General features: G+C 41.9%; 1 protein-coding gene across 1 annotated transcript; it reads right to left on the bottom strand.

The window, feature by feature from the left end:
• Positions 1 to 6,891: 6,891 nt before the first annotated feature.
• On the bottom strand, positions 6,892 to 42,497 carry LOC136569489 (coiled-coil domain-containing protein 171-like). The gene is made up of 11 exons (XM_066569880.1): positions 42,426 to 42,497; positions 35,413 to 35,580; positions 33,614 to 33,802; positions 31,908 to 32,412; positions 31,066 to 31,182; positions 30,002 to 30,228; positions 29,183 to 29,368; positions 27,754 to 27,927; positions 27,135 to 27,280; positions 25,527 to 25,581; positions 6,892 to 6,912 (listed from the first exon to the last, which is right to left on the bottom strand). The coding sequence occupies exons 1-11, from the start codon at positions 42,495 to 42,497 to the stop codon at positions 6,892 to 6,894; spliced, it is 1,860 nt and encodes a 619-aa protein (XP_066425977.1).
• Positions 42,498 to 72,089: the final 29,592 nt, after the last annotated feature.

A 72,089-nucleotide genomic window follows, 5' to 3' on the forward strand; every position in this document is an offset into this window, starting at 1 on the left:
GTGAGCCTGATGGCCAGCACTGCCTGGCTGAGCTGCCTCCCAGCTCTCTGGCCTCTCGTAGCTGCAGCTGCCTGGGACGCTGCGCGCGCCTGCTGCTGCTGCTGCCTGGGCCCGGCCCTGTGCGCTTCTGGGCTCCTGCTGGCCGGCCCCCCTGTCACTGCCCTGTGCCTTTCAGGTCCTGCAGTGTCTAGACTTGACCAAGCATGGTGCCAGTGCCCTGTCGGTTGTGTCCAGGCACCTGCCGAGCGAGTGCAGGGACAGGCTGCGCCTGGAGCTCAGAGGCCTCGTGGTGCTCAGCAAGGAGCCCTCGCTGGTGAGAAAGGGCAGTGGCTGAAGCTGCGCTGACAGCGTGGGGCTGGCCAACGCAGACCTTTGGCCTTGGCTGGCCTTTGGCAGCAGAGGCAGCTGCTCCCAGCTCTCCTGCCTCCCACTTCAGCTGCCTGAGTGCCCCAAGCAGCTGCTGGTGCTGCGGCTGTCCTTGGCTTCACAGCACGGCCTGCTCTTGCACACAGGGCGGAGGAATACGCGGCCTCTATCAACACCTGCTGGAGCAGCTGGCGGATCCTGATGCAGAGATGGTCGGCATGATCCTCTCTGTGCTCACACACATGCTCCAGGAGAAAGGCCTCAAGATACCCAGCGCCACCGCCCTGAAACTGGCTGAGCCACTCCTGCCACACTTGGAGAATGTAAGGCTCTGTGTCCCCAGCCAGCCCCCAGCACTGGACACTGCCCAGAAATGTTGTGCCTCATGCACTTTTGGGCCTCTGCCCTGATGGGCCTGGAGTAGTTGGTGCTGAGGTCTTTTCCTTTCCTCCAGGACAACAGCCACGTGCAGCTGCTCTCCATTCAGCTCTTCTGCAAAGTGATGGAGCTGGTAGTGGAAGAGGGGGAAAAGCCTCTCACAAGAATTGTGAGCCAGAGCCTGCTCCCTCTCTTCCTGCGCTGGCACGATGAGAACCGGCGTGTGGCAAAGGTCAGCTTTTGTGCGACACTGCTGCATCCCTGGCAAGGAGCTGGGCTGCCTCCTGCCCTGGCAGCTCGCAGGTTCCAGCCTTCCCTGGCCTTGGCACAGGCATGTGGGTCCTGTGGCCTGGGTTCTGGTGCCACCACTGGCTCTCTGCTGCTCTCCAGGCCTCTTTCCAAGCCCTGCTTTGTGCGGCCCGCTTCCGGAGGAGGAGGGACCTGGAGCAGCTGCTGACGAAGCAGCAGCGCATGAAGTTCGCTGAGCGCCTGGTAAGGACAGCCCGGGAGCCCCAGCCGCAGGCTGGAGAAGCCCCCCCTGCCCCCCGTGCTGGGGCTGGCAGCTGTGCCCCTGCCCGGCGCTGCAGCCGGGCCCGCCAGCCTGCGCCCCACACGCCGCTCCCTGCCCTGGGCCGTGCGGGCCGGCTCGGCCGCTGCTGGGTGCAGGGAGCGCCCGGCCGAGGGGCAGAGCCCGCGCCAAGCCTTCCCTGTTGGTGCTCCCCGCAGCTGCTGGAGGACGAGAGCCGAGCGGCCGAGCACCTGCGCTGGGCCCTGCCCTTCCTGCAGAGCCCACAGAAGCGCCTGCGACAGGCGGCCGTCAGGCTGATGGGTGAGCCAGCAGCCCCGCGCCTCTCCCTGCCCCCGGCCCGGCTGCTGCCCCGGCTACAGCGGGAGCCGCGCCCAGGCCGCTGCAGCCCCGCCCGCCCTCGGCGCTGCCGCCGCCCTCCCGCAGCCGTGCCCTCGGGCGGCAGCGTGCGGCAGGGGCCCGGCAGCAGCCCTGCCGGGGCAGGAGGGCGTGCGGCCGCAGGGCTGCCAGCGCCCGTGTCGGGCAGCTGTGCCGCCTGGCGCCGCCACGGGCTCTGTCTTGCCAGGGGTCGCCGGAGTGCTCATGATGGGGCAGAAGGAGGAGCTCCAGGTCCTCAGTCAGGGTGAGTGGGGGCAGCCGCGGGGGTGCCAGCGGGGGCCGCCGGGAGCAGCTCTAAATCCCAGCTCCGGAGCTACAATCCCAGCCCGAGCTGCCGAGGGCTCTGCTCCCTGTGCGGACGGACGAGGGGCGGCGGGGACAGAGCCCGGAGAGCTTTCAGGCACACGTGGGGGAGCCGAGGCCACAACCTTCTGGCCCAAGCCCTTGTCTCCGGCTCCCTTCTGGCCATAGCAGAAGCCGGCTGGGATGGCCCTGGCAGGAGTGTTTCCCTGGATTCCTGCAATCCAGCCTCTAACCGTGGCTCTGTGCTTCTTTTTTCCAGCCCTTCAAGCCTTGAGGGAATACGAGTGCCCCTCCTTCATCAACCAATTTATCCAGCTGAAGTTCGAGGCAAGAGCTGCCGAACTTGGTCTGCAGGATCAGAAGAATCCGTGTCCTTCGGCAACCCCCAGTTCCCAATGAAGATGAGACCACCTGCAGAGCACAGGGGACCAGCTGGAACTCCAGGCCCAGCTCTTGTTGGTCACAGCTGAGCCTGTGGGAAGCTCCAGGAGCTCCTGTCATCTCCCTCCCTGTTGGCAGCTCCTTCCCTCCCTTCCTCCCTCCAGCCCCCAGGCCCTGTCCATCCCCTTTTTTGCCTCCCAGTTCACCCCTTTGCTTTGCCCTCCCTTAATAAACAGTTTGGCTTTGTCACTTTACCCACGTGTCTGTGGAGCTGAAGCGGCACAAATCCTGAACCCAGGAACACGCAGGGCCCTGCTGCCGTTCTCTTCCACGCTGTGTTCTGTGCACGGGCAGAGAGGAACAAGGGCAGCTCAGGCTGCAAAGGTCCCTGTCCTGCTGCTTCAGTTGCACAGCATCATGGAGTTGAAGGTCGTGCTGAGCACGCTGAAGGGAACAAGGACCCTGGGTTTTAGAAAAGCCAGCTTGAGGATGCTCTGAAGCCAACTGTGAGGGATTCCACAGCATGCATCTATGGAGGGCAGAGGAGCTTGCAATGCTGGAAGTTTTTCCCAGAGAGCTTCCTGAAAGCACAGCAATGCTCCATCCCTACACAGGGACAGGAAGAGGGCAGAAGCAGAGACCGTCATGGCCTAACAGTGAGCTTTGGGTGTGCCTAAAAGCAGCAGCAGCAGCAGCAGGGAATGGCTGAGCCCCAGAGGCGCGACCGTCCCAGTGGCCGCAGCGCTGTCGGGCAGTGCCTGCAGGCTCGGTGTGGTTCTGGCAGCTCTGGTGTCCCCACAAGTGAGGAATGGCAGCCCCTGCCTCAGGCCCAGTCAGAAACCCAACCAAGTGAGACCAGAGGGAGGAGACCCTTCCCACCTCTCTTGGGCAGGGCTGCAAAACAGCCACTGTATCTTCCTGCCCCTCTGTTTGGGATGTGCTGAGCCCAGAGCCCGCCAGCTTGTGTCCTGCTGTCCCAGGAGCGTTCTGGGCGGGCAGGAGAAGAGGAGAAGTGCTGCGTGCACGGCAGAGCGTCCCGCAAGGGGCTCACCAGAGCCTCCTGCAGGAACAGGCTGCAGGGCGCAGAGGTTTTGGGACATCACACCATAAGCAGTATGATCTAGTGAATCCAAATTTATTATCCTTTAAAAGACTATATTTATAATAAGTCTCTGCTATCCATGTGTCTCTAGCTAATACATGATTGGTTAATCCTAGCTGTTCACGCGTCTAAAATAGAATGCTGATTGGATCATCTAATTTTTTACGTATCTTGCTGTGGTTGTCTGGCTCACCCATGGCTCATTTTCCCAAGCTTGCTGACAAACTTGCTGAGTCCTGATGACTCTTCTTCTTGTATCTTTTTCAAGGATATACCGAGCCCATTTCTGAATATGTCCATAATTCATTCTTTGTGAACGTGTTCATTGTCCATTATTACAAGCAGGCTGGATTGTGCATCGGCTGAATATGGCCATTGTCTTGCCAAAACTCCTCAACCTGCAAAATATCTTCACCAGTTCCCCGCTTTTATTTTTGCACAAACTAGACTGATTTAAAAGCACAGTCAATTATTTTTTGCACACAGCATAGTAAGCAAGGCACTATAAGCAGAATTGAAAAAAGAATACAAAGTATCATAATGCCAGAGCGTACTAAGTCCTTGAGTCAGCCTGTTATTCCCCAGAATTTTAGCCACTCATCAAAAGAATTCTAAACAACTGCCCGCTTTTTCATATTCTCCTTAAGCAATGACAGTTTCTTGTCAATATATTCAGTGGTCAGAGAGATTCATGCAACAGATCCCTTCAAAATCTTCACATCCGTCTCCTTGTGCTAGCAACAAAAAATCTAGAGCAGCCCAATCCAGTAACACAGCGTGGCATATGCTACCTACATCAGTTGGTAAGCTCATTCAGTATTGCAGATGTAATGTTAATTTGTTTTCCTGTCCAACAAGCCAATCATTTGAATTGTGTGAGGGCCTTTGATGAAGCTACATCTGGTGTAAAAAGTGATGCCAGTATAACGAAATGTGTATTCTACAATTCTACATTATCCTTACAGTCTGAGCCTAATTACATTTTGGGCGTTGGAATTTGTGCCTGATGTCAAGCATCTGTTGAATGCTAGGGGCAAACAGTGTCAATTTCCCAAAATAGCACAGTCCTCCTAATGCTTTCTGAGGAATCACAGGCTCAGCTTTATCTCCACAAATGAGAAAACTCCAGGAGGTTACATCCTTGCAGATTTTTGTTTTAGGGATACAGACCATGTCCAACTGGCACAGTATGCTGTGGTATTGTAATACCAGGAAGAAAGAGGAGATATCCAAGTGCTACCATCGCCGTGTTTTCCTGATTTCTCCCTAATCAGCTCTTTACCCTTGTGGTACTCAAAGAACAAACAGTAATTTCCTGGCACTGATCCCAAAATATCCAATTCCTGCGGCCACTGGCTTGTAGTATTTAAACCTTGAGCGATTGTAAATGCCTCAACTCCTAAAGGATTTCTAGGGATTTTTTGTGTTTCACACCAATTTTCTGTGATCATCCCATTTTGATTAGTACACCAATTGGACCAGGCCTTACTTAAGTTGCCATAAATGTGAGCTCTGGTCCAATTTCCAAATTCTTCCATTGAGTCTAAGGGAATTCCAATTAAACAGGTGCAAAATGGATGCAAAGGTGTAGCTAGTGATAAGCAGAAAGATTCTGCCCTGTTCTGGTAGCCTGTGTAACCCACATGTCAGCTCGCTGCTCTATATTGTATACTCCCTGCGTTTCCTTAATCACTCCACTAAGCAACATTGTTAATATTTGCCAGGCTGGTGCCATTGTTGCCCTTGTCATCCATCACGCCTGCGCTTTGCCCCAATTGCTTTAGCTTGTTCTCACTAAAAATCTCTAAAGTGACGTATTTGTGGTATTGCTATTCTTACTCTCCATTCAGTAGCTATTATCTTGCTCTCTAGTACAATTTGGTTTACTACAGCAATTAAAGCAAGTTTAAACTGCAACCACAGTAACAATCTTTGCTTATGTATTTCTATCAAAGATACATCTTGGAGGTAACTCTGATATCTTCTTGAGTTACGCCTTAAAAATTTAGCTCTTGCCATTCTTGGGGTAATAGTGTTAAGTGTGTAAGAACAGTTATTGCATATTAGGTTAATAGGCTTAAATTTTTGCTTTTTCCCTCGGACCACTGCTAAATGATGTTCTTGACAAACTTGTCGCCAAGTTTTTAAGTGACGCTTTATACAACGAGCCTTAAGCCTGTGGCTTACATGCACAACCATGCAGATATCAAGCATTTTCTATCTGATTTACAACTTGTGATGGAAGTGAAGGTAAAAGAAGTCTGTCTACATCTAACCTGTGTGTATTAAGCTTATGTGAAGTTGCTAGTACTTCCTCTGCATAGTCCAGCAAATTTGGTAGATATTCTAACCGTTGTTCAGCGGTCGGCTGTCGAAGAATTGGATTCAGGGCTGTCTGGAATCGGTGCTTTTGCCGACTCTCCGCCTCTGGGCACAACATGGGCTGAGGACGGTGCTTTCAGATAGGGCTTCACCCACGTGGCTGGAATCCAACGAATGCCTTTATCTGTAAGTAAGCACGTAGAAGCTCTTCCTCTTAATTTGACTGTAGCTGGTCCTTCCCACACCCCTGTTTCTGGACTTTTGAACATGACCTGAATGCCGTCAGGCAATTCCTCACTTGGATTACGTGTGAGGGCATGATGCACAAGAATAGGTGGATCTTCCCTATCTCCTGTTGTTCTAAGGTAATTAAGCACAAAAATGGCTTTAGCTGTTTTTTCCTCAGGGGATAACCTTGGAGTTCCCCCTTTTTGTTTTGCAGCATGCCCTTGAATGTCTGATGGGCACGCTCAATAATTGCCTGTCCGGTACGATTGTGAGGAATACCAGTGTCACGTCGAATACCCCACAAATTACAGAAACGTTGGAATCTTAAGGAACAGTAAGCAGGACCATTGTCTGTCTTAATTGCTAAGGGGATACCTAATATGGCAAAGCAATTGCACAAATGTTTCTCAACACGACGTCTCACCTGTTAAGGGAGTAGCTCATATAACTCAAGAATAGGTATCAATGCAAACATGGACAAACTTTTTCTGACCAAATTCTGCTACATGAGTTACATCCATTTGCTATAATTGCAAGGGTTGAGTACCCCTAGGGTTAACACCATGACTAAACTAATGCCATCTGGTTGACAAGTCAGGACAGTATTGCACAATACCAGAAGCATCAGTAAGGGGTATAGCAAATTGTTTACCTAACATTTTTGCAGATTGATGAAGAAATGCATGGGAAGTTTTGGCTTGCTGAAATTTATCAGAGTTTGGCATTGGCCAGACAGTGGCTACTAACCGATCAGCTCAAGCGTTACCTTCAGACAGACCAGGGAGAGCTTGATGACCACGAACATGAATAATCAAGTATTCCTGCCGTTGTTGATTTAGGATTTTAAGCAATCAGCTTAAAAGGGAATACAAATGCTCATTACTCATTTCTTCAAGCACTGCTCCTTCTAGGCGTTGGACACAGCCAACTACATAAAGCGAATCAGAAACAATGTTAATGACCTCATTATTCCGATTTTCAAAAGCCCAAATCACAGCTTTCAATTCTATTGTCTGCAATATATCTTTTACCTCTCCAAAAATGACATGCTTTTTCCACGCTTTGTCTTACTGCCAAGTGCAGGCAGCCCTTTTGGGCCTTTTACCTACATCTGTAAATACTGTCTGCCCAGACACCGGACAGTCAAATCTCCAGGGTCTGTCCTCCAGACGCTCATGCTCCACTAAAGATACCACCCGGTGCCATGGATAAGTATTGTGAACTTTACCATCATATCCAGCCAAAGCTATCTGTAAAGAAACAGAATGCTTAATTCTCTATTTAAGATATTAGTTAGCTAATGCTACAGCAATTGAATATGGTTCATGTCTCTAGATTTCTAATATTCTCTCACTGCCCTTCATAGTCAAATGAGCAAAAAGTTCTAGTTGAGTGGTAATATTTCTAGATTGTTTTACAGGTAAAAATACTCTTTCTATAATAACGAAAGGATTAGCTTAAGTTTTAACCTATTGATAAATCAAGGTGAAAGGATGCTTGGCATAATTGTCATCTTCTTTGTTCTGGGTGATGATCATCAGTTGAACTGGAACATCTTCAATCAGAGGAGGTCCATGTGAGGTAGCAACCTTTGTGGCAATGTGATCTAAGGCTTGCTGTTGTTTTTTATCTTGGATCTGGCATTCATCTGCTCAAGACGCAGTACTTAGTAACTGTATTAGTGGTCCAAGTTCTTCATTAGTTATCCCACAAATAGGTCTTATCTATTGAATATTTTCTACTAACTTCTGCACATCAGGTACAGTTTTCATCTCAGTTGTAATGGTGAGTTTCTGTGGCTTCATTACAGACTGATCAATCTGCTACTTGAGATATTTCTAAGGAGCAGAAGATTGCACTTTATAAGGAGCAATTCTTATACCCCTTTCTTCTAGCAAAACTGTCATGGTTTTAGAACAGTTACATAGTTTAATTTGCAGCTACTAATATATCATCCAAGTAGTGATAGATGATATACTCAGGGAATTGCTGCCGAACAGGTTCTAATGCCCAAGCCACATAAATTTGGCACATCGTAGGGGAATTTTGTGTGCTTTGGGGCAAACAAAGTTCTTCATACTTTTTGTTCGGTTCTGCCTTATTGATAGATGTAACAGAAAATGTAACATTGACTAGTGTTTTCTGGATGCAAGGGAATGGTAAAAAAACAATCTTTGAGATCAATGATCAATATATTCTACGACTCAGGTATCATAGTAGGAGATGGAAGACCAGGTTGCAAGGCAGCCGTACTTAGCATGACTGCATTAACAGCACATAAGTCATGGAGCAACCTCCATTTCCCACTCTTGTTCGGGATGGCAAAAATTGGAGTGTTCCAAGGGGTAATCGATGCCTTTATGTGCCCTTCCTCCAGCTCTTCTTGCACTAATGGTTGGATTATGGGCAGCTTTTCCTTTGACAGCAGCCACTGATCAATCCAAACAGGTGTATCAGTGGTCTAGCTGATTTTGAGGATTGGCTGCCTTCCAGTGGCCGCTGCTAAAAAGGCCGTGTAACAATGGTGGCTTTTAAAGTTTCTTTGTAATAGAATCACCATTAGGATGTGTCAGGGTTACCTGTTTGTCTGGTTTAGGTCTTGTGATGTCTGTGGCTCAATATATTTCTTGTTTACCTGTGGAACCAAAGCTTCCTGTTCCCCATTCCTTGTAGTCCGTACAGGGGACGCAAGACTTAAAAGGAATAAGCTGAGCAATTGGTGAACCTTTGGGAATAGATACAGGAGGGAAAAATGTCCTAACCATAATTTTAACAACCCCTTGATAGTCTGCATCAATAACTCTTGGAATTCTATTTCATCTCTTTTTACTGGCAGATGATCTCTCTAACAGTAAAGAACTAAGCTTATCTTTCAAGGGTCTTTTTACATTAGTATCCATCAGGTGTACAGCAGAGTCTGTGATGGTAACAGCTACTGTGGTTTCTACTTCTACACTGGCACTTCTAGAAGTTGACGATCTAAGGGAGTAAAATCTTCTTCTTCTTCTTCCGTGGGAGGCTGAGCTATCCAGGCAGCTCTCTGTATTTCTCTCGGCATGCATGGAGAGGGCGCGTTCCAAGGCCCGTTTCCCTGGAACCGATATTCTCTAGTATTGTGGTTCTCTTTTTTGCGGATCAAACAAAATTTTTTCATAAATGCAGAGTGACACTGACTTATTTGAATATATTTCATGCAAGATATATGCTTAAATTCCACTAGTTCACCCAGTGTTGCTTGCCACAGACCATAGTGACAAGAAGTGCTCTACAGACTTTGGACTTTTGAACAGCAATGTTTTGCTGGTCCAACCTAGAACAGTCCTAGCACTCTGGAGAAAAGGTAAAATAATTCACACTTGATTTTGGAAGCCTGGAGCAATGGAAAAAAAAATCATCCTGAATCAGAGAATGTTCAAGAGAAGCATACTGGGAGGCACAAACTGAATGAAACAATAATGTCTAAAACCAGAATGCTTGAAGCTGTGGAAGGAGAACGGGGAGATTTGCCTTGCTACCAGATCCCAAATGTGCTGTGGTTCCAGTAGCCTAGTTTACAACACTCTTGGGAAGAATGAGACAGCCACAGAGCAATTAGCAGTGCTCAGACCTGCTGGAGAGCACATGAGGTCCTATCTGAAAACCACATGCAAGTTCGATTTTTGTAAATTTGCTCTGGAAAAGTAGAGAAGAGTTTAGTGATAGCAGGTAGGAGTTTAATTCTAGCATCCCCTTTCCTATTCCCTCTGCTCTAAGAGAGATCGGTTACTTTTTCTCCTGCAAACACAGTAAGGAGCCTTTTATTTCCCCCCTCTCCTGAGGGGTGAGATATAAACCCCCTTACAGCACTTAGTAGACTGATAATGCAGAAGCTGTATAAAAGAATCAGGTGATATGACACATTGAGAACAGGAGTCAAAGAAACACAGATAGCATTTTTCAATAGTACCAGTTCAGGATAAATTTCATTTTCGCATGAGTTCCTCCCATTCAGAGCTGAAACTGAGAAAACAATCTGCCAGTAGAGAGGTCCCAGCTGTGTCAAGGTTCCGTGACAACTAGAAGTCATGACTGGCCATGCCTCCACAGATGTGTCTCTGGGCTTTGCAGGATAGCAATGAGATCAGAAAATTATAAAAAGGGCCTGCCATAAACTGCTGCAGCCTGCAAATGCCTCAGGCATTTGTTGGGGACAAAGCAGCTCCTGTCACCCATGGCTAGTGGGACTTTGCTGCAGCACTTTTTGGTTGCATATTTTCTCATGGCTGTCACCTGTGTGGTGAAGGTTTTTTTTATTTATGCATTCATCATTTGTGTTAAAACAGCAATAGTAGTGCAAAAATTTTCACTAGTAATGCCAATAGAAATAACATCAACTCCCCAAAAGAAAACGTTAAACAAGAGCAGTGTTACCAGCCAATTCACAAACCTTTTCTAACAGCGGAAAAGTGAAAGGTTTGTTGTGAAAAGTATTGATCTTTTACACTGTTGAAACTATCAATACCACGTGCTGGGGTTGGAACTCTCCAAGAAACAAATATTGATTTCCCTCTTTTCTGATGTACAGAAATGACAGACAAGGGCTGAACGAACTCTGAATCTTTTAATTGTTTTGAGGCCGACAGATTCTGTTAGTATTTAATTTTTATTGTTTCATTGTTCTCCTGTTTTCTGCTGCCACCCCCCTACCCATCTTTGAAACCTTCGAGGGGAGATACTTTGCTTTTTTTTTCCTTTTTTGTGTTAGAAAGACAAGTGAAGGAGTAGTTGAAATTAATGTAGTATTCCCTATACTGCAGTTCGCTGTCCGGTCTGATTCATCTAATTTTAGTATTACCTTCAGGAACATTGTAGCAATTTATTTGAAACACAAAGTACTAGTGATGATATAGCATTCTTATTTTTTAAAAACAACACACGTTCCAGAAAATCATGCTATAAAATAAATGTCTTCTTTATAATAGTGAACTGTGGACATTCCATCTCAGTATAAATGCTGCAAACAGAAATCCTGCTTCAGAATCTTTAATTTCACCAATTTTACAACAAATATGAATGGCAAAATTGAAAGAGAAAGACGGAGGAATACATAGGCACATGTGTTTCTATTGATCCAAATGCTAAGCAGAATTTGGAGCAAAATGAAATGGATTAGAGCAGAGTAAATTTTTTTCTTTAATTTTATTTTATGGAATAAGCATTAATCTTCAATACCGGGTATATGTCATGTAAAGCTTAAAAAGTAGTTATTCATTGTCCTGAAGATCACCCAGATACAGTAAATAAATTTCATTTTTTTGGCAAGAGATCCAGGCGTTCACGCCATTGGTGATGGATCTTTCTCAAACACTGTCCCGTCTCTCATATAGTAATGAGATTACCTTGCTTGTTTTTGCTTGTCACTAAAGCCAAGCACACAGTTTTATTGAATGTATTGTTTCACTTTTCTGTTGCCTTAATATTCCTAGTAAAATATGATCTTTCTTTCCATTGGTGTCTGTGTCCTTTAAAACACCCCTGTCAATTGACAGAACAAGGGCCTAAGACCTACTGGGATCAACGTTAGATTTGTTGAAGTTGCCTAAGCAATGGTTTGTGCCCCTCATTTTTTTCAACAATAGCCCAAGTCTGTAGAAAAGGGGAACTTAAGCAAGTATCTTGAGTTTCCTGAAAAGAACAAAATTCTTGGACAGCAAGCAGCCTTCCCAAAGAGCTAGCAGCAAACTGAAGATACCTTGATGAACAGATTAGTGAGATTATGAGCCACGTTTGCCTGTGATGGCAATGTTGCCTTTTTCCCAACCTGGAAATGAAAGTAGAGATAATTTTAGTAAGGAGATAATATAAAAATGGATCTTTATTTGGAAGTTTTCAGGGGCAGTTATGGAAGATGTCCACAAAAGCCCACTCCCTCCAGAGATGAGTACATATTTGTAGGTTTTAGGAAATTAGCGTAATTGATAAAAAGCACTAATTAGGACAACAAGTGGTGATGCAATTCCCCCCCAGGTCAAGTTCCTTCTCTGGAGTCCCCCCTCTTGGCACTGGCTGTACTTTGTCCATTAAAATGCATCTCAAAGAGTTGTTCTTGTGGGCCAGGAAGAACCAAGATGGCACCAGGGCCTTGGACCCCCCCCAGCGCTTGGAGCTCTGGAATTTGTTTTGTCTTTCTGCTTAGGGAAAGGACTTGGAAAAGTATTGGGAAAACTGGTGACTAATACAGTAGGATACAGAGCTACAAACATATATGCAAAGAATATAGAAAACATAGAAAAAAAGGCAAAACCCAAATGGCATCAGCAAGGTCTTGGGCATGAACATGTATGTCCAGATGGCCTTCTCAGCCCTATTTCTGTGTATTTCTGGGAACCAGAGGAATCCTGCTTGAGCCTGTGCGGAGATGGATTTGGGAAGTAAAAATTTGTTTATTTTTTTCTCCTTGGGGCAGCTCCTGTTCCTAACATCAGCTGAGCCTCTCTCCACCTGATGCCTCTGTTGCAGCAAAACAATTCATGGCAGACAGAAGACACTGACAATTCCAGGGACATGGCTTTCTCCAGTGCCAGCTGTGAGTGGGAGTCGGAATAAAGACTCTGTAAACCACAACTCCATTGGAAGATTCCTTTCCTTTTCATTCCGTAAATAAGCTCTACATTCCCTTCTGAATTGTCAGTTGCTTGTTAAGGATGGGAACTTCTCTTTTATGATTTTTTTTCCTATGGTTTTTCCTATGGAATTGGATGAAGGTCTCCTTCATTCACAAACTCCAGACCAAACTGCCTTTGAAATATATAGCCCACATATAAAAACAGTAGTTTTTGCCCAGCCATGGTACTTCTAGATCAGAAAGCAAAGGCAATGGTATTTGCAGCCAAAACCCAACAAAGCCTGGGACAGCCAAAACATTCTGGGGAGACACAGGCCTCCAGCTGTTCCTAGAAATCAATGGAGTTCCTGCCAAATGGTTCTGTAGCGCTAAGTGCAATCTCTTTGCCTGGATCAGAGCCTTGCTCAATGGAAAAAACAGAAAGATCAGCAAGGGTGCTCCCAAAGGCCCATCACATCGTTTTTATTCTGCTCATCTGGCTTAAGTTTGCAACTCAATGTGTGGCTGCAGTTACACTGATGAGGAGGAAAGAAAAACAAACCAAAGAAACAAACAAAAAACACCAATAAAAAAAGAGCCTCATGGCAGGGCTATGACGTTCCACAAGAGGAATCACTGGTGTGCATTTCATGGACCTCTCTCAAGTCTATTAAAGTACTTTAGTCCTGGTTTAAAATAGACAGCTATGAAACAACTTCGAGAGACAGAGACTAAAATGGCTGGTGGATATTTTTTTTAAGAATGAGGAAAATGACCCAAAAGGTGGTTTTTTATAACATTTTAAAATATATTACATAAAAATTAAGCACTGCAATAAGTAAGAATTAAAAAAACCAAGTGCTTAGGTATACAAATAATTAGAAACACAGAAATGTGAAGATATGAATGCATATTTTCATAAAAATATGAAATTACAGACAAAAGTCACTGATGGTAGAGACAGGAATGTGACATACACACACACTGAGCTCATGCAGCAACAGCCAATGCTTATTGAATGGCTGTGGGAAATGGATTTGTGAAGAATTCTCAAAACCTGACAGAAAGCACACAGTCTTGTACACCTGTATGCAAACACTGAGATAAGGTGTGCTGACTTAGGAAGGCCATGGAATAGAAATGACGTTGCTGAGAGAGACTGTACTAGAAAAAAGTTTCAACAAGTTTCAAAATATGGCCCTGCAAAAAGACTAGATATTTTAGAGAATTAGAACTGTGAAAGATGCATTGTAGCAGGACCATGTGGGGAAAAATAGAGGTGATTGGTGTTAGAGGTAATAGCAGCATTTTGTGGCAAAAGCTAATAGGTTGAAAAACATTTATAAGGTATTGTAACCAGGAAATAGGTTGGCTTCTGATGGAATGGCGTTGAGTTTTACATCTCTTGTGTCTCACTATTCATCTAGACTGATAATGGAATCAAATCTTTTTAAATGCCTCTCAGTTGCCCCGTCTCTGTAAAAGCTGGGAAAACAACAAAAGGCACCCTCTTTTATAGGGGCTTCAAATTTCCCACTCTTACATAGCTGATTGGACAAGGGTCTTAGCTCTGCTAGCTCGCTGGCCAATGATATGGGTGCATTCATCGTTCAAATGGATTGGCTAAAGTCCCTGTTTGAACTTGAATCCAGCCTATCAGTAACACACCCGGGGACTTGGTTGCTTCTACTATCCAATGGATTAGGCTGGTTGAGTTGCTGTCTTGTTATGCCACATTATCTGTGCACCTTTGGCCACCTACAGCTGTCACAACCAAAAACTACATACATTGAAACACTACACAAAGGTTGGTACTTTAATTACTCCTTTTTTAATTATGCTTTAATTAGGTCTTTTTACACTGCTGGATTTTTTTTTTCTTCTGAAGAGAAGCTAGGATATTGCTCAAGAAAACTGTCACATCCAATAATTGAATTCCCTGATTTCTTCTGGTGCTGGGTAAGACCTTCAGGCTGAAAGACTTGATTGAGGGCAAAGAACTAGTTCTGTGTGGTTTTGTTGACTGAAGACCCAGTACCAGTTCTGCTCCCTGTCATATGGGAGGGTGCACCCATTGATGACCCAGTACTGTTTCTGGTTGGTGTCAGGTTGGTGAATGTGTCCCTTGATGACCCAATGCTTGCTCTGCTTGGTGTCCCGCTGGAGGATATGTTGCTTGCAGACAAACTGTAACTTCTGTCGGATATCGCATGGGAGGATATGTCCACTGATGATCCAAAACTCGTACTTAGGTTTTGGGTCATCAGTGGACATATTGTACAGTCTGGTGTCACACTGGAGGGTATGCTGCTTGCAGACAAACTGTAACTTCTGTCGGATAGCCTGTGGGAGGATATGTCCATTGATGATCCAAAACCTGTTCTGTCTGGTGTCACACTGGATGATGTGTCAGTTGCATACAGAGTGCACGTTCTGCATGGTACCACACTGGAGGGCACGCTGGGTACAGGCACAGCTCTGTCTCGTGCCACACTGGAGAGTCTGTCAGTCGCATACAGAGTGCGCGTTCTGCATGGTACCACACTGGAGGGCATGCTGGGTACAGGCACAGCTCTGTCTCGTGCCACACTGGAGAGTCTGTCAGTTGTATACAGAGTGCGCGTTCCGCGTGGTACCACACTGGAGGGCACGCTGGGTACAGGCACAGCTCTGTCTCGTGCCACACTGGAGAGTCTGTCAGTTGTATACAGAGTGCGCGTTCTGCATGGTACCACACTGGAAGGTACCCTGGGTACAGGCACAGTTCTGTCTGGTGCCACAGTGGATGTTGTGTCAGTTCCAGAAACAGTATAGGTTCTGAGTCTAAGCTCTCCTCTGTGTGCTGGAATAATAAAAATAGAAAAACAAATCAAGAGCAAATCTACGTTTCCTGTTAAATACCTCTCACAAGGGTATGTATGTGAAGTACTTATAACTATTCGCTTCTTAAGTGCTTATTTGAAACACACGGCACCTGATTATAGATACTAATCTTTAACAGACAAAGGACATTAGCACAAGTATCCTGCCCTCAGAAGGGCTGTAAAACAATGGCACTTTATTTGATGTGCTACACAATACTTACAGAGATCTTTTATCCCTCATCATTATAATTCCAAGGCTGTGTTTTTTAATCAAGTAAACAAACTTATTCTACAGTCTCCCTGTCACTGTTATTGGGGAACACTTGCCCTGTTGGCCACAGAAGGGATTTATTTGTTTTTGGATATATTTCACTATTAATTGAAATCAACACTTAATGTTCTTCAAATATTAATCAGGCATATTGTTGCAGGCAACATTTTAATTAAATTACTGTAATATTCAAGTATGTTACAACAGCGTGACAAGTTAAAAGTTCACATAAATAGAATATTGAGTATCAAACAATTTTTGCATAGAAAAGGCATTTTCTTTACCAAATAGCACGTGTGGGGTTGAACTAATGTGTTTTTGAAAACTTTGTCCTAAATTACATAATGTGATTTATAATATGAGTTTCATATCGTTGTTATTATTTTAAACTGCATGATTTATAATGTTTGGTTACAACTATTACTTGTGTAAGCATATTAATAGTTGTAATGACAAGGAGAGCATTTGTACTGGGATATGTGCATTCCTTGGCTATGTAGTAATGTTGGCAAGTGATGCTCAGTTGATTAAAATCAGGTATGAATTGCTAATACTCCTGTAAAAAATTAGTTTCTGGGAGACATCACTGCTTGGTGTATTATAGACACTTCCAGATAAGTAAACACTGTCAGTGTAATTTTCTGTTTTGCCTGTACTGATATCTCCATTCTTTCATGTCTGCCATCATCTCAGTAGCTGGAAAATTCTCTTTTGTGGCATATGTTGGTTTTGCATGGGTTTATTTTTGGTCAGGAGGGAAGAAGCCAGCCATGAAAGTGATATTTCTGTGAGGAGGTGCTAAAAGCTTCCTCCATGCCAGGCAAAACCAATCGCTGTCTCCCTCTGAGAACAGGCACACTGCTAAGTCAATTACAAAAGCTTGTAATGCCTCTATGATAATTTATTTATGAAAGACAAAACCTTGGGAACTCTCTTTTTCTTCCTTGGAGAGGTGGGTGCCAGGGTCTTCCTGGTCCAGGGCTGGCCATGTGGCCAGGACAGCGCAGCCAAGATGGGCACAGCCAGGCTGGCGCCATGTGGTGCGGCTGTCTCAGTGTGGCTCACAATGAGCTTTATTTGCTTAGCCGCTTTTAGCCAGCCATGCTGCCAACAGAAGGACCAGAAGTAGTGGCAGTGGATTTTTTTTCCCCTTTTTGGTGCACCACATGAGGAGAGGCACTGAGTGGAGCTGGCAGCTGGCGCGTCCCGCATGGCGCCGGTGGGAGCCGTGTGATCAGTGTGAGGGGCATGGCGAGCAATTGCCCAGGGTGAAGCCTGCATGGGATCAACCTTTCAACACTGCAGAGGTCTATAAAACTTTTCAATTGATAGAACTTGAGAACAAATGAACTTACAAACACTAATTCTCTCCTGAGTCAGAGAAAAGGAAAAGGGGAAGACATGCGAGGAGAGCAACATGGCGACACTAAGGTTGGTGCAGAAGAGGGAGGGGGAGGAGGAGGTGCTCTGGGCCTCAAAGCTGAAATTCTCCTGCAAGCTGTGGTGAGGACTATAACACAACAATCTATTTCCTTGTAATTCATTAAGTGCGTGGGGGAATACAGAAATCACCTGCAGCCTGTGAGAAAAAGGTGCTCATCCTGGAATGTGTGGATGCTGAGAAGCTGTGATCAAATGAAAGACTTGAAAGAGAGACGCCTTGCTTCCAGAGATAGAAGAAAAATACCTTTGCTTTTATACTAGAACAGCTTATCCTTAAAACAAAACCCCATGAACCAAATGGCCCATGAAAAAACAGTTGTGGGAAGACTTCTTTGCCCTTGGGAGTGACTCATGTTGCAGCAAATTTGGGCGGGGCTGCTACTCGTGAAAATTAGAATCACATTGGAAAAGTTCACAGAGAACTGTCTCCTTTGGAAGAGACTCCATGGCATAGCAAAAAAACCACCTCTCCCTAAGCAGACTGAAGAAAGACTTTTAGAAGTGACAAACTGACTAAAAGCCCCATGTTTTGTCTCCCTCTGTTGTTGGTCGGAAGGGCTATGGAAGGGTTGGTCAGAAGGGCTATGGAAGAGTTTTAAATCTCATGATTCTTTTTAAATTTCATTAACAGATTTTTCTTTATATATTTTAAAGTTTTGAGCCTGTTTTGCCTTTAAAGTGTTTTACTTCTAATCCTTATCTCAGCCCATGAGCTTTTTAATTGTTCTTTCCCCCTCCTCTGCTCAACTGTGGCAGAGGAGAATAAGTAAAGGATTTTTTATAGGTGCATTGGCTTTTAATGCACTGTAGGTGCATTGGCTTTTAGCCAATGTCAAACCCACGACACTATCAGATTTTACTTTACTTACTATCACTGTAAGAACATTCACATGTTTCAAAGCAAATAAACTATTCACTACTAACAGTACTAAGAAAAAGTTACAATTATTTGAGGTCCACATTTACTGAATTCTGTCCTACACTTTTTCCAAGAAAAAAAATGCAAGACAGAGGGTGACAAGAAAAAAGCCCAGTCTGACAAATTTCTACAACTTAGAGAAAGCCAAGTTTAAAAGGCAAGGAAATGCAAAGAACTGCAATGGTTGTGGTTGCAAGGAAAGGCTATTGCAAAAACATTAATGGTTTAAAACAGAAAGAAAGGAAAAAGCCTTTTAAAAAATTAAAAATAGTAATGAAAGAAAAAAAATCAAAAACCAAATACCCATCCACCTGCCACCAACACTCCCCCAAACCAAAAAAATCCAAACAAGCAAGCAATCAAACAAAAATAAAAATAACCAAGCAAATGGGGACCACTAGGAAAAAAAAACCTACTAAAAATTACAAAAATTTTAATCCCTGTCTTAGCTTTCACCATCCCCTTCCTCTTCTGAAAAACGTCTCTGAACATTTCTGTTTGCGCTTGTTTTAATGCTACATTATGGAATGCTACATTTACAATTCAGTGTTTTGTGCATTTACAATTAAGTGTTGTTGCGTTTGCCTACAGAAGCTGTGCAGCACGAAGGGAGATGCTGTCTGGGAACCCACATTCAAGTGACTTTAATTGCTTGAAAAGCACAAAGCACACTTACCCACAGGAACAGGAGCAGCAGCAGGAACAGCAACAGGAGGAGGAGGTGGAGGAGGAGGAGCAGGAGCAGAGCAGGAGGTGGAGGTGGTGGAGGTGGAGGTGGTGGTGGTGGAGGAGGTGGTGGAGGAGGTGGAGGAGGAGGAGCAGGAGCAGGGGGTGGAGGTGGTGGAGGAGGTGGAGGAGGAGGAGCAGAAGTGGGAGCAGGAGGTGGAGGTGGTGGAGGTGGAGGAGGAGGAGGAGGAGCAGGAGCAGGAGGTGGAGGTGGAGGTGGTGGTGGTGGAGGAGGTGGAGGAGGAGGAGCAGAAGTGGGAGCAGGAGGAGGTGGTGGAGGTGGAGGAGGAGGAGGAGGAGGAGGAGGAGCAGAAACAGGAGCAGGAGGTGGAGGTGGAGGTGGTGGAGGTGGAGGTGGAGGAGGAGGAGGAGGAGGAGGAGGAGGAGCAGGAGCAGGAGCAGGAGGTGGAGGTGGAGGTGGAGGTGATGGTGGTGGAGGAGGTGGAGGAGGAGCAGAAGTGGGAGCAGGAGGAGGTGGTGGAGGTGGAGGAGGAGGAGCAGCAGCAGCAGCAGGAGCAGGAGGAGGTGGTGGAGGTGGTGGAGGAGGTGGAGGAGGAGGTGGTGAACCACCTGCTTCAGATTCAATGTGGCGGTGTGAAGATTCTGTTTGGAGAAAGTAAATTGTAATAAGCAAGGAAATGCACAATACTGGAATGGTTGTGTTTGAAAGGAAAGGCTGTTACAAAATGTTAATGGCTTCTAACAAAAAGACAGGGAAAAGTCTATGAAGGAAAGGAAAGGAAATTTCAAGGAAATTTCAAAGAAAGGAAAGGAAATTGCAAGGAAGGGAAATTTCAAGAAAATTTCAAGAAAAGGAAAGTTCCAGGACAGGAAATTTCAAGGAAAGGAAATTTCCAGGACAGGAAATTTCAAGGAAAGGAAAGGAAAGGGTAACGGAATTTCACGGAAAGGGAATTTCAAGGAAAGAAAATTTCAAGGAAATTTCAAGGGAAGGGAAGGGAAGGGAAGGGAAGGGAAGGGAAGGGAAGGGAAGGGAAGGGAAGGGAAGGGAAGGGAAGGGAAGGAAAGGAAAGGAAAGGAAAGGAAAGGAAAGGAAAGGAAAGGAAAGGAAAGGAAAGGAAAGGAAAGGAAAGGAAAGGAAAGGAAAGGAAAGGAAAGGAAAGGAAAGGAAAGGAAAAAGGAAGGGAAAGGGAAATTTCAAGGAAGGGAAAGGGAATTTCAAGGAAAATAAATTTCAAGGAAAGGACATTTCAAGGAAATTTCAAGGAAAGGAAATGTCAAGAAAAATTCAAAGAAAGGAAATTTCCAGGACAGGAATTTCAAGGAAAGGTAATTTCAAGGAAATTTCAAGGAAATTTCAAGGAAATTTTAGGGAAAGGAAATTTGAGGAAACGAAATGTCAAGGAAGTTTCAAGGAAGCTTCAAGGAAGTTTCAAGGCAAGGAAAGGAAATTGCAAGGAAAGGAAATTTCACGGAAATTTCAAGGAAAGGAAAAGAAATTTCAAGGAAAGGAAAGGATATTTCAAGGAAGTTTCAAGGAAGTTTCAAGGCAAGGAAATTGCAAGGAAATTTCAAGGCAAGGAAATTTCAAGGCAAGGAAATTTCAAGGAAATTTCAAGGCAGGGAAATTTCAAGGTAAGGAAAGGAAATTGCAAGGAAATTTCAAGGAAAGGAAAGGAAATTTTAAGGCAAGGAAATGAAAGGATATTTCAGAGAAAGGAAAGGAAAGGAAATTTCAAGGCAAGGCAAAGAAATTGCAAGGAAATTTCAAGGCAAGGCAAGGAGATTTCAAGGAAAGGACAGAAAATTTCAGGGAAAGGGAAAGATATTTCAAGGAAGTTTCAAGGAAAGGAAATTTCAAGGCAAGGAAAGGAAATTTCAAGGAAAGGAAAAGGAAGGGAAGCAAAGTTCCAGGAAAGGAAAGTTCCAGGAAAGGAGGAAGGATAGTAATATTAAAAACAAAACAACTCAGAAACCAAACACATACCCACCCACCACCACCACTCCCCAAAACCAAAACAAATCCAACCAACCAAGCAACATTCAAACTGCAAGAAAAAAACCCCAAATCAAATAATGACCAATAGAAAAAAAATACAGTACTAATTTTAAGTCCTGTGTTAACTTTCATCACCTTCTTTCTCTTCTGAAAAATGTCTCTGAACATTTCTGTTTGCACTAATTTTATTGCTTCAATATGTTTACAATTAATTGTTGTTGTATTTGCCTACAGAAGCTGTGCAGCATGAAGGGAGATGCTGGCTGGGAACCCACATCCAAGTGACTGTAATTGCTTGCAAAGCACACTTACCATCAGGAACAGGAGTAAGAGGCACCAAAGCTGCTTGGGATTCAAAGTGAGCCTGTGAAGATTGTCTTCCTGCACTTAATGCTTCAATTCTGGCAGCTGCCAGTGAGTAGAAATCCCTAAGACGTCTAAACACGTTCTTTAAATAAAAGTAAAAGGAATCATTAGTGCCAGGCAAGCTACGCTTAAATGCCAAATAGCAGACATCCACATTTGTTACAAAAGACAGATTTTTTTTTAGCAGAGAAATCAAATACAGTTTGTAAGCCAGGCAGATTCTTAGTCCCAGGACTTGAACATCAAAAAGGTCTAACACTGGATTTTGTATTTCTTCTAGAATGTTGAATACTAATGTAATTGAGGAGCAGGGAATGAGTCCACACCCTAGTTAGAAGATGCTGGGATATTTTCAAGCATGCAGTACAGCACTGAGCTCTTGATACAAATTTTTCATTTTATTTAAATGTAAGACTCACTGCAGGTTCAATTTTTGTTCACAAAAAATTACCACATAGTTTCAAGCTAATGTTCACATTTCCAGGATGAGTCAATTTACTAATCCTTCCACTCCACAGCAAAACAATTAACTTGCAGTAACAAAAGAAACATTGTAAACCTACAGACCTCTGAAAACAAATAATCTGATTGCACTAGAACTGGAAAAATGTAGCTGTTTCCATGTATGTAGTGGAAGAATGTCCCAATTTTGTTATATTGGTTTAGATTGATGATAAAGTCAGCAGGACAAGAGAGCACAGATGATTTGGCAGTACTGGTCACTTTATATCTACCCCAAGTAGTCTCAACTAACTGTTGAAATTATTGGTCTTCTTTACAATGGCTAATCACATTTTTTTTGTTATGATTTTTCCCTTCAGACAGTATTACATTGGTCTTTTGAATGTAAACCTGTGATACAGACAAAAATCAGCTTAGTATCACAAACAGGGATTTGCAAAGATTATTGCAGTTTTCCTTTCCTTGGTTTCACATTGATGATTTTCAGAATAGATGTTAACCCAGCTAAAATCAATCGGGTTTTTCATTGTGGTGTCTGGGAAACAGCAGTGGCAAATTAACCCATATCACATCTTTTTTCATCAGAAAAAATCTCCAAAATGTCTTGGTTCTGTTGTTCTAGTCCTAAAAGAAGATTCTTGAAGATTATAAGGCCTTTAATTGAAATATGCTCATCACAGACTAACTAAGGCAGTTCTAGAGGATGTTCCTGCAAACAACTCCACTGCTTTCAATGACAAGTGTCCCTAAAATGATTCCTAAATGCTTACCTCACTCAAGATTACAGGATTGCCCTTAATACAGTTTGGCATGGAGTAAAACTAAAATCCATTAGGTGACCTCTGTCTATAAAAAGGCAAATTTTATCATAAAACCTCAATAATGTGCTTGGAAAGGAATCAAACAGGAACTAGAGATGAGGGCAGAGGAGAGAGAGAGGGAAAAGGGGGAAAGAGAGATGTGAAAAGGGAGAAAGAGGAAAAGGTGTGGAGAAAAGGAAGTTCACAGTGACACAGACTGTGAGCCATTGCTGCTGTTTGTATATGTATTGAGTTACCAAGTACACCTGAGGCTGCAGGTGAACAAGAACTTCACAGTTCTGCCCCACCAGCGAGCTCCCCAGCACATACTGTACTATCTTATTTATACCACAAGCACTTTGTGCAAATATGAAATGCAACTTTTTGTGTTTATGGTTCTCTTCTGGAGAGAAAGAGGGAACAGGCTGCAGATGCTTCTGCAATCATTGTGAGGTCAAAAAAGAATGGGAGTTGAGATGGGATTTAAAAAAAAAAAAAAAAAAGCAGCATCCACTACCAAATTAGAAAAGCAGGATTTTAAAGCTGGTGATTGCCACAATGCCTCCTGTGGAAAGATGCCACCCATGGGACCTTTTGTGCAGCTCTAAAATGGATCATCACTGTACTGAGGAAAAATTTGAAATTCTGCCTTTTGACAGAAAAGTTCATCTGTGCTAATTAAGCTTCATCGGAATCTGAAGGCATTATATATTTCATATTTCCATATTTTAGTGTGGAAACACAATAATGCGCACATAATTTATATCTTTATCACATTGAAATGTTTCTAAGCATGCAAGAGGGCAACAGTGAGAAATTTCCAGTTTAGAATCTGCCTTTCTTGAATGTTTGATTTTGTGACCCTGATCCTGCAATTATATACTGCATTAGAACAGAAAATCTACAATCAATTGAAGGAATTACTGCAGAAGCTTACACACTGTATACAATAATTACCTTGCCTAAGTTCCTTGCACTTTACTTGATTACCTGCCCTCTCTCTAATTCAGACAGAGAAGTACAATGAAAGAAATATGTACTCACTCTGCCTTTTGTTCTCTCATTGGGAAAAAAATTCTGTCTTAGCACTAATGTATTCTGCGCAACTATAAAGACTAAGGGATAGTTTCTGTAGAAGACCAAACTTAAAAACAATAAGGATGCATGGCACTGAATCTGCGTTCAGAGCTGAAAATATGGCACATTATTGGTAAATTTCTCTTTTTTTTCCACTCATTGTTTTGTCCTAAAAAAATTAGTATTTTGAAATGTGCAAGTCTTTAAACCTACATAAGCAAAATAGCTTCTATATTTAAACATTGTAAATAGCAGTCTCTTTTAAATGAGGAATGCTCTAAACACTATAGTTAATTCTAGAACCGTAGGTTGAAAAAGTCTGACCAAGAAGGAGCCCGAACATCTCATCTTTTTTGTTTGGTTGGTTTTGCTTTTTTGTGGGGATCTTAGTTTTGGTTTTGTTTGTGGGGTTTTTTTAATTAGTCTTGTGTATATTAATGGGAAAAAAAGTGACGAGGATAGAGGGATATTAATTTCCAAATATATATACTTCTGTCCATGTTTGTTTTCCCATCCATTATTTAATACCGTAACTGTAAAACTGAAAGTTGACATCATCTCTGAAATACCATGTGCAAGCGTATACATGGAAATTCTTTCAACCGTTGACTGCAATACTTTTGAAGCTTTTTGCTCTCCACATGCTCAGAGCATAATCTGTCTGCCTGTTGCAGCTCAGATGCAAAAAAAGAAAGAAAATTTAAAAAAAAAAACCAAACAGGATTGGTTTTAGACTCTAACCTGGAATGATGCAGCCTCTGGCCTGTCTCTCATTGCTTCCTCTGAAAGGGTCTTCAGGCTGGGGAGTGGCGCGGCTGCTGCAGCATCTGATGCCACAGCCTCGTCTCTGACCTAACGGGAAAATACCCCAGCATCAGTGGTAATTCTCCTTCAGACACACGAGCGGGGATGAACGGTGTCCCCTTGAGCCCATTGAGTGGACTTGCTTTGATCACTGGAACTAACATCCATGGATAAAGTACGACTGATTGAATTTTCATTGCAAATAAATCTCTCATTCACAGTGCTGGGAGAGAATGCTACCAAAAAAAGAAAAAAGCACCCTGCCCTGAAAAGAGAAAGGCCAAGGACATGGCACGACGACGTTATCTATCGCTGTAAAAACACAGCAGTTGCTGCATGACATTCACTTGCAAAGTTTGAAAGAAGCCAGTATGAAGATGGTGGTGGCACAAAGGAAATTTCTTATCAGCACAGTTTGCTGTAGGTGAACCACGCAGTTTAGGTTCTGTCACTTTCCATGAGCATTAAAGGAAAGAGACTTGAAAAAGATATCTGAAAATAAAGTTAACAACAGTTTTGGTGAATACAGAAACTAAAATATAGAAGAGATTCCCATTTTACTAGGAATTAAAGATGTAGTAAGGGAAATCGACACTCCAAGGTAATGAAAACATTTCTTTTGCTCTGTGCTGCTGTAGATTAAAAGCAGTTATAAACCATCTACCATGAGAGCTATAGTTGAAAATATTCCTTTCTCCTAAAATAATTCATATGTACAGCTTTGTTGGACCTTCAAATAGTCCTATACCAGGCCACACTTGTACAAGTCAGAGAGAAAACTTGAGATTATTATTAAATTTAAAATGAGCTTTAAAAAAATACCATGGAAGGTTCTGACCACAGATTATGACTTCCTGCATTTTCTTTTCCTATTAATAATTTTCAGAGGTTAAAGTAGCAGACACAAAGCCAAATGTTTTATAGCCACAAAGTATGTGATCTCTCATTATTCAGTAGAGGGTTAACCACCACAATTGCTAATTTTTTGTATGTTGCATTAGTCTTGGCAACCAGAAATAGTGCTCAGCTAGGGAAGGAAAGTGAATTTTGTCATAACTTCTACATTTAGAACAAGTTGTGTGTATACTACAAACTTGCATTTTATTCCACTATAGTTTTTTAAGATGGTAGAAGTTGAGGGCGGAAACTGGAACTCGAAGGAAAGGAAGTTGCTTTGCAACAAATTTTCTCCTCCCCTGAGAATAAACAGTTCTAAGAGTTTGGCATGTTTGGAACACAAATCAGAGGGAGCACTTCAAATTCATACCTCATTCAGGGCGGCCTCCACAGCTTTTATATGATTAATGATCAACTCTTCGTCTCTATTATAAAAGAAAAAAACAAAACAAAACAATGGAGAAACTTTATAGAACTGAAGCTCTTCCAATGTACAAATTAATCTTCAGCTACCTTATGGTTTTGATGTCTTGTAAAATAATTGATAATAAACTGTTAGGATTTTCTCTCTTTTTCATATCTCCAATGCAAACCCTAAAAATAGTTCATATTGGTGCATTTGGTGTATTTCCAAATGAAAGATGCTTCTGTTGAGGATAAGCAATTAAAGCTGATGTGATTATATGCCTATCAATGAACAACTATCATCGCTTGGATACAGAGGTCATTAAAAGTCTCTAGCAGGATGGAATTATATTCTTGTATTGGAAAACACTGACAGATTCTGTTTATTTCACCTGCTTTGTGTATAAGTTCCAAAGGGAGAAAAAAACCCTATTAGTTGTGAAGAGCTGCTAGAACAATGAAGGGAAAGTTATCTTTGTTGGTTTTCAGTTGCTATATACAGAAAGAAAATGCCATTTTTAAAGTCTCTTCACATTAAAATAATCTTTTCTGGATATATGTGTGGCCACAAAGAAGAATGTCCAAAATAGATTGGGGTGATTAGGATGGAAAGGGCAAGCGTTCTAGAACAAATCCTTCTGCAGGTGACAGCTGCTTGGATCAAATCCTACCAAATAACATTTGTCATTTTAATGAGCTTGTTAAACATTTCATGGAGGATTATACAAATTGCATTATTTCCCTCGTGCATAAAGCTCTTACAGCTTCTCAGATGTTGGTCTTCAGAGGTCAAATGAACCCATGTATGACTAAAATTCTTTTAGATCCTAGCCATGGAACAACAATATTCATAATACATGCTTCATACTATGGTTAAGTATTAGAAAACAAAGTCTGCAAAGTTGTTGTTTTATTTTAATCTCACTATATGGTGTAAGAATTGGTTAGTAATTAGCTCCTTCAAGTCAAGGGGGCTCCTTTTGACTACCAGTCTTTTCAAGACCAGTGCCTGAGCCTTTTCTGTCATTCCAGGTGATGGTGCAAGTGGTGTGGGGATTAGGTCTAAATCCAAAACTCCCTGAAATCAGCAGGAAGATCTGTCTTGTACCACAGGAAAGGCGAGATCCAAAATGGGTTTCAGTCCCTTTGGCAGTGAAGACCTGTCCCCTAGCTGATGCTTCTGTATTTACTATAAATAAATTGTATCTGCCTATAACAAGATGGCGTGGAAACACAGAGAACAAACAATCATTTCTTAAATAAACAGAACTTTAAGGATGTGCCAAAGAGATGTTGTCAGATCAGTAAGATCGCACAGGTATTTTGTTTGCCAGTTCTTTCAGCACCCAGAATTTGGAGCACTATTAGGGGATAACTGCATAAAATGTATGACCTAGTATTTTGAACTAGCACTTTTGTTTTTAGAAGACTATGTCTGAATTTCAAAAAAAAAGGAGACAGATGTACTTTTCTCTTATAACCTTACATAGTACAGGGCTAAAACTCTGCCCATGGAAGTAGGAATTTAAATTTTTATACATTTTAAGTGACATCCCTGCACCCCAGGGCTCACATTGCTCCCTGTTGGATGGCACGCTCTGCCTCCTGGAGAGTCTCCTGCAGCCGCTGCTGGTCCTGCTCTGTGTCTTTCAGGAGTCTATTCTGGTGATCCAGAACTTGGTCTCTTCTCCTCAGCTCTTCTGTTGCATTAGAGAGGCTCTGCCAGCAGAGAGCAGAGTTGCTATTTAGCCCAAATAAACTTCACTTTATGCCACTGGCTACTGACCAACGTGGAAGACAAATTGATTGCGAAGTAGATTTGGACCACTGCATCCTAAGGTTTTATGAATTTCCTAGCAAAAGCATTAATGACTCAGAACCCCCCCCCCCCCCCAGTTTTTAGTATATTTTCTACGTATAAATAAGTTTTAGAAAACAAAATGATTGTAGGTTAAAAGCCCAAATCAAACCCTCACTGAAGACTTTTTTCTTAATTGTTAAAAATAAAACATCCATAGCTTAAGAAAAAAAATGGAGTCTTTGAAGTGTTTTCTCAGTAGACTAAAATTCTCAGCAGACTGAGTAGTGCGTGTGTATTTACTCCCGTTATTTTATTTATACAAGGACTGCACTATTTGGCTTATTTAACAGAAGGTAAAACTCTAGTGACTGTTCCAGAAGAATAACATTACCATCAGAGGTACATTGGAGACTTGACTTCTATCTTTGTTGGTACATGAGTGCAATTCCAGTCTATTACTCAGCTCCTGAATCCCTTGCTGCTGTACCTGTAAAAGCAATTGTGCCTCATGCTCACGCTGCAAAGCATTATCTAACTCCTCCTGTACATTGTCTTGGTTGATTCTCTGGAAAGAGAAAGAAGTTGTGCCTGATTCTGTAATTATATTCAGTGTTTTCCCTACCACTAAGTGAGTTCCACTTGCAAACCTACCAAATACAAAACAAATGCATGCTTGGATTAGTATTGAGGTTTTTTTAACATGAAGACAGATCACTGAACAGTAAAATGGCAGACCAGTTAATTGCTGTGTTTTTTATAAAGAACATTCATGGAAAGTCTTGTCATTCATTATTCTTGTCAAAGTAGCACCCTAGGATGCAAAACTTCAATATTTAGAAGGAAAAATAGACAGATCAATGTTCAAAAACTTAGTGGATAGCTTATTAATCCTTGTAAACACCTTTGTGGACTGTTCTTCTCCTCCAAAAACTGTTCCAGATAGAAGAAATAATTCTTCAAGGAAAGTCATCATCTACATTTCAACTACAATCTAAAATGTGACAAGTTTCATCTAACTGTCCCAAAACACTAAGGGAATAAAACCTGTTAGGAACAAAACTGAAGATGATTAGACATTTTTGAGTTAAAAAAAAATCCATTTCACTAGCTAGGAATAGGAAGGACAATGGGTGAGACATCATCTAGCAGATATTCTCTGCTTGGAAGTGTTTGGATTGGGACACCCTGACAGGTTCTACCAACTAGGCTTCAGGTTAGGGAACCCACGGTGTTTCAGTAAGTCAATCAGCAACAGCAAAAGATTCAGGGGAATTTTGGGCATTTGTGCTACTGAGAATGTTGGAGAAGGCTTTTTCTCCCCCTGCCATAAAGTTACTTCTTCAGGGAAACATGACCCAGTAAAATTTGTATTGTTTTTATGATAACAACATCCATTGTTATGTTATTTGTCAACATCCATTCAGAGTTTAAACTGCTGCATTTGTATTTCCTGAACTTCTCATGAACAGTCTTATTGAATACGTTCATTCCAGCTGACTTTACTCTGTGGAAGTGAAATCTTCTTTTAGGATACATAAATCACATCAACATTTCCAACAAATGGGAGAATCTGCATTGCTGAAGACCTAATTTATACAGGATACCTCCTTCTACAAATCAAAAGGAAACTCCAGTGGAAAAAGGGTATTTCTAAATACATCTGTCTTCTAGTTTAGTGACATTTACTGGACAATTTTTCTGGAAAATTCTATTGAAAGGAAATCAATTTTATGCTTGTTTTCCAAAAAAACACAAATCAAAAAATGTGTAGAAAGGAGATTCTCTTTTAAGCAGAGAGCCTCCAAGTCAAATGCACTTACTTGCTGAGCTTCACTTAATTGGGTCTGCAGTCTGTGGGCTTTTGCTTTTTCAGCATCTTTTTGCATCTCATTGAAAGCCCATCTGCATTCTGCAAGCTGCAGGTGCAGTGAGCGGGACTCTACCTCTGCTGCATGAAGCCTTCGTGAAAATTCAAATATTTCTTGCTGCAAAGTTGCTATGTTTCTCTGTCAGCAAACAGAAACAAGTTGATGGGCTATAAAATCTGCTATTTTAGCAATAAAATGAATAATATTTAAGACCCAAGAAAGTGAAGACAAAACTATCATTTTTTCCTCCATCTCTAAAAGACATATACAAAAGTCTGAACCTTTCACCAACCAAGGGTTACTGCAAATTCTGTTTACAAGGAAGTACTATTTTCACCTAAGGTTTACTATGAAGATTATTAGAGAAAGAGTTTATCCTTTCATTTTGGTTAAAGGGAAGAAGGTTATCTTTACTGAAAGAAAGGATGGTAAACATGAGAAAGGAGAAAACAATAATAAAAAGCAACCTTAACATTTACATCAAGCCAAAAGCAAATTTCTTATTATAAGCTAATACAGATCTGATAGAACTTGAAAAAAAATCTTTTACTTGGATACAATAAACCTCCTCCAAAAATTCTTTGTCAATAAAAGAAAAGACCTATTCACACCCTAACGTGTGACAAATCTACTTCTGAGTGTCCACATAGTAGCACTTGACTGTCATGGACTCATCACCAGCCTGAAACCAAATAAATGCTGCTATCAAGGGAGCTTCACCGTTGCTGTAAACCTTCTGTTTCCATGGAGGAGGACTGTAAATCTGCTTACTGTGCTGGGCAGTCTGTCATGGAATCCAGCTTCCAGGGCCTGGGCATTTACTCTCTGGAGCCCACGAGCCAGCCTCTCTATCAGCGAGTCCCTCTCCAGGTAGGCTCTGCACCCACGAGCGTTCCCTTGAACTGTCTCCATCAGAACGCTCAGGTTGTCCATCAGTTTTGCAAAGCAGTTCCTGGCTGTGCCGATCAGTGAGTTACTAGAAAGCCAGAGCTCTGAATCTTTAAGAAAAAACAACAAAAAGGAAACATCGAGCAGGTTATTAGTTCCCATTCCTTGTAATATCACGTTCTTTTTCACTTCTACAGGATGGAACCTGTAAATATTCTGAAACACAGAATGCTGAATCTGAACCACTGTTCCAACTTTACTTTTAAAGGATATGAATTCAATTTCTTGAAAACGGCATGATCAAAGAAGAAAGTGCCTGAAACTGAATCTAAAGACATTTGATTCAATGGCAACTTTGATACCAATTTAGTGTTTAGGCTTCTGGAAAATGCATCATCTTGTCTTTCTCCTGATATTTCCCTTTATTCACATAAATTATCCCTCTTCTAATATCCTTTCTTCTGTGACAAAAATGTGGGGACTCTAAAACTAGAGGTTAATAAAGAACCAGGGATTGCAGAAATGCAGATGAACCAAGGGAACCTGTATCAGTTCTCACTGTAAATAAACTCCAGAAACACTCTCCAGCCTTCAGCTTCCATGACTCTATATACTGAAAGCATAAAATATCCTATCAGCTGCTTAAGAAAAGTAATCTGTTCCAACAGTACAGAAATGTGATCATTCAGAGAATGTAGAAAAGAGTTATTATTTTACCCTGGAATCAAATTACTCTTTCAGGGAAACAGCTCCACTACAATTTGTATTGACTAGCTCAGGACATAACCTCTAGTCAAAGGCATCTATCATAAATATCAGAAATATCTCTTCAGAGCTATGATCCAGAAGAGTTTAGATAAAATCATAAAAATGGAAATGATATGACCACCCTGACTTATTTATTTTTAAAATATATTTCTGCTACAACAATATACAGTTAAAATTACCTTGGTTGCTGAGAACACCCTCCAGTTCTGAGATGGAACTGACTATTGCGGTATAGAGGTTAGAGCTAGACAACCAGTTAACTGCTTCAATACAGTCAACTCCTTCCTCTCCAAAACCTGTGAAACAGAATTGCAGCTAACAGGATAAGTAAATCACTAAAATATGGCACACTGCTATCTCCAGCTCTTTCAGAAATTAACCAAAAATTAGCATTAAACAAGAAATTAGTCAGGACAATTTAGACTGTTTTAAGCATGCTTCCAGAATGACAAAAAAAAAAAAAGTAGATGAATCTTCTAATTTGGAAAACATTTTTAATACCATTTATCATTGTAGAGGGAAATATAAACTGGTCTGGCAAAAGAAAGGGGCAATCTAGACATAATCTCTAAAGAAAATTTTGAAATCCTATGCTAATATTTTATCTGAATCAGAAAGCAATTTTTTGTGGATTTTTAGGAAATAAATATGAAAAATTCTTTTTAAAAAAAGAGGAAATACCTTTTCCAAAAAAAAAAAATGGGAACATTGCAAGATATTTACCACAGAGAAGATGCTGTAGCACCTAATTCTGAAATCCATAAAACAAATATCAAAAATATCAGATAGTGTTGAGTTCATGTGCATAATTGCAATTTTACCTGCAGTGCTTAACATAAGACTAGGCATTTCCTCTTAGAGTGAAATAAATTCGTCAAGCAATATAAAAATCATAAATCCGTAAATAGCATTTGTCAAAATGTCATTAAATATGTCTTTATGCCCTAGTAATAATAATATTACTCTTTGTTATTCCCTAAGCATGTAATTTGATTTAACTCTTTAAGAACATTTCACTTACGTGTCACAGGATGCCTGCCTCTGGATTCTCCCAGACAAACTTGAATTCCAGAGCTTCCTCTGCATCCATCTGTCCAGATGAAAAAGGTACAAGAATATCGGGCCAGAGCCCTCAGCCTGTTAGCAGCCAGAACTGCGATCACGGCTCTTCGGAACACATAAACCAGGTTCTTGGCTCTTCTCTGCCTCAGCCTGCCTTCGTCCTGGTTTCTTTCCACCACAGCAGGGAGAGCATAAAGGAGGCTGACGATCTTGTGGTTCAGGAGTTGGTGCTGGTTCACCTGTTCCTGGAGAATGTCTCTTTGGCGAGACGTGGCGCACAGTCGGCCGTAGAGAGAGCACAGGGCCCCTGACAGCAGCGCACAGGCTGCCAGCAGGGGTGAGCGTGCCTTGAAAGCATCTAATAATGAATTTTTCAAGGATTCGTTTTCCTGGGCCAGTTTGTCAGAGAGTTGTTCAAGGCCATAGAGTTTTTGCCTCATTTTCTGCACTGTTTCTTCACATTCCTGCGACAGAAACAAACCAAACCATAACAGAAGAAACATTAACTACATGGTTTTTACCTAGACAAGAATGAAAAGAAAATTTAGCTTTGCCATTCAAATGATGCATTAAAGGAGCAAAAGTTGTTAGTAATAATCGTGATGAAAGTGTCTCTTCTAGTAAGGAATTACAGAATCAGATGTATGAAACAAAAAAAGTGGTAGGAGGGAAATTTACACGATCATCAACTGCAAATGGACTCCTGATTTCTGAAAACAATCCACCAACACCGTGACAGCTCACAGAAGGTCCAACACCACCTGTCTGCCCACAAGACAGTTTTATGAATTGACTTAACAATGGTAATAACATCCTCCAATTTCAGAGAGAACACTGCTGTACTAAGCAGAAAACCAGTGTAAGTGAGAGGAAAAACATAAGGAAGTCTGGAACATGAAAGTAGACAGATTAAATTTTTCAGCATGCAAAGACTTCCAGCCCTGAAATCTGCATCAAATACAGCATTATTCTGTGAAGTAAGTTGCAGTAACTCACAAATAACAAGGGACATCTATTTCCTTTATTCACATCGCTTTTAATTGAAACAGGTGCGAAGGAGTGTGATGATAAAGACAGTAAATGGTGGTTGTGGAATAACAGGGAACATTCTGGATTGCAAATAACTCATCTAACAAGGAGTGACAGTTTCACACTTTTAGGCCACTCCTCACTGTAGTATCAGAAAAACAGAGTTGCTTAACACCGTTGAAATCTACCACTGCTCTTAGGGTCACTACATATGTAACTAAATTTATCCCCAGGTGATACCACATTATTGTTATTCTCTACAATCTCTGCAAATGATGATGCTGAAAAAGTAGCTGCTGCCCTCAGTAATTCTCAAAACAAGCCAATTTGATCTTACAGCTTTAACATTCTCAGAAAAAGAATCTGCCATCTGTAGATGAAATCAGGCTTCTCAGCTGGGCCTGAAGACTAAATTCTCTTCAACAAATGCTTGATCAAAGTAATTGATTTCTTATTTTAAGTGATGGTAATATTAGCACAGGGATGGGTTGGCTTGTTGTTTGGTTTTGGATTTTTTCAAACTTTAAACATATACTAAAATTCCCAAATGACCTTTAACTGCTAAGAGGCTTCAACTATTGAAATAATCCATTCAATTTTTAAAGAAAAAACAAGTAGAAGTTCACAGCACCATACCTGTGATCTTGCATGAAATTCTGCAAGGACGTTTGAGTACTGCTGTTCAAGATATTGCTTTTCTTTCTGCCACCAGCGTTCCTGTGCTTTTAATTGTTCAGACATTTTCTCCAAAGCCTCCTCCTGGTTCTGCTGAAGGTCATTCATAGTGTCAGTCTTGTGCTTGCAAATATATTCTAGGTGAGATATCTGTGTGACAAGCATTTAAGTAGAAATTATTATTTACCTTTTCACTTTAAGTTAAGCACAGACTATTCCAGCATCAAATCTAAACTGCAGTTTTTTCAATATTTTTATTAAAACTAAGTAAAACCCTTTCACAACAGATGAATTACTTGGTTCTCAAAACAAAACTGAAAAATATTTTGGAACAAAGTATTTTATTTGGTTTTGGTTTTGCTATCCTTCTACCAGCTTGCAGAGATATTTGTCACCCTCTTTGCAGGAAACCTGAGCCAGACACTTGATACGTTTTTTTTTTAATGATTGTATTAAATTTTAGTAAATTAGTAATCCAAGTATATCCTTTAGAAGTTTGTGATGATTGCAAACAATAATTAAAACACAGCCTTTATTTTTTGTTTGTTTGTTTGTGGTTTTGGTTTTTTTCTTTTGTTGAAAAGCCAAGACATTCCAGATTATTATTAAGTTTTAAAACAATTTCAGGGAATTCTAGCACAGAGAATTTTTTCCTTACAAGTAGCTCATACATTTAGGATGTATTTTCAACAAACATGAAGGGATTCACTCTTGTGGTTTAACACTGCACCTCATGCAAGCTAAATGGAGGAATGAACCAAGCCAACAATGATCCTCAAATGCACACACCTGAACTTTCTGCTCCTAGAAAATATCGAGATACTTCCAGATAGACCACACTGAACTGTGTGGAAAAAAAGTTTTTTCAGCCCAGTCTAAAATCCCAGAAAAGCTGCTAAGTACATGAGAAAAGCCCTAGAAGACCTCATAATCAGTCTCAATAACAATGCTTACTTAAAAAGCAAGCAACAATAAGACACAAGCCCTACAAACGCTGCCAGCAGTGTTTACCTTCCCTTCCCTTTCCTCATCTATTTCAAAAGAGAAATAAACCAGAACACAAAGTGATACCCTAAAGAGCTCTTTAGGCATAGCTTAGTCTCTGGAGCCAGCTGAGTTATTTAAAAAGGGGTTTTTCCTTCATAAAACCAGAAGGCTTTCTGGGGAGAAAGGCCATGTAAGCTCACTTGCTTTAAAACCACTCAGAAAAGTACAGCTCCTCCTTCCTACAGATCCTGACATGTTTTATAATAGGTATTTCTGTTGTGTTTCTGAATAAAAATGTCATAATCCAAAGTTACAATTCAACAAAAAAACCCCACACTGGCATTCTTTCAAGTAGTACAGCTGAATCATAAAGACATAATTAAAAGGTGATATTCCTGGAGAAAGTGTATTTGGCCTCTGGATTATAGTAAAAGAAAGACTTGATTTGTGACTGTAAATGACTAGGTTCAGTGAATTTCTTCATCAGTACGATGAATTTATTATCTTTTAATTAGGTTCCTGTGGCTACTATCAGATTGTCCTTTCAGAAGATCCTGCACAGAAGGTGGAGCTGAGAGACTTGATGCACACTCCAGTCACATCTAAATGCCCTGGCAACAAAGTGAGCAGTGGACAAGCCAGAATTAATGGTGCTCATTTGTTAGTGTCCAAATCCTTTGGGGGGGATGAATATCAGTCCTTTTTAACGAGACTGCAGTATGAGCAAATGTCACTGAGCTCGGCAGAGGCAGCTGATGCCTGGGGACACTCACCCTCTGGTTAGCCTTGCTGAAGTTCGAGACCAGGGCTTCAACATTCTCATGCAAGAGGGCACAAAGCTCTGCCCAAGGTAATTCTTCCAGGGGGACGTTTGTTGGTCTGGAAAGCACCTGGGCATTTGCCAGAGTCTGGTATGTGTTCAGGAGGATGGACATCTCCCTCTGGAACACAAAGAAAAAAATTAATTGTTGTAGCTGGGCAATGTTCAAATCAAAAGAGATGCATCATATGTGTGGTAGCAGAGCTGCCTGCAGCTGAAAATGAGCCCTCAAGGCTCCTTCTCACAGCTTCACAAAATTCCTCAGTTCATTTCTAATAATTGCAGCCATAATATTGCCTGATATTACAGCAGAGTAAGAAAACAGATTTCACAAAATTTATCTAATTAGACACAGTATGTAAATAAAGTATGTGAGTAAATCCCAGTCCTGTGGGGGCCACAACCATGACCTGGCACAGATAAAAATTTCCATGCTCTAGTGGATGCAATTCATTCACCCATGTTAATACCTTGAGGTGCCTCCAAATTGTGCCCCAACACTTGCACAGCACACAGAAAACTGTCCAGTTGGCCTGGCAGCACAACACACTCTAAATTCCTTTAAAAATTTGTTTTGCATGGATTAGATATGATTAAACAGCTGGCCAAAATGGGCCTACAGCTCCATCAGTCAAACTCCACAAGCTGTGCCTCATTTATTTACAGTGATTTTAATCAGTGGTATATTAACTTGATTCAGATTATAAATAAATTTTAGCAACAACAGCATGCAGTAGAAATTCAATTCTTCATACTTTTAGTACATACAAGTGCCTTAGAAACTTTTTAAAGTTAAGATAATAGAAAGCTGTTTCTCAGATGCTGTATTAGTACAGTCAGAGATCAAGATAAGATTATCAGACTAGAGTGGAAAAACATATTCAGGAAGCATAAAAATGTTATAAAATATGAAAAAATACTGTACAGGTCAGGAAAGCAGGAAGGGAGAATGAAGGGAAGGAAATGCACTGACATTTTTACCCAATTTAAGCATGGGTATAGCAAAGACCAACAGCAATATATTAAATGTTATCTATACTTAGGTTCTGCTACAGTCTTCTGCTTTTTCATTTTGCGCAGCAAAATCAGAGCTATCTCAGTGGAGTAAACAGGATCACACACAGGCAATTCTGCTTCCCAAACAAATACAAACAGCTTTGGGAAAAATGCAAAGCCATCCAAGGCCATAAATACCTGATCTCATAAGGCAACCACTAATACAACTCTTCCAAAAATGAATATTTTTATCACCCGCTCAGGACAGTCTTGTGGTTTGAACGCCTTTGAGTAAAATAATTAAAACAACCAGCTCTATGAATATGACAGTGAGCTAATTATTATTATTTTTTACCCTTTCAATACCGTAACATTAATTTTGAGTCTGGCATTAAATACTGTTTCCATTACCAGAAATCTTGATCATGAATGGAATCTTGTCCATAGTTCTTGTCATGTCATATATTTTACTAAGGAATACAAATAAAAAGGAAAACTCCTACCACAGCAACAGCTAGCAAGCACTTCAGGTTTGGAAGCAAGCACTTCAGTAGAATATTTGCAGCTTGCAATTGTGTTTTGTAGTTAGAAATAGCAATCATTAATGCCTGTAGTTAGGGCAGACAGTTGCTTTTCTCTGTATGCATTCCTTTTGTGCCTGATGAAATTACTTTTTCAGGCTAACTAGGCCAGCAGATGTCTTTTAATACATTAAGGCTTGCATGGAAGAAGCTGTTATTCTCCCAGAAAGAAAAAAGAAGATCCTGATTTTATTTGTCTCCAGTTTATGAATGACAGATCTGCCTGGGCAGTGGACAGCACTAAGACAAAGTGGGGAATAACTCCATCAGCTGAACAAAAGACACCCACAGATCTGAAGACTCTCTGATGCAGGTCTCTGCTCCTCTCCACAGGGAACAGACCTCATGTACCCTCCATGCTCAGAGCTCTGACAGAGAAAGAGGAGAAGTTTCCAAGCCACCAGCAAAAAAAAATGTATATTGCTAAGAGTAGAAACAGAGCAAATGTAACCACACAATGAAAGGAGAGATTTTCTAAATATGCTGACAACTTTCCTTTGTCCATGCTGCTGTGCAAAGAGATGGCAAAATTGTTATTCAAGATGTAGCTGAGTAAAGAGAGTAGAAAAGCCCAAAGTGGTCATATAAGAGGAGAAAGTTCAGAAAATAATCCAGCAAAATACATCCAATGTGCCAAATCCACAGCAAAACAAGTAAAAAACAAAACAACAACAAAAAATCCCCTCTGCTTTTCCACCTGAAAGCTTGAAATAATTTTCAAGCAATTTTTACAGTCAAATACTTGCACTAAAACTAAAAGGGTGTATGAAATAAAAAAAAAAAAAAAACATTTCTAGAATGATAGCTCATGAAACTTGACAAAAAAGTTAGGTAGAAAGAACATTCTTCACATGAAATGATCATCAATATCTACAAAATGCCTTAATTAGGAATGCCAGTACATCCTGCCCATACTTAAATAATATTTTCAAATTAGCTTCTCCAAGGCATTGCTTACATTTATTCATGTAGTAATTTTTTTAAAGGTAACATAATAACAAAAAGGGTGAGAGAACGGCAGAATTCTGCCACAGCTCAGCGCAGCAAATGCAGCAAATTCTCCCCACAGTAAATATTTTGACAGTATGCTTTAAAAAACCCAAAGCAATGTGTGCCAGATTTTTTTCCTTACTACTGAGCCTTTTTTTCTATTTACTATTTACTATTGAGGCTTTTTTTCCTTACTATTGAGCCTTCCTGCAGGCTGAAGCTGTCTGGAGGAGCCACTAATGTTGCATTGGCATCTTGAGCTCTCTTCCCTTCCTCAGCCTGGTCTTTCCATTGCACACCGGAGGATAAACGCTGTCCTTGTGAACTGGAAAGTTTCCACAAAAAAGATACTTTAACCAAAATTACTTTTGTCAAATGCACTGTGTTCTTTTAAAGGATAATCAATGGATATGACAAATACTACTTTAGCACATCACATGGATGCTGAAGCTGCTTGCCTTTCCTAATTGAATGAAGAAATTTATATTCCTTCTAAGGAAGATTTTTCAAGAGGTTATATTTTCAGTTACCAAGCCTCGTGTCATGTAATTCATAAGATTATTTGGATGTGGCCTCAAAGTTACATATAACAAACAGAATTTTTCATATTTTAATTAACACAACAGCTGTCTTCAGAGTGACCGTGTCACATCTTGCATCATCAACCCTGATTTCAAGTACAGTTCTTGCTCTCCAGGTTTCCACATGCCTGACTCTACTCTGTCTGGCTTTTAAAGCAAACTATCCAGAATTTTAATCTGTTCTTGTACTGTGTCACTCAGGAAAACAGATCTATCAAGAGCCTGGCATGACTAAACAGGCAGCTGATGAGGAAACTCCAAGGCCAAGCAATAGCATAAAGGACACAGAAGCACAGAGAGGGAATCCAAGGAAGAATTTTAAAAGATTGCCTGAGTATTTAGGCATGGTGTCAGGAAAGCCAAAAGCTTGCTTCAAATTGATGTTTGCACAGGATGACAAAGGCTTTTCCAGCTCAAGTTTTAAATATTTTACTAAAAACATGGCCATAATCATGAATCTTGAATGAGTTGCTCAGGCCACAAACTTCCTTCCTTGTGGGAAAACAATTTTTTCCTTCTCCACTGCTCCTTGTGTGAGTAAGTCAACATAAACACCTGTGTATACAGGCTGAAAGAGAGCTCACCCAAGTTCTGCTACCACAGGCACAGCAGACTGTGCTGGCCAGGAAACATCCCAAGAGATTTCCTCTGCTCTCACACTTTTCGATACTTTTTAACCATTTAAAGCTTTCTACGGCCATTCAAAAGTTGAAAACAAAGATTATCCACTATAAATGATACACAACTTCTTGACAGGAGTCTTAGAGATCCAACTGACTCACTGAAGTGGAAAACAATGTCCTCATAATAATCTAAGTGTATATAGAAAAGCCATCTTTTCTAGACCTGCTGGATACCTTTTCCTACACTCACCCCAACCATTACTGGACCCTGGACCTAACCATAACTATGATTTGCAAAATTTTTGGTTTGGCAAAAAATCTGTAGCAGGCCAGTTATTATCTGTACCATTCACAATACCTTTGGTTACTGATGTGGGCCTGTTATTAATGGACTGCCAGGTTCTGAACCTTTAGTTTGGTTTGGCACTTTGCACCAGATTTTCTGCTGACTGAAAAATGCAGGGAATGTAAAGTGCGAGTTGTAATGAGGCTGTCTAGGGCCATTTTGCAATGGCTTTAAAAGGAACCTTACGCTTTTTTTCCTGTCTCAAGTGCATTTACTGGCTCTCTGAACTCTTCCCTTGCTATCCCTTCTGGAAAATCTTCTCTCCTGCCGCGATGCCCTTCATTCAAAATGTCTTCCAGTTCTTGAATTCTCAACTACCAAGTGATAAGAAAGCAGTTAAAGGAAGTTAGGAAAGACTGCCATGGTCTTTAATGCTGTTCACTGTTCTGTTCTGCTTTTTATAGGTGAATATCTTCTATTAATTCTATATGGAATTAGAAAGCATTTAACACACATAAAAATGGATTTATACATAGAGTCCAAAACAGAAAGAAATAGATATGCTGACCCAAAGCACCTTTTGTTCTCCTTGCATGGTGTTTGGATTTTCCTGTTTTCCATTATTTATATTACTGAAGTTTTCCAGGGGAATTCTATTCATTAAGTAGACTCATAAAAGGGTAGGATTAACAGTAAAAGCTACACTTGCACTCAGAGCAAAGCTCATGTGGAGCTTGTTCATGTACATAAACAAGGAAGAAAACCTTCTGAGGTCTTCACCCATAAAAGATAAATCTCTAACTTCACGGAATGTTACTTTTCCAGCTCCTTTGTATGTTGTAAAAGTAGAGAGAGAATAAAAAAACCTGAATCATCACAATTTATTTAATCATCACTTCAGAAATCCAAGTGCCTGTACTTAGAGAAGGTCATAAGAAAATGACTGAAGAAGTGGCAATGCTTGTTTGTGTTCCTCAGAAAACAAGAAAAAAATAATGAAATTCCCTTTTGTTTTCTCATTTAGTTCTTCAAAAATCCACTAGGAAGGCTTCCTTAGTCACTACAAGATCACTCAACAATCACCTTACAGGATTTTCACTTTTGTTTTTTTAATAAACCCTAATTACTTTAATGGATCAAACCCTGTGTGACACAGTTTAGTGATACAAAAATTTAATATTCAATATACATATCACATTTTTTCATATATTCAAACTTTTCTGGCAACAGCAGATGTAATAGCTGAAATGTACTCTGAATAGTTACATTTGGAACTGCAGTCTCAGGATGCATTAATATCTCACACCTAGAGAAGTTGGGAGAATGCACTCTATCTCTGAAATTACCTAAGTGCCCATTCCAAAGATATAGGACAGAATATCTCAGCAGTTTAACTATTGTGAAACATTTCCTTTCCCCTCACTCTTTCAATGCTCCTTTGAATTCTAAAACACAAGAATGTGTTTCCATATCTCCTGGAAATCAAGGAGATATTTTTCTATTACCTTTTACAGTCTTGACAATCATCAATCACTGCAAAAAATCTACTCAGTGTTTTCACTGGAGCAAGGAAGTCTGAACATTTTTGGAAGATTGCACCTTTACAAGTTCATCTTCCATTTTACTGCAAACTTCTACCAAATATTTAATCAAAAGTTTACCTGCATGACTTCTGTAGTGTATTTACATTCTACATGTGCTCGTCTTGCTGCTGCAGCATCATCCTCCAGTTTCTTTATTTTCACTGCAGCTGCCTAAAAGTACATTTTAAAAATATCTAAGTCCGGAAAGATGATGACATCATGCAAAGACAACTTAATTTCTTCAGTTTATTAGGTCTCCATACACCAACCTGTGGTATCTGAACTACTTGCACTTTGGAACTGTGAAAACTCATGTCAATAAATAAATGAAAGGAAACAATTACATATCCAGAATATTAAAGTAATATTTTCTGTTTAGTTAAAAAAATTGATGTAGGATTACGTTCTTGCTACAGTTTTCATAGTCACAGATACCTGTCTCTATCTAAAGGCCTGGACATGGTATTTCAATAGAAAAAATGTTTTTAGCAGAAGCAGTAACTACAGAGCTGCTATAATAGAAATCCACATGAAATTTTAGCTACATTGTTTCCTATCAAAAACATCATCTCACTTTGACTGATGATTGATTTGAAAAGAACAATACACCCCAAAATGACTTCTGCCTTCAAGTGATGCCAGAAAGATGAAGAAAAGGACATTCATATTAAAAGTAATTTAAGACACTCAAGGTTACACAGATACAAGTCAAGTCATTGATTTTGGACAGGTAAAGCAAAGGAGCAAGCATGTGAGACTGAATCCTAACTCCAAGCACTTCAGTTAGGGAAACATTAACTGAAAAATAAATTAATACATAAAATGAACATACGAGCTGTTGGCAATAAATTTAAACTATGTATAAGCTCACACATTCACAAAAGGAAATAATTGAGAAACAGAGATCTGTGGAAGGCCTATTAAAGAGAAAGTCACAGCACAGAGCTTACCAAACCCACTCCACAAAAGCATCAGCCAAAAGGCTTAAGCTTTGCCTCCTCCCACAAGATCTATCTGCTTAAGATGCTTAACTAAAAAATAAAAAAGTCACAAATCCTGCGCAAATACTCCCTCTGTACCCATATTGCTAAGAGTACTTTCCCAGTGACATAAACCCCTTTCCATCTGCAGTTCAAACACCACTCTCAGGTCAGGCTCGCAGCATTCACCTGTGAATCCACCTTTCCTGCCAAGTGATGCTCTGCATTTTGTTAATCAAACACGGGGCACTCATAGCCTAACTCAGAGGTTTCACCCCTCAGAAATGAAACCGCTCAGTTGTGCCAGTGCTTGCTGAGGCTCCCAGCAGCAGGCAGAAAGCTTTACCTCCAGTTCTTGGAGGAGCCTCTCCTGCCGTTTATTCTTGATTTCCAGACAGGCGGCCTGGAGCTTCAGCATCTTGGTGCAGCCACTGTGCTCTGCCTCCAAATCCTTCAACTTCTTGGCAGTGCTTTGCAGGGCAGCATTAGTTTTCTAAAGATAAATAGGTAAAGGAATAAATCAATACATCAAGAGGCACTTTTTCTAAGATAAAGTATTGCAGTTGAGAGTTCAGCTGCAGTTTGAGAGGAATGGAGACTGCATCAGAAGATGATGTTAGAATTTTAAAATCTACGACGCCAGCACCCGTCAACAGAAGTGTTTACCCAACAGCAGACGTGCTTTTGATTCACCACCAAGAAATCTGCGTTGGCCCAAAAATCACTGTGAACATGATCTTCTGTGGTAACACTAAAATCAATACCAGATCTCCACTGGAAACCTTTCCCTAAAAGAGTACAGCCCTTCAATCTCTTCTGTCTCCCAGCTCAGTGGCAATGATAGAAACAGAGTGCATTTGGGGAAATTATGCATGGGGACAAAAGTTCATTTTTGTTATGATTGTGATTGCTGAAACTTCAGATGTTTTTAGAAACAGTTAGTCCCACAGACTAAATAATTTTGATTTCTGCTTTTCTGAAAAGCATTTTCTTCTTTCTAGAAACTGAATTTAAAAACTGATGAAATATGAAGTCCTCAGTAGAATAAAATGATCTGGTCCCCACTTCAATTTCTGCATACAGAAATTGAACTCAGCTAGAGGCTGGAAGCATTATTAACATTACTGGACACTGCAGCTCCATGAAGTCACTGCTACAAAATCCCCATTGTCCATATGAATTTGGATTAAATTTAAGCTAATCCTCTACCTTTGCACGTCCAGCAAGACAGGTTTCTACCCTTCAGAATGCAAAATAAATAAATAAAGAAGCCAAAATTAACTGTTTTCTACATTTTCTAACATTTCTTCTCTATATCTGGAAAGATACAGAAATATTTATTCCTTCAGGTTTATCTTCCAAATATTAACAAATGTGAGCTAGGAAATGTGAAATAAGTAACAGATAGTTTGCTGTGAAATACAACAAAAAATTTAAAAACATTTTCTACTGGAAATATAATTAACATTAGAAAACTAAAATTGTTGTGAGTATATCAAGCTCGTTAAACAAGTCGGCATGAGCTGTAGGATTTCAGAATTTTGAAGAATTTCTGAACTTTTTGGAGGTGATATGACTGTTGAATACTATCCCCGTAGCCACCTGCAAATATTTGCTCATGAAAAACACAGCTGGTCTATTTTTTTTTTTTTTTAAACCGTTTGTGAACGACACACTCTCCCAAGTATTTGAAGGAAAAAAACGTGCAGGGATATGAACTCCTGCCTATCCACGAGGTGATGCTATTGCCCTTCCTAGCGAATGCGACCCCTCCTATCCCGGGCCAGGATCCGCCCAATAGATCCTGTCACACAGGAGGGAGGGTGATTTTTCCTGTGTGCTCGTTCCAGAGGCACATTTCAATACTCCATGACTCCACTCCCACGCCTACCTCAGCATTTTCACAGCCAAGTTCAGAATTACAGTTTGTGTAGTTTTTCCAGTCAGGATTTGCCTACATGCTCAGAATCCCACTTCTCTGCACGTATTAAGACCACAATTAAATCTCCTTTCATTTTATAACTCATTTAATTTTATAACTCAGAATAACTCAAGGAGATTTAAATTTGGGCCTATAAATACACAACACAAAAGACTGCAATGCATTCAAAGTCATCATTTATAAACCCAGATATTTCTGATGTTCATCTGACAAGCTCAAATGAATTAAGCTTTCAGTGCGGTCGAGTCAAGGACAATCAAGATGTAAGATTTTTTTATTTCCCAGAATTTTATAATTATATGTAACATAACTCTAGGGTGATGGGCAGGGGAGCAGCTACAAAAGCAAAGTGGAAAAATGTAACATTTTTACTACTGAAGGCAGGTTAGGGTTTGGCACCTAGCAGTGAGTCACATTTTCCTTTCAGTGATTCTTGAAAGTCCTGAAAGACTTCTGAGTCCAGTGACATCAAGATTCTGAAACCCTACAGCTCACTCTGGCCTGTTTAACGAGCTACATGTATTCATGGCAATCTTAGTCTACTCATGTGAATTACATTTCCTACAAGTTTGTAGCTTTAATACATTTACCAACAAAACCCCTTCCTCTACAACCACTGTCAGAGAACACTGCCAGGGAACTGACAGAGAAGACAATGTCCTGAGCCATACACTGCTCCTTTTGTCCTTTTTCAAGGACAAACATCACTCAACAGAGCATGGCATACTTTTTCAACACTGATTTTTGATGCAGCATTAAACTCTCTGAAGGTAGCTTCTACAAAACACTGTGCACAACAGAAGGCAATACCCTTCCAGAGCCTCCTCAAACTAACCCAGCCACTCACTGTAGGCAGAACTCAGAGCTTACCCTGCTGCCCCTGGCAACTTAAAAAAGAAAACTCTATCTAAAAGTAGGCTTCTTCACAGCCTATGTCCTGCCCTACCTTTACAAGAACCAGCTTTGAATAAAAACTGGCTTCTTTTGAGAAGGACATTAGGTCCTGTCCGCAGCTCCTCTCCTGTCCACAAGCTCCTCTCTTTTTCACTACCAGCATTACACACTAAGTGTAACTTCATAACTCTGTAACTTCATTACTTCTGTAATCTTCAGAACTATTCTGCAGTATTTAGCTATTTGGGGGATTTTTTTCTCCCTTAAACCCAAAAAACTCCAACCCACCACACACTTGGCATCAAAAAACTTTCAGCCAGCATCTCATGGAACTTTCCATCTATTACTACATCATACCTGAAAAGCCATTTCTGCTTCAGCTTTTTCTTTAAAAAGGAATTCTAGCTCAGCAAGGTGTACTCTGTGGATGTTCTCCATCTCCACTGCAAATCTTTGAACTATTTTCTCAGTCTCTGCTGCTTTCTGCTGGTGTTCGTCATTCATTACTGTTGTTCACAAAAAAAAAAAAAAAAAAAAAAAAAAAAAAAAAAAAAAGAAGAGGAAAAGAAAAAGAAAAAAAATAAGCATGTTCAGAAAAAAAAAAGAGTATAATGAACATAAGTTCCTCTGTGTATTGTGGTATCCTGTGAAACACTGGAACAGTAACACTTCCAGTTTCACTACAGAGAAACAATCACATCTTGTGTTCCTGTAGCATCTTTCACACAAGGACATAGAAATGCTTTGGAGATTTCTCAAAAGCATTGAGAAAATTAGATTTCAAAAAAATGAGATTTCAAATTGAAGCTCTTCTCCCTTTGGAAAGGAATAAAAATTCAACTCTTTCAAGTGAGGCCTCTATAGCATAGGGAACTTAATAACTTAATTACATTTTTCTGCAACACTTGGCTAGCTTATTGCCAAATAGTTATGAGACATTTCAGTCTGTATCAATTAATTTCAAGCTCAGTTTAAGTAACAATAAGGACAGACACTTGCCACATGAAAATGATTCGAGGAAAACCTTAGGCAGCTTGGGCTAATGAGCAAAGGCTTAGCTTTTCTGGGGAAATTTACTGCTGCTCAAGAGATTTAAATCTTCAGCCCAATGGCTGCCCCAAGATAGGGAAATACTGGATCTACTTCTCTGTGAAAGCTTAAATGCCAAGGAAGAGTTCTTTTCCTAAAAGCAGTTTTACTAGGAACTTTGCTTCATTTCACAAACTCAGTCAAAATATTTTGTATTATTTTTTATGTTACTGAGTACAACTAGCTATGTTGGCATTTATGTGATCACCACTTTCTAAGAGATTTTTACTTCAAATTCATCCTATTCTTCTTAAATTTCTTCCTAGATGGAGAAGGGTGAGAAAACCAGAAGAGACATGTTGGGAAAACACAGAGAATTTGTGGACACAGTGATGGAAAAGACCTGTCAGATGTCAGGAAGTCAAACCTCAAGAAGAACAGCAGAAAAACATCTTGGAGAAAATACTAATGAAAGGGCACAAGTGAGGTGCTCTGTCCAAGAAGTTAAGTTGAGATTGTATCCAAAACACCACACAAGGTGAGCAAGGCTCCAAGGGATAAGGAAGAAGAAGCAGTAAGTTAAAAACTGAAAAAGAAATGAGAAGAACACTACAAGTCTTTGGCTTCTTTGACATTTGTCACAATAAAAACAAAACCAGGGAAAAAAAAAAAAACAACAAAGAACAAAACAAAACAAAACAAACAAAGAAACCCAACCAAAAAAAAAACTGTTTGCGAAATTTAAACCAACCAAGATTTCTGTAATCTGTGTGTTCTCCAAATGAATGAAAGTGCAGAATTCTTATTATCTTTTTAAAAAAACCTGGCAGTATAAATGCACTTTCAAGTTTCAGAGTCTCCTTCCATCCTTGTAAGGTTACAAACTCCAGGAGTCCTCCAGTCTTTTCAGTGAACACCAAAGATTCACAAATACATCTCCTGTACTGAATTTAAACAGTATTATATTTACTTAGGTAACAATAAAAAAAAAAATCTCCCCAGCTTTTAAGAGTGAGAAATTCCTCTCTGTTTGAGAAGGTTTAAGAAAATTTGAGTTTCTGAATGCAAAACTAGTAGGGGAAAAATGTGTAGGTAAAAGCCTTCCTTTCCACATACTACTGTCATAACCCATGTTATTTGTATAAAAACAAAACCAAAGATGACTTGAAGAGGCCAGATATGAGCAACAAAAAGCTAGAAATATCTGAAAAGGTGAAAGAGAAAAGCAGCACGAGAACTCCTGGGGGAAAAAAAAAAGTTTTTGGAAAGAGTGTAAACAAATAAACAGGATTTGATTTTATTTTTTTTCCCCCTGAAAATAAAAAGGAAGAACAGCTGGATATAGTGATAAGCAGGAAGTGGAGAGGGACTCCTTAATTACAATTCTGTGCACACTGAAGGAAGGAAAAACAGAAGGTAAGGAGCAAGAGAAAAAAAAAAGGTATTGATAGGCTTAGCAGGTTATATTTAATTGGTATGAGACAGCAAGGGTTTTGCAAACTCTTATGAGCTTATAGGAGCAGATGAGTAAGACATGGGAAAATAAGAAAATAAGAGACTTTCCAAAAAACACTGTAACTGTAAAACCTTGTGCAATCTCTGCTTTTTTAATGACTTGGGACTGATGTAGCCTCTGGCCTATGATTTTTTTTGTTTTTTTTGAAAATTACCTTGAAGTTCCATAACTTTGGCTTTTGCATCACACAGTTCATCCTCTGCAGCATAGAGCCGTAAATCAGCTTCTTTACTAGCAAATGTCATTTCACTCTCCAGATGTTGACGAAGAGCTTCTCCTTTCTCAAGTTCCAACCTTAATTTCATTATTTCTTTTTCATAATGAGACATCTAGAAAAGAAATATTTCAGAAATTGCATTCATAGCTGCCATCTTATCCCATCTGATTTTGAAATACAGTCTTGCAACCACACATTTTAGATCCTTTTATTTTTTTTTATGCAAACTGTTCCTAGATCATTTTCATGTACCTTAAATGTACCTCTCTGTTTTTCCAAACATGCTCTGCCTTAAGAAAATAAAAGCTACAATTATATTCCACAGGCAATTTTATGGTAGCTGTATTTAGGAACCAGAAAAGCAGTTGAGTTGGGATACTAGATTATCAGACACCTAGGAACTCAGTGTGTAAACACAAACTTCAGTCCAATGATGTTCAGCAGTCAAGCAGAATGCTATTAAACACAACAAACAAAACAAAGAAAAGGCTTCAAAAAGGATTCTTATCTGGTGTAAGAAAGATAGTCTAGTCACCGCTGCCAAAAACTGGAGCCAGGAAACCACATTCAAGCCATTAGAACTCAAGAAGGTGGAAAGTAAACCATGAATTTCTTCAGAACATCTACAAAGCAGCAGCATCCTTCATGGATGCCCCATTCATAGGAAATAATTTAACAGGAGCTCCACTCATAGGAAATAATTTAACCCCATTAAAAAGGTTTTCCCTGATGCTCTTGTGGCAAACTAGGACCTAAATGAAGTAGCAGTGAGAAAAGACTTCATTAAAATTTTCTTTACTTTGAATTTTATTACTGCTAAAAGTAACAATTCTGCTCTTAGCAGTTTGTTAGGGGCATCTGGTGTGGGTGCTCGTTCAGCTGTTTCCTACTAAACACAGCCAATAAACCAAGTTTGTTGTTCCCTATCCACTTATTTAAGGATTCCTGCTTCTTACAGAGTGACTTGCCCTTGTCATGATCCCGTTGCTCTGTCAATGGTGGGGTGATTCTGTAAAATGGACCCCTGGAATTCCTGGGATTAAAAGACTCAAACAAACAGACAAACAAACCACATCTTACCTTGAGAATTCCAAAGCTGAGGGTGCAAAATATTCTTCTGCATGATTTTACTGTTGTGTAGTGCTCAAGTTTCTTACACACACCTTCAACTATTAGCAATGACGCTAAAAGTGATATCAGTTTCTAGGGACAGGCATGAGATGTCTGTACAGCGCTACTTTGTTATTCTCCAACTACTGAATGTCATTTTGACTCACCTGATGAGAGGATTATTTCAAGGAAACAAATTGCATTTAAGGAAAGAAATTACATTTATTCTAAGGGTAAAATAAAGCAAACAAAGAAAAAAACTCCTTACCTCTTGATTGTGTTGATTGTTTAATTCCAAATTTATTTTCTCCAGACTATGGAGTTTTCTTCTCAGATCTTCAACAGTGTCCATTTCCATTTGATTTAAATCCTGAGGCAATGGTAACTCTTGTAACTGATTATCTGAGCTCAAAAGTGTGTTTTGAAAAAACATGAGTTTTTTCAAAACATGTGTTTTGAAAAAACATTAAAGAAGTTTTAATGCTTCTTTACCTCAATTACCCAATCATGGGTCCAGAGTTTTAAACCTTCACATAAGTAAAATTATTTTGTGCAGTTTTCATCTTACTATTGCTCTTTGAAGAAAGGATTATATAGAATTGCTTATTGTGCAAGATATGAGAGATGTGGCAGCAGGAACTTAAAAGAGAGATTCACTTTCCATTAATAAAGTTGATTTAAGCATAACATATTTATTATTATATTTTAGTATCTTTGTTTCTCATAATGAACTTCCATAATTTTTGATAATTAACTTCCAGGAGGCTTAGAAACGTAATTCCAATTATGTGAGTTAAAACAACTGCAAGCTTTTTGTCTCCACAAAAAGTCTCATTTTTTAACATTAGTTACCATCTCAAAACCATCTCTGTCATGAAACAAATCCACAGATGTGGGAAAAAACCTCTCTTTTTACACTTTGTCTTCTGAGATACATACATTCAAACCACAGACATGCAACTGATCACAGACACAACAGAAATTGAAGGTTTAGGCCTCCAAACTACCCTGTTTTATCATAATTTCCACTACTATTTTAGTTAAAGCAAAATCTACTTGGCAATTAGCAGAATCAGCCCTCAAGCACCACAAACAATAACAAAAGAGTCAACACCAAGTTTCTATATATAAAGTGAAAAATTTATACATACAATATATAAATTTCTATATATACACACACACAACCATGTATAGATACATATATATATGTTACATATATATATATAGATATGTATGCATATACATATAAATAGTTACATTAAAAATATTTATTAACCAGGTAAATAATTTAAAGTGAAATTATTATAACTTCAAACTGGAAAACTTTTCAGTTATTTCAGTTCTTGAATATCAGTGTTCACATTATTTGATATGTTCATTTTCACATTATTTTAAGTACGTAAGACTGCAACAATTATTTTATCCAGACTTGCAAAAGTGCAAGAGTTTATGGGCAATAAATGTGAAATACACTGATAAAAGAAACATGATTAAATTAAGCACTAAACTGGTATCATATAATGCAGAAATGTAAATACTAAAATACCATATCTTTGTCTACATGAAGTATTTTTTACAGAAGTAACACTGTCCTGGCATTTAATTAATAGATCTTTAAGTCACCACTTTACCCCTAGATTTGTGTATAGGTACAGTTAACATTTTTCATGACCAAAAATTTACCTGATGACATATTTTTCTCTTTTTTTTTTTTTTGGCTGGCCAAAGAGATACAAATACTATCAATAAGGGGATCTGTAACTTAGATAAAAGCTTGCCTTTGAAGACATCTCTCTTAAAGGATGACATTTCAGTATTTTAGCTGCAGACCATAAATATCTTATAACTGAATAAACAGTAAGTATATTCCCATTTAAAAAGAAGACAGACATCGTCTGTCAGATCAGAACAGCTCGATGTCATCAGAAATTGTTCCACAAGGTGCCGTGTTCTTAACCCATTTTATGTATTTAATAAATGTAGGAGATAATAATCATTAAAACCTGCAAGAAAACCACAAGGTCATGATTAGTTTTCAGAACTTACTACCAAAGCCATACCCAAAGCAAGCAACATGAACCAAAGAGCAAGAGATCAGCAACAATTAAAATCACTATTTTTAGTGTAACTCTGCTCCTGCAGTAAGAAGATTGGGAAATAATAGAACCTGAGCAGCTGGAGCATCTGTAATAAAATCGGAATAAAATCTTGTTTGTGGACATCATGTAATTGGTTTGAGTGACCCTTTTTTCTCCCTTTCTGGGGAAAACACAGAAGAAATAAAGGCAAGTAATATTATTCAGAGATGATGAATGAAGTACCAGTCTCAGCTGAAAATAGCTAAAAGCCAGACAGCACCAAGGGGGAAAAATGAAACCCAAACTGAAAACTGGGGAAGACTTGGTCCAAGAAACAAAGGTTATGGAAAGGGGAACCATTTATTTGGTCTGTAGGCAGCAGGGGAGTCATTGACCTTATTTAAACTTGGTGAGATGCAATATTATTTTCATGGAGACCACACAGAATGGAAGCAAGAGAATAATGACTTTTTGTAAAAACCTTTAAGGCTTTCATTAAATGACATTGGTTTGTGTGGCAGTCAGAGCTAAAGCAATCTCTTTCTTTCAGCTCTCCTATGAAATCTCCACCAACAAAAAATCATAATGGAAAGACATTAAAACTTACTCGGAGGAGAAACTAACTGCAATTAACTATTCTGCTTAACTGAATCTGTGGGGGCGAATCAAAAAAATAAAACCATACCATGCACAAAATTTGTGATACCACAAGCATTAGCAAATTAAGGATGCCATGGAAATGAAAAATATGTATCAGAGCATTAAAACAGGGAACATAATATTAAGTATTGGCAAAAAAAAAATTAGACACCTTTTGAAATAGCATTTTACGCACAGCTTCTGAAGTCACGATGCAATTGGTGGAAACTTAAAAATATATATCAGAAAACCCTAATTTTTTTCTTAGTATAGAACAAAAAAACCACCCAAACCAACAAAAACAAACAAATGAACAAAAAATCCCCCAGCTAACAAAAAATCCCCCAGTCCCAGTGTCAGAACTGTTGAACTATTACTTATGTTGCCCACTTCATTTTGGTTGTCTACTTATACATTTTCAAATAAAATGGAAACTAGCCTTAAGAATTTTTGTTTCTGTAATACTTTCTTTAATTGTCACAGCATGGCCAGCAAATGCAATACTTTCTGAAAGCTTCCTCCTACCACTTCTAGGAGATTTTTCCTCCCATCTTCGTATAACAGCTACAAGTGTTACAACCACAAAGCTGTCAGAAGATTCAGTCAAAGACAAAACCACACCAAGTCCCTAGAAGGTTTCGAAATATGCACAATTTGCAACCTATCAAAATTCAGAGAATGTTTTCTACTTCCATTTTCACATATTAGGAGTTCATCAACCCTTGGTTTTGAGCTAAAATATGGTTTTTTACCAACTACAGCTTTTAATAAGATACCATTTTTATTAAGACACCATTTTTAACAGGAATTTAAGAGGTTTCAATAAAGCATGTGAGCAGGTGAAATAGCTCCTGATTTCTACATTGTAGAAGTTATTTTGTAGCTCAAAACCTAAATTCTCAGTTTTCACTTCACAAGTCCGCTGGTTACAGTCAGCATTGACCATTGCAGAAAAGCAACTTTTCACTAGCTTCAATTCCACAGCTGGCAGAAAATGCAGAGTAGTTTTGCAATTGAGAGAAATGTTCTTGCACTTACTACCTAGGAGTGTAATTTTGCTGAACTTCTGCAGCTAAGAGAGCAGCCTGCAGTCTGATTTTCTAACCAAACTCCGTATTTGTGGAATTTTGCAGTTCCCATAGAACTGGCAGTTTTGTACAGACTAAAGAGAGACAAATTGTTTATGCCAAAGATCAAACTCTTATCACGTTATAAAACACGGGGGTCATGGTAAGACTTCAAGCCAACATCTACCAGCCCAATTAATGTGGAAAACCCTTCTGTGCCTCCTGGGCTGTGCTCCTGCTTGCTGACAGAAACCACCTCTACCTCCTGATGACTCTATGACACTTTGCATGTGTCACACCATATCTGGTTCTTCCTCAGCCTGAATTGTATCATTTCAGGCATCTAGAAAATAAATAAGCCACAAAAGCAGGAATTAAACTGCTACACTTAAAAATCCAGAACTGGACCTCAGGACCTCACCGGATAGGTTCCCTGGAAGCAATGTTGTCTGAAGGGGCTGAACTCATGGTTTCCAAACTGTGGTTTTCTTAAGTCTATAAACTGTGGAGGATGAAGAACACAGTTAACCATACATACTTCTACTTGATGAGCTTCAAAGATTAGTCTCTTCTGCATCATTAAACTATCAAGGCCTCTAGCAGACACATGCTTTGCTTTATTTGTCAGCCTACTAAAATATTGATTTTTTTAACCACTCATACTACCATGTCACGTGAACAATTACCACAACTGCGATTTGACATCAGCTTTAGAAAATAGCATTGTACTGTTAGTCTTCTAAGCCTGACTATTGTAGAGAAATAAATATATATATGTAGCAGGATATCCACTGTCAGAGTTTTCAGAACACCAATAAAAAAATGTTATGTTTGCATAGATTGAGCTACCTTCCTCCTAAGCAGATTACAAACTCTGCTTCTCTTCAAAAAATTCTACACAGTTCTTAGGGAGATAAATGGTACTATAAAAGGTACTGTGATTTTTTAAGTAGATCAGATAGCCAAGGTTGCCTGCCTAATAGAACACTTGCTATCCTAAAGGCTGCTAAGTCTTTCACAAATTGCGCAGAATTTTTGCTTTAAGATGTAGCTGTGAAAACTAACAAATTCGTTTTTCATAACATCATTCTTTTTGGTATTGCAACTTACACCAAAAACTCATAATGAACAGGGGAAAAAAAATTGTAGTTTCATAACAGACTCAAAATGTTTTCTGTCACATCCACATCATTCTGAAGTTTTAAAACTTCTTTAAATTACTCTGAAGTCACATAGAGGAAAAGAACAAACTAAATCTGAAGAGTGTCCCCTGAGAATGCTAAAGATTTTGAATATGCAATATTCCTCTGTTAATATACCTATGAATAGCTTACTAGCACACCAAGAGATAAATTCAAAAAATGGGCTATTTCACCTAGGGAAAAAGATAAAAATCCAGTGCCATGGAGCAACTTGTGGAAGCTCCATAATTAACCAAAACAGCAGAGGAAGTTTTTGCTTGGGGAATTACATTTGATGTGTCACTAAAAACTTGTGTCAGCTTCTTCTTGCAAACTTCTGAATATATGCTGAATACTTCACAATAGGCCACTGATTTAGATATGAGGAATAAATTCTCCTCAGTGAGGGTGGTGAGACCCTGGCACCGGGTGCCCAGAGCAGCTGCGGCTGCCCCATCCCTGGGGGTCTCCAAGATCAGGCTGGACAGGGCTTGGAGCAGCAACCTAGGATAGTGGAATGTATCCCTGCCCACGGCAGAGGGTGGAACAGGACGACATTGGAAGGTCCCACAACGTTTGAAGGTGATGGAGACCACTCACGGATAAACCCAACCGTGATCTTAAGGGGCACTAACTTAGAGCAGGCAAAAGCCCCGACCAGTAACAAATCCGCAGCGAACCTACAGAAACTCACCGGAGTGTCTGCAGCGCATTTCTGGAGCTGTCCCGACGGTGCTCGCCCTCCAGCATGACAAGCTGGGACTGCCGCAGGAACTCCAGGGACCAAGGCGGAGCCCTGGACGGGAATTCCGCGGCTGCCTGGATACGGGGGCTGATGTCACAGTGCCCCGAACGCAGCGCGGGGCTCTGCCGGGCTCCCGCCGCTCTCTGCCGCCGCCCAGAACTGTCTAAAGGCTTAAAAAAGGTTCCCCAAGGTAAAATATAATGCAGGCAATCAAAAGGACCGACTGACACCACAGCCAGGCAGAGATGTGCGTGTCCTCAGGGCAGCACCCAGGTTATGGAGAGCAAACAGGCAGAAAGTTTTGAATGTCTGTGGACACAATTCAAAGCAGGGCCTCTCTGGACCACAGGAGCACATCTCCCTCCATGAGGAGGGACTTAGGGTTAGGGAAAGGTTCTTGTGAAACCTCCCAAGCGGCGAGATTTAGAGCCCCAGCTGTGTCAAACAACAACTGAATAAAGCTCACTCCACAGTATCCTGGGAAAGCACTTGCTCCCTCTCCAAGCACTGCTGTACTTTCTGCAGCTCCGTTTTTAAAGTTCCTGTTAAATTGTCTCTGTCTGCACACTCAGAGTGCAGATGATTTGACAATTTGCTGGCACCAGCTATGCTATCCTGAGCTTTTTTCAGGTTTTGTCTTATGGCACACATCTATCAGGATACCCAGGATATATCCTTTAAGACTAAAGATTTCAATTGCAAGAGATAAAAACTCCACAACATTCCACACACTCTCTGGGATAGCTCTCAAAACTTCATTTCTCATATGTGACCTGATCTTTGTAAATGGCTTTCAGCTGTGATTTTCTTCATTCTATGTCATGTAGTTCTTTTAAAGATATTGTGTCAAACGAAATAAGGAGGGCATGGAGGGTGTCTTGTGTGTTGTTTCATTTTTTCATAATTATTTCCAAGAGATTTTAGTGCACAAGGTTGTGATTTTAAAACAAACAAATAATAAAAGTAGAGAGTAAGACAACAAACTAACTCCATGGAGAAATCACACAAAAGTAAGGTTTAAGTTTGGAGATCTGAAATAAAGATTGAGTTATGAAATGCAGACTTTATCACAGTTGTCTTCTATTTCCTTTTGTGAAGAGAAGCTGTCAGGTCCAGTCCATGGCCATGCTCTCTGTGTTTTCTTTTAGAGTTTTGTACAAGGCTTGGCTTTTATCTACTTCTTCACTGGGGTGCAATTCTAGTTTTTTGCTTGACTCCTGTAGCTGTTCCTCCTGTCCATTCCAAAGTGATTGTACCTGATGCTTCCAATGGAATGCATTATTTAATTCTCCTACACTGTCAAACCTCTCACAATGCGATGAATCTTTGCTGAAGCATATTTAATTGCTCTCACAGGCCCTGGGCTTGGTCAGCTTCTTTTTTTCATCTTACTGAAATTCCATTTGAATTCTGCAAGTTGTAGGTGCAGTGAGTGGTGTTCCATCTGTGCTGCATGAAGCCTTCCTGCAAATTCAAATATTGCCTTCTGCAAGTATGATTTTCATGCTGGACAGTCTGTGACACAACCCACACTCCAGACAAGGACTCTTTCTCCAGATCAGTGGTGCACTTGTTGTGGGCTAGTGGAACTGAACTAGTGGAAGATTTCTACATTCAGCTTGTCCATAATTTCTGAAAAGGAGTTTCTGGCTGCACCTAGTTTTAAATGTCCACAAAGCCAGGACTTAGGTTTGTTAACAACATTCTGCTGTCCAGTCATGGAAGTGATTATTGCAGCATGGAAATTAACTAGGAAACCAGCTGAGTGCTTCAAAGCTCTCAATTTCTTCATTTTCACAAACTGGCAGATTATGCCTGTGTTTGGATACTCCTACACACACTTGAAATCCAGAGCCTCATTTTAAGCCCTTTTGTCCAGGTGAAAAGGGAGCAAGAAAACTGGGCTAAAACTTTAAGCCTTTTAGCTGCCAAAACGGCAATCACAGCTCCTAGGAACACATAAGCCAGGCCTTTGGTTCCCCTTTTCCTCATCCTTGTTTTGTCTTCTTTTCTTCATCAGCAGGGAGAGCATTCATTAGGCTCCTGATTTTCTGTTCCACTGATTTGTGGATGTTGACCTGGTCATGGAGGGAGTCTCTTTGGGAAGACATTAGCACACAGTAGAGGGGGCACAGCCATACCATGCTCCTTTTTGCCCACTCCTACTTGTTGCAGTCTCTAAATCCTTTCTATAATTGCCTGCTAATGTCCTGCAGGTTGCCTGAAGTTCATAAGTAAGAAGAATTAGAAGCTTATGGAAGTTTTCTGTGCATGGAGAGAAATAAAAAAAGGCCACCATTAAGCAAAGGTGCAAATAAGGAAAAATAAAATAAAAAGCAACTGCCCAGCCACTGTTGCATACAAAATGTATGAGAATTTGTTTCTTGGTCTCAGCAAGACCCAGCTACTGAGGATTTGGAAGGCAGCAGATCTGTTTGTGGCAGCTCACCATTACTCTGGAGCCCAGCAATCACATGCCCTGACTATCATGGATATCCTTTAGGAGGAAAACATGCCAGAAAAAAGAATTCTCTTCCAGAGGCCACTCTGATTTCTGCAGGAATAATGATGATTTGTGTTGTTCTGAGCCAGTTAGCTGGTGGGAAGAGAAATCCTCATGCAAACCTGGTAGTTCTAAATTGGACAAATTAGGACTGATCCTAGGAAGCTGAGTTTTGAAGCATTCAGCAGTTTACTCTCCATCCATCAGCTCTTGAGGCATGGACAGTGCAAAATGAGACACAGAGGGAGAATTGGAACAGAGAGTTTGGAGATTTCAGTGTTGTTACACCAAGCAGAAAATGCTGGAGAGGTTTTAGCCTTAAATCCTGCTGCTGAGAGCAAAACCTCTTACTTAATAACCCTGTTATTCTCTGTTGCTTTTGGGAATTAAACCTCTGTTGCAGGCAAGGATTTTAGAGACATTTAACCCCAACTTCAATTTCCTTGATGCATGTGGGGAAAGGAGCTGTTTTCCTTGCTATAAATCGTGCCCTGGGTGCTGTCATCACTGTCACAGGTGCTGGTAGAAGATGCCTTCAGGTTTGATCTCATCAGCCAGATTTTCAGCTGCAAAAAAGCAGCTTAAACATCACTGAACACTGCTGAAATTCAAGATGCAGTTATTTTAAGGTGTAAGAAAATGGTATTGAAAGTGGAGCCCTGGAAAATGTTAAAAATAGTCGGTGGTCAGTGTCTTGATCATCATTCAAAGACTGATGACTGATGGTCAGCACTTTGGCCACTGCTTGAAGGTTGCCTGCTGGCCACATTCTGTTTCTGATGTTGCAAGTCAGGGTGAACACTCCTTGCAGGTATCCATCGTACCCCGGTACCTGCGGAGACATATGCATACCCTCAGGCCATAAGGTGGCACGGGCCCTCCCACTTCTTGGTGGCAAGGTCCCATATCCAGACCTTGGCTCCAGGCAGGTGCGTCTCACCTGCTGAATTCAACGAGAGAAAATGATTCAGAATTACAGGAATCTCTGAATTCTTTGGCACTGTAAGGTGATTAATTGGATATAAAGCTTTTTCTAGTCGACTGTGTCAAGTCTCTCCCGGCATTCCCCTTTTACATTTTTCCAGAACATGCTTCAAGTGCATGAGCGCATTCAACAATAGCTTGACCCATTGGGGAATGCAGAATACCAAGTTTATGCAAGACTCCCCATAAGCATACATGTCGTGAACAGCAGAAGAATTGCAGCACACAATATGCGTGAACAGCAAATCCCAAAGTTTATTGATAACTCACACATATTTATATTGGTGTTAATGAAGCTTATACATATTGCAAAAGCTGAGCTCATTATTGGTTAAAGCACACTTAGATCAACCACACCTACTTCTATGCTCTAGTGATTATTTTGTTTCTATGTTTACATTCTTATAGCTACTCTACCTAGGCTATCTTCATTTTTTGGCAAACGATTTTCTCCCCTATCTTCCTGTTGAGGCGAAGGTCACCATGACCTCTGTCAGTGATTGGACACTTATTACTTAATCCCCAGCTTGTTTCCCTTATCCTTATCCAACAGTATCACATCAAAGTGGCCTTTCTCAGCTAGCCAATTATCCACAAAGCTCTCCACACATACAGAATGACGTGTTTTCTTGTGAGACAAGGCAGGGCCATTGTCAGTTTCCACAGAAGAAGGTAGCCCCAAAACTGCAAAAGCCATCCTCCAAGGGGCAATCACGTCGCAACCCCTTTGAGCAGATGCCCACGTGGCAGAGTGTCGTAGACATCTTTTCCCTAAAAATCCTTTCTTTAGGATTTTTCCTTCTGAGAAGCTGAGAGGCCTCAGAGACAGAATGTAAACAATGCTGATCTGCTGCTGTGGAATGCAACAGGTCCACCTGAGATTGGCCCATCTTCACTGTTTATAATTAATGGCCAATCAAGGACCGAGCTATCTCGGACAGAGTCCGAGAGATCTGCCTTTGTTATCATTCTTTTCTCTTCTCTTCTTAGCTTAGCTAGCTTCTGAGAAAACCTGTCCTTCTTTTTCTTTTTAGTATAGTTATAATGTAATATATATATATATATATAATCAAATAAGAAATCGAGCCTTCTGATCATGGAGTCAACATTCTCATCTCTTCTTTCACCTGAAAACCCCTGTGAGCACGGTCACAGCAGAGGAGAAGGTGTCAACAGACACAAGCACATAGGAAACTCGGCAATGTGAGTAACATCTATTTGCCAAAGCTACAAGCCCCTTAAGCCTCTGGGGTTCAGCCCTGCTGGTAAAGGTGCAGCAGGTCCATGACAGTCAGCACAGGAACTGACAGTGTCATGAGCTTCAGTCAACATTAACTGAAATTGCTTTTGCAGAGTAGGTGCACTTTGATGAAAAAATCATGCGATGCTTTGGCTTGCGCAACCTTGTCAGGCTGAAGCGCTACCCATGCAGGGTTAGCCAACCTGTCAGCCCTGCATTACCTTCTGCTATGAAACCTGGTAAAGTGGTGAGACTCCGCATGTGCAGGATGGAATACAAATGAACCTGGCTTTCAATTGCACACCACAAGGCTTTCAATACTGAAAACAAGCTGCCTTCTTGACCTCTCTCAGAAGTGAGCAATCCAAATGCTTGGTTATGTCTGCCACATAGGCAGAGTCAGTGACCAAATTCAGAGGCACCTGAGAAAATTTCTGGAATGCCATAGCAACAGCCTTTAGTTCAACCAATTGGGCCGAGCCGGACACGTGGCCTTCCAGCACTTGCCATCCGGACTCATCCTTCCAGGTAACAATAGCCTTCCCTGTTTTTCCTGAGCCGTCAGTGAAGACGGTGGGTCCCTGCACTGGCACTCAACTATTATTTGGCCGTAAGGACAGACTGATTGCTTTTGCCAGCTGCAGTAACTTGTGACTGGGCAGATGATAAGCAATGTAGCAGGCATAGGGCCTGCAAGGGCTCCTTGGCATGCAGAAGCCTAAGACAGGAAATGCCAAGTCATGGTGAATGGGCTAGAAGCCCCTCTCTTCTGCCTTCAGACCCCTGCTTATCTCTCTGTAAGACTATAGGTCACTTTCCTTGAACCCTTTCTACTGGACAATTTCTCATACGCCTGTACCCTAGATAAAGAGCTGCTTTTGCCCAGCTTGGGCAGAACAGCTGTCACTGGGAACTCCGCAGAGGAATCAATAAAGACGCTCCTGTGGAACCCCACAGAGACTTCTCCTCTCTCTCCCTGTGTCTGCCTGCCTAGGCACCTAGCAAGCTGAAGGGCTGCAATCACAATGAGCTGATAGTCACTAAAGAGCTGATATCACTTAAACTTGCTAAGGTGGCCTGCAGCTAAGAATTGCTTGGGAGCTCAGACAGTCTGTCCTGACCCGGACTGCGCTACCTGGGCCGCTGCAGCCTGCTGGAGACACCCTGAAACCCAGCAAAAGGTCGCAATAAATGGAGAACAGAAGGAACTCTGGAGCAGCATTTCTTTTGAAATCCTTATTACCTTCAGATTGCTAGGACCCCCGAAGAAAAGCCTCCATTATAGCAGGCCTCTTCTGCAGGGGGCGGTCAGTCGACCCTCACAGCTGACATCTGAACGAGTGTTCGAGGAGACTGACAACAGCAGACCGCTTCCAGCAGACCCTTGACCCACACCCAGCTGAAGAAGTGTAAGTTTTAAAAGAGCTTTTATCACAGGCATCTTGGGTCCCCTTTTTGTTTATTTTTTCTTTTTGTCCTTTTGTCTGCTGGTAGGGAACGGGAAAACATGGGATCAAAACTTAGTACATTGAAAGGATCCCAGAATGAGAGGGATTTATACTTAGTAATCCTAGAAATCCTGTCTTCTAACAACTTTTCTTTCTCTAAATGTAATCTTTCAAAAACTAACCTGAAAAAATTTATAAAATGCATTTTTCTCAGTTTCCAGATACTAACACAGACATCATTACTAAAGACTTCTTTTGGGACAAAGTCGGAAACATGATATAGAACTCCAAACTAACCAAGATTTCTCTGTAACTCAGTTCTTTCCTATGTTCTACATTATAACTAAAGCCATAGAGAAAGCCAACAGAGATAGCTCACATTCCCTGCAACCTCCTGCAGCAGGGACAGACAACCTCCCTTCAAATCCTAATCGCACTGATAACAATCTTTCCCTGGAATTCCGCCCTCCGGCTCCGGGTCCCATTGGTCCCAGCTCTGCCGCTCTTCCATCCTCTGTCCCTTTCCCTGCAAACCTCTCGCCGCTTCCCCCCACCACCTCCGCACCTGCAGGGTTCCAGTGGTCCCCCCTTCCCCAGCCTGGACGCGCCAAACGCGAATACTGCAGCATCCTGTGGCTTATCTGCAAGTGCAAAAGTGCCTCTTTCCACGGAGTCAGCTCCCCCCACGCTTCTTGCTGCTTCTCCTACCCCTACCACGGCTTCCCCTCCCCCCACTGCTCCCGCCCCCACTGCAGCCACCTCTGCTGCGGCTCCCCCTACCCCTCCTCCCGTTCTCCCCACCCCTCCCGCCGCAGTCCTTCCCGCCCCCGCCACCAGTCCCTCAATCCCAGCCCCCGCCGCTGCTGCTGCCGCCTGCACCCTGGTGTGTATCCCTGTCCCATCCCTGCCTGCCCTAGCGGGAGGTCTCCCTGCATGCCAGCGCACCCCAGCCCCAGCACACCTCGCTGTACCCGCGGCAGCCCAGACCAATCCCACCGCCCCCTCTGCCCCGCTTCTCCCTTACCGCCACCCCCAGGCTTTCCAGCTGCCCACCCACCCTCAATGTCACCCGAACGCAGCCTCAGAGACCCCCCCACGGTACCAGCCCACTTCCCCAACCCTGTGCACGCCATGGTGCTGCCATTCCAGCTCCACTGCTGGCTCCCTTGGCCAACCTCTGCCACGTGCCTCTTCGCAGCCACAAAACCCCTGCAAAATCTCGCTCCAACACGCCGTAAAAAGCATAGGGCATTGTCTGCTCGCTCTCATTCCTCCTCTAAGGACAGCAGTGACAGTGATTCTGATTCTGACACAGAGGACATTGACTCATGGGCTCTAATTAAGATAGAAGTGACCAAGGCAGACTGGGAGATGGCACAAAAAATTAACACCTTCTCCATAGATTTAAAAAAGGAAAAAAGAGGAGGGGCCACTAATAGAAAGACATGGGAACCTAACTCAAATAAGAACTCATACAATTAAGAAATATTGCCAAAGAAGATGGCAGAAGTTCACATCTTTTTAGAAATTTCCTAGAAGCTATGTTCTCAGCACATGTTTTAGTACCTCATGACATTAAAAATATTGCTCACTGCCTCCTTTCCCCAGCATAATATATCTTATGGAAAAGGCATTGGAAAAGACAATTAAAAACATTATCAGACTCATATTCTACAAATGCTGATAAGTCAGATTTTACGGTTGAACAGCTGGCTGGGGAAGAGGATTTACAGAAACTCTCTGACCAAGCTGATACCTAAGGAAGCATTACAAGATGTGGCACTTGCAGCAAAAACCTCCTTACTTCTTACCTACCCCAGATCACTCTTTCCCTAGCCAACACTTTTCGAATATTCAACAAGGAGTAGATGAAAGCTTTATCAAATTTGTGGACAGAATTAAAGATGCTCTGAAAAAACAGATAGAGAGCACAGCGGCAAGAAAGGGGCTGGTATGCAAGCTTGCCATGAGTAACTCAAATGAACAATGCAAAACAATTCCGAGGTCTCTGCCCTTGGATACAGAACCTACCTATTACATGCCCTGTTCTAAAAGACTTTTCTACTGTTTTCCCTCTCCGTTTTCACACTTGTTCAACAAGGTTTTCTTTCTAAGAATATTAATCAGAATATCTCAAAGGATTAAAAAATGCTTGGGTATTTCTTCCCTAAGTATTTACAAAGGAACAATTAAAAAAAATCTGTATACATGCTGGATGCAAAATGCAAATAAAAATAAGCTTGAGAGTTCTCCCAAAAAACCTTAAGAAAAAACTCCATGTATTCTGTAAAACCCAGAGTATTCATCTACAGAATACTAAAATGGGCACGTTCTAGAAGAGAAAATTTGTACAATGATTCTGCACGGAACTATATGCTTTCAAGCTTTTTGCACTTCAGGGCCAGTGCCATTCTCTCAACTGTGCTCTGAGTATCTTCTGCTCACCATGGCAGCTTTCTGCTCTCCCCTGGTACAGATCACCCTCCCAGCAAAGGGAGAGTGCAGCCACCACAACTCGCAGCCCCTTCCCACGCAGCAAGAACCTGAAGGAGAGAGATGGCTTTCACCAGCTGCTGCGGGTTCTAATAGTGCCAACTCTCGGCTGCTGAAAGCCTGAATGTCTGTGTTGCAGTGTGTTAGTTTCTGAGTCAAATCTTCTGTTATCTTGTGCTATGTTCAAGCGCCCCCTGAGTTACTACAGTTAGTTTCTCCCCTGTGTTATGCCCTCCTACCCAGGAGTCCCTCAAGGAATCCCCTCCCTCCTTCCTGGATTTTTCCCTGTCTGTCAAGACAACCCAGCCCCTTCGGCCCATCCATCAGCCCAAACCCTACCCTTTGTTCCAGAAAGTTCCCTGTTGCTCACCCTAAGATCCAATCCCTATCCCAACCCTCTCTCCTTCCCTTGTTCTGATTTGTTGTAGCCCTCAAAACCACACCCTGAGAGTCGCTTATTGGTTACTATATGGTGTCCACCCTCCACTTTGAAAGATTTTAAAAGCCTGTGCAGAGGGGTGCTGGGAGTGCTTTTTACTTCTGTTTGCTTTTAGGGTGTTCATGTCTATGTACCTTTCCCCTGCCTCTCCTGATAAATTTGCTGTGTTTTACACTGCAGAAGAGCCTCTTCTGCCTCCTTCGCCTGGTCCTCGTCGATCCTCCAGGGATCTTCGCTGCTAGGCAATTGGCCTAGAGGTTCTGGCTAAGGCAAAACTCTAGCCTAGCCAGTTCCCCGCTCTTGCCATTGCCTCTGGAACATCCCAGAGCTAGCCAGGGCTCTGGAGGCCAGTGACAGTGACCCATGCCCTGGCATGTCCCAGCTTCCAGAGCCGCACCTGCCAGGCCACAAGCCCCAGCCCTGGTCCCCACTGCCGGCCTCAGCGGCTCCTGGGCATCCTCACCCAGGATGCAAAGGCAGCCACAGGAGCCCCCAAGGGCGCTCTGGATCCAGGCTGCAGACACCCTAAAGCCAGCACTGAAAGGGATGTGGATGGGGACTGCAGCTGGATCTTGCAGTGCTCACCACCCCTACCTGCCCTCTGAGTGAACCCAAACCTCACCTGCTGCACCTTGAGCACATTTATGCTTCTTGCCCATCCTGGCATGTGGTGTTCCCACATCACAGAGCAGCCCTTTGCAGGGAGTGACCAGCTCCCAGCTGCTCTGCTAGCCTGGCCTTACTTTCTGTTTCCCAGCAATCAACTGAACGGATACACTCATGAGACTTGTAGCACAACATTGGCTTCTCAGGAGCTCTTAGGCAAAAAAACTCCACTGATGACTAGTTTTTGCACAGAAGAGGAGGTGCCGACAAGCATAAGGCACAGGCAGGGCTCTGGCATAAGAATTCCTGAGCCACAGGATTGCAGGCACTGCTGTTGCCAGCTGTTTTGCTCATATTTTACAGCCAATTGTGGACAAAGGCTGCTGTTGACAGGGTAGGAAAATGTAGAGAAAGAAAGGTGTAGGAAACAAGCAAAAAACCTCAAGAGAGCAAAGGCTTAGAAATAGAGAGCTCAACAGAAGTCCTGGGGGAGATGGTTCAATGGAAAATGGCAGCAGCAGTGAGCAGAGCCCGAGGCTGCTCACTGCCACCCCAGGGGCTCCTCAGTCGCCTGCTGCTTTGTGTCTGATCCCTGCTGGGCTCTCTGTGCCCCTGCAGTAGATGCAGCCCTGCCTGGAAAAAGGGCTCCATGCTCTGGTGTTGCAGCTTGCTGCAGGCTACATTCTTAGCAGCACTGAAGGAAGAGGTGAAAGCAAGAGGCATTTTCTGTCCTGCCTGCAAACTCTTGTCCTTCAGTGCCACTGGCAGAGATCATCCCTGTGTCAGCTTGGCACTGTGCCTGCTGCATCGTGGTCCCTGTGCCTTCCATCAGCTGGAAGTCTCCTGCACATCAGCACTCGCTATCCCACATGATGAAGAGAGAGCTGTGTCAGAAAAGCAAAGCTTGCATTTTCTTGGTCTTTCTAACAGCCAGAAGAAACATGAGTCCAAAGAACTTTGTTGGTTGTTCCTGGCCTCCTTTTAGACAACTCTTTTCTGCTTTAATGCAGAAGTCTCTTTTCTCACATGGATGGAATGTGGTGGAATTGGCAGTTGCTTCAGGCTGTCAGGCAGCATGGGAGTTTTGTCTTGTCTCTGCTGAGGATTTGGTGAATTTTCCATTGGTCACTTGGTGGTGTCACCATGGGCTGAGCTCAGCGGCCGACTCTGCTGCCCGCAGGGGATGCATTGGGACGCCAAGGCCCTCAGGGCTGGAATTCGGGGGAGGGCGGGCTCGGAGCGCGCGGAGGCTGGGCCCGTCAGGAGCTGCTGCTGCTGGCGCTCGCTGTGCTCAGCCCGCTGGGCCGAGCAGCCGCGGCCATGGAGACACAGGCGGGAGCTGTGGCCGAGGCCGGCAGGCGGCCCGGGCCGGCTCGCAGCTGCGAGGACGGCGGCAGCCCGTGCCCTGAGGCCGAGGCCGTGGCGGGCGCTTTGCGGGCAGGGCTTTTCCGAGCCGGCCGCAATGTGCTGCCTCCCGTGTGGGCCCGGCTGCGGCAGAGGCAGGCGGCAGCGCGGCAGGGCCGGCAGCGGTGGGCAGAGGCCGCAGAGAGCAGCAGCCCGGCCGGGCCCGCTGCGGAGCGGCAGGGAGCTGTCAGGCAGCCCTCGGCCGTGTCTGTGTGCACAGGGCAGGAGCCGCGGCAGGAGCCGGCCATAGCGGCAGCTGGCCGTGCCCAGGGCCGCAGCCGCAGCTCTCCCCTGCCGGCCACAGCAGCAGCCGCTCGCCTCCGAGGCTCCGGCGCTTGCCGAAGATTAGGGGCCCAGCCCCCAGCGAGCCCTGGAGACCCGCAGCGAGAGGAGCCGCCTGCGCCGCAAAGAGCAGCGCAGAGGGTGCAGGTTGAGGAGGAAGAGCACATGAGGCTCGGGCTGGGGCAGCTCGGGCCTCTCGGCCTTCACCTTGAGCCCTTTGCTTCTTTTCCATGAGCCCTGATGGCCGTCCTTGGCCAAGGGCCCCTGCAGCTCTTCCCAGGGCTGCAGGAAAAGCTGCCTCAGTCACCGATGCACAGAATCACTGCCTTGGAAGACAGGCACCTTTGAGATGATGGAGTCCAAGCCATGCCCTAACACTTCAACTAAAGCATGGCACCGAGTGCCACATCCAGTCTTGTTTGAAAGGCTTGCAGGGATGGGGAGTCCACCAGCTCCCTGCAGGGCTCTGTCCAGGAAGAACCTAGCTAACACTGGGTCCTTCTACCCCCCAGCGCTTGGAGCTCTGCAAGTTTGTCTTTCTGCTTAGGCAAAGGCCATGGAAAAGTGCTGGGAAAAGTAGTCACAAATAGATTCGCCTACAGAGTTCTAAAGAGATGTGCAAAGAATCCAGAAACCCAACAAGAAAGAAAAAAACGGGGGCAAAAGCCAAATGGCATCAGCAAAGTCTTGGGCATAAACAGCTAGCTGCAGATGGTCTTGTCAACCCTCCTTCTTTGTATTTCTGGGAAGCAGAGGAATCCTGCTTGAGCCTCTGGGGAGATGGGTTTGGGAGGTAAAAGTGACTTCTTTTTTTCTCTTTGGGGCAGCTCCTTTTCCTAATGTCAACTGAAGCTCTCTGCAGCCTGCTGTCTGTTGTGATTGTTGCAGCAAAACAATTGATGGCAGCAGACAGAAGACACTTGACACTTGCAGAGAGTTGCCTTTGCCAGTGCCAGCTGGGAGTGGGAGTCAGAAGAAAAACTGGAGAAAGCACAACTGCATTGGAAGATTGCCTTCCTTTTCATTGGGTAAAGAAGCTCTAGATCCACCTGTCAATGGTCAGTTGTTTGTTAAGGATGGGAAGTTGTCTTTGAGGATTTTTTTCATGTGCTTTGCAAGTGGATCATGGTCTCCTTCATTGACCAACTGCAGGCCAAAGTGCCTTTGCAATATGAGCCACGTGGCAGTTTTTGCCCAGCCATGCTACTTGTGGCTAGAAGAAAGCAAGGGCAAAGGGCATTTGCAGCCAAAAGGCAGCAAAGCTTGGCTCAGCCAAAATATCCTGGGGAGATAGAGGCCTCCAGCTGTTGCTAGAAATGAGCAGAGTTCCAGCCCAATGGTTCTAAGTGCAGATCTTTTTGCCTTGCTCAACTGAAGAAGCAGAAAGATGAGCAAGGAGTTCCCAAAGGCTCATGACATAAGGGGTTTTTTTGCTCATCTTGTGGAAGTTTGCAACTGAAGGTGTGTTTGCAGTTGAGCTAGTGAGAGGAAAAAACAAAGAAAGAAGAGGCTTGGGACAGGGCCATAACATTCCCCAAGAGGAATCAATGGTGTGCATTTATTTTATGGACCTCTCTCAATGCTCTCAAAAGTATTGTAGCCCTGCTTTAAATAGACTGGTATGAAGCAACTTGGAGAGACAGAGACTCAAATGGCTTCTAGGGGTTTTTTTTAAGAGTGAGGAAAAGTACGCAAAGGGTGTTGTTTTGTGACATTTGAAAAAGAGACTAGTTGAGAATGAGCAACTGCAATAAATCAAGAGTTAAAAAAGAAGACTTTTGGTATAGGAATAATTAGAAAGACAAAACCTGTGAAGATAGGAATGGATGTTTTGATACAAATGATGAAATGATAGGGAGAAAAATAGATGCCCTGAAGTACAATGCAAAGGCAGGTAGAACTGGACTTGAATGATCTCTTTTTCCATTGCTGGAGTTTCTTCCTTGTGAAGAGGAGCTAGGCTATTGCTGAAGAAAAGTGAGACAAGCAGGACGGGGCAGCGAGCCGTGCTCTGTGCAGAGGCTGCCAGGGACTGCGCGAAGAGCGCCCTTCTGCAGCCGGAGCCCTCCTGGCCTGGGGCCCGGCAGCAAAGGGGCAGGGCAGCCATCTCTTCCTCGTCCTGACCCTGCCACTGCTTCCTGCTGCTGCTGCTGCTGCTGAGGGAAAGAGAAGCAAAGGCCGTCAGTGGAGAACACCAGGCCAGCACTGCCACAGCCTGTCCTGCCCTGCCCAGCCTTCAGTGCCCTGCCAGAGGCATGTGGCATCGTGGGCAAGGAGCAGCAGCTGGCGTGTGCCTGTGGCTCGGAGGCTCCTGAGAGCTGGCATGTAACGGGGAAAAGCTGCCCCAGGCCTGGCCCTGGCCTCTCCAAGCTGTGGCAGCTGTGCAGACTGTCTCTGCACAACCACCTTCAGTGCCCACAGTCCACTTGGTTCCCTTGCCTGCCCAGGGGATGCCCTCCCTCCCTCAGGGTGTCACAGCTCCATGGCTCCACTTGGGGGAAGAAGTGAGCACAGCTTGGCCAGATGAAGAGGTCACCTTTTGTTGCCAAAGTCAGGTGGTGAGAGGTCAATACTTGGATGTGGCCGGATGGGGCGGGGTCAGGCTCTTGCTTGGGATCAAGGGCACTCTTGACTGCTTGTTCCTTGTCATAACCTCTGTACACGCTTGCAAGCGTGTCAGCAGCTGCCAGCGGGTGTCCCTGCACTGCCACCAGCACCATTTTTGGGGAGCTGGCTGTCACTCCAAGCAGCCCCACAGCCACATGCCCGGAAGACTGCAGCTGACCAAGAATCTACTGAGCCAGCTTGACAGAGCTGTCAATTCTGAGAAAGATGTTGGCGCTGTAGACATCTTGGTGGATCAGGTGGTTTGAGTGCAGAAAATGCAGTCCTCGCAGGCCCAGCGAGAGAAAACAGAAAGAGGAGGGCAAGAAATTGATGAAGCGAGTTCATCACACAAGAAAGGAAAGAAAGACTCTGAAAGATTGCCTCTCCAGGGCAATGGGCAGTAATGGCAGAACACGGTGCCATTGAGAGGAAGAGCTGGCTCAGCCACTGCCAATATCTTCCAGTTCAGTGAATTTCATGATGGCATTTTCCTGCTTGACTATTTTCCCGGAGGCAAACAAAATGCAAGATGCCTACTTGAAAGCAGAGATCCCAGCTTGCAGGAGATAGAAAAGGCAGCCCCACTCGCTGGGGCTCTGAGCCCTCTGTGATCGGCTGGGGAACAACAAGCACAAGAACAACAGGACAGGCAGGCCTGCAGCTTTCTTTTCCACCAGATTTCCAGAAGAAGACCAAGCGCATCTACACCACCACTGGATCTTCAGAGGAAGACTCCAGCCTTCTCCAGGATCACTGCTTGAAAAGAAGCACATCTGCCACTCCAAGAAAGCTCCAGCCACCATGTATCTTTGGACTGCTCCCAACACCCCAACCAGCAGAGTGGCAGGGCATATGCTGACTCTCTCAGTAGCTTGTTTTCCTACTAGTGCAGTTGTATTTTAATTTTCCTAATAAAGAACTACTATTCCTGCTCGCATGTCTTGGCCTGACAGCCCCTTAATTTCAAACTGATAATTCAGAGAGAGGGAGTTTGCATTTTCCATTTCAAGGGAGGCTCCTTCCTTCCTTAGCAGACACCTGTCTTTTCAAACCAAAAGACAAGGCCATGACATTCCACAAGAGGAATCACTGGTGTAGATCTTATGGACCTCTCCCAATCCTATTAAAGTATTGAAATCCTGGTTTAGAATAGACAGGGATGAAACAACTTTGAGAGACAGAGACTAAAATGGCTTGTGATTGATTTTTTCTTTAGGAATGGGGAAAAGTACCCAAACGGTGTTGTTTTCTAACGTTTTAAAATATACTACATCAAAATGAAAAACGGCAATAAAAAGAGTTGTACAAAGAAGTGCTTTTGACTTAGAAACACAGAAAAGTGGAGATATGAATGACATTTTCCTAAAAATATGAAATTACAAACCAATATATACAGTGAACTACAATACAAAGGTAGGGAAGAGTGTACTTTATTTAGATCTTCTTGTATTGCTGCTGTATTTTCCTTCTGAGGAGAAGCTAGTATTTCAATGACTAAGTGTCTCACATCTGATAATTAAATGTCCTTCTTTCTTCTACTGCTGGGTAAGACATCCCGGCTGAAAGGAGCACTGAAGGTAAAGAACTGGTTCTGCGTGGTCTGAAACTAAAGGATGGTTCCATTGCTGACACAAAACCTTTTCTTTGTGGCATCGCAGCGGAGGCAATGTTTGTATCAGATGCGCTGTAGGGTCTGGCCGGTAGCACAACGGGAGGTACGTTGGTGTCAGACACAGTATGGACTCTGTGTCCAGGCACTCTCCGCTGTGCTGGGGTTAAGAAAAGGATAAAAAACAAATCAAGAGAGAATCTATGTTTGCTGTCAAATGCTGCTCACAAGGGCACGTCTGTGAAGTACTTAGAAATGTTTGCTCCTTAAATGCTTCTTTGAAACACATGGCACCTGATGATGAGATAGAAATATTTAATGGCCAAAGGACATTAGCACAAGTATCCTGCCCCATAAATTGGTGGTATAGCACTTTAAGTCAAGTGCTACAAGTACTCACTTGAAGACATCTTTTACCTCTCATCATATTCACTCCAAAGCTGTGTTTTTTATTCAAGGAAACAAACTTATTCTGCATGTTAATGGTTTATAACAGAAAGAAAGGAAAAAGCCATGGCTCTTAAAAAGAAAGCAAGCAAGAAAGCAAGAAGGCAAGAAAGCAAGAAAGCAAGCAAGAAAGAAAGCAGTTAAAATAAGTGAGAAAGGAAAAATTCAAAAAGAAGACTTAGCAGCAGGAGCAGAAGTAGCAGATGTACGGGGTGCTCTGGGTCCAAAGCTCACCTGAAATCTATATCTGTTCAGAGAGAATAAATTTACTCCAGAGAAGGTAAATTTTTAAAAGCAAGGAAATGCACAGAACTGAAATGGTTGTGTTTGCAAGAGAAGATGATTAAAACATGTTATTGGTATATAATAGAATGAAAGGAAGAAGCATTTGGCAAAAAAAAAAAGAGAAAATAAGAAAGAAAAATGTAAAAAGTCAAAAAACCACCCACCCACTACTGCTACTCTGCAAAAGCAAAAAAATTGTAACAAGCAAACAACTGAAAAAAAACCCCAAACCAAAAATAGGCAAGCAATTGGGCACCAATAGGAGGAAGCACGGTAGTAATTTTAATCCTTGTGTTAGCTTTCACCACCCCTTTCTCTTCTGAGAAATGTCTCAGAATATTTCTGTTAGCAAGAGTTTTAATGCTCCATTATGTTTCCAATTAAGGATTGTTGTATTTGCCTGCAGAAGCTGTGCAGCATGAAGGGAGATGCTGGCTAGGAAGCCACAGCCCAGGGACTCCAAGTGTTTGACAAGCAGACTTAGCATCATGAGCTTGTGCTGGTGCAGGAGGTGTACAAGCAGCTTGGGCTGAAAGAGGAAACTGAAAAGAGGCTGTTCAGAGAAAATAAAATTACTTCAGAGGAGATAGATTTTTAAAAGCAAGGAAATGTACAGAATTGAAATGGTTATCGTTGCAAGAAATGGCTCTTTCAAAATGTCTGCAGTAGTGTTATTGCTCCATGATGCTTACAATCAAGTATTGTTGTATTTGTCTGCAGAAGTGTTGCAGCATGAAGGAAGATGCTGGCAAAGAACCTACATCCAAGTGACTATAATTTCTTGACACCAGACTTCCCATCAGGATCAGGAGTACGAGGTGAAATGGGTCCTTGGGGTACGAAGACAAGCTGAAATGATTCTGTGTAGAGCAAGTAAATGTACTTCAGGGAAGGTGCATTTTAAAAATATGGACATGCATGGAACTGAAATGGTTATGTTTGCAAGGGCAGGCTATTACAATGATTTATCACATCAAGAAAATAAGTGCCTTCAGTAAAAAAAAAAAAAGTTGAAAGTGGAGATAATTTTAAAAAAGAAAAAAATTACAACCTAACCCCAAAGCACCCAGTGGAACCACTCCCCAAAACCAAAGAACCCAACCAATCAACCAAATCCAAACTGGAAAGAAAAATTTTGCCATGCAGTCGAGAACCAAAAGGAAAATGACAGAAGTAATTTTCATCCCTGTGCTAGGTTTCACCATCCCCATTCTCTCCTTTAAAAAATCTCACATTTCTGTTAGC

The sequence above is a fragment of the Molothrus aeneus genome, assembly GCF_037042795.1.
Source record: "Molothrus aeneus isolate 106 chromosome Z unlocalized genomic scaffold, BPBGC_Maene_1.0 scaffold_33, whole genome shotgun sequence".
Lineage (NCBI taxonomy): Eukaryota > Metazoa > Chordata > Aves > Passeriformes > Icteridae > Molothrus > Molothrus aeneus.

Coding starts and splice junctions, on each gene's coding strand:
- LOC136569489 (XM_066569880.1), bottom strand. CDS start 42,497: ATGCTGAAGCTCCAGGCCGCCTGTCTGGAAATCAAGAATAAACGGCAG. Junction 35,581..42,425: donor GGCTCCTCCAAGAACTGGAG/GTAAAGCTTTCT, acceptor TTTGTGTTCCAG/AGGGAGATGTCCATCCTCCT. Junction 29,369..30,001: donor ATGACAGACTGCCCAGCACA/GTAAGCAGATTT, acceptor GTTTGCTGACAG/AGAAACATAGCAACTTTGCA.